This window comes from Megalops cyprinoides, chromosome 18, assembly GCF_013368585.1.
Source record: "Megalops cyprinoides isolate fMegCyp1 chromosome 18, fMegCyp1.pri, whole genome shotgun sequence".
In the NCBI taxonomy this organism is placed as follows: Eukaryota; Metazoa; Chordata; class Actinopteri; order Elopiformes; family Megalopidae; genus Megalops; species Megalops cyprinoides.
In genome coordinates, this window is record NC_050600.1 from 13,852,149 (window position 1) to 13,924,237 (window position 72,089).

Sequence of the window (72,089 nt, forward strand, 5' to 3'; positions counted from 1 at the left end):
AATTCATCAGAAACAAAGGGAAAGCCAAGAGACACTGAAATAAGTAATAACCCTAAAATGTTAAAGAGAAATAAACTGGAATAATACTCTACACACTAATTTCAGTGGTATTATTAAACCAGTAAAAAGACACGCGATTGAGCCATATCTTCTGCACAACACGGATTTGTCTGGTTACGACTAAATGGATTTACCTTGTCTGGGATTTGACAGGTCTTCTTGTCAGGGTTTGACAGTACTTAAACACTTTGACGTGTTGTGACAGAAGCCGCAGGGAAGGGAGCAGACTTGTGCTTGTAATGTACTGTGGCAGGGATGTCCTGACAGAGTGGACTGTGACACTCTGCTCTGCAGAATGGAGGGGCACATAGTTTTCCAGTTCATACGTTGCAGCTCAAGGCCTTGAGTAAAGCATCAAAGCTTACCCATGTGTGGAACATGTGCATGTGTGTGTGATGTAACATGTTTGCCGGTTTTATCTGGTTCAGATGTACCAACAAATCTAGAGAATCTGCAGAAATAATACAAAAAAACACGTACTGGAAAAGCTGGTAGATTCTTGTCAGCTCATGGTAACTGTCCTTTTTATGAGATCTGAAGTAGTTCTATTTAGGCAAATGCAAGTATTAGTAATAGAGGGCAAACAAACTAGTGCACACAATTTATGTGACTGACAAAGAGTTATCTGTCTAGTTCTGACGGGATTCTTCCAAAGATACATGTTCAAATGTGTCTTTATGTAGAGTTACATCAGGCCACGATTACATATAAGTTAGCCTATCCCACAGACAACCTGATAAATTCCACAGGAAAAAAAAAAAAAGTGGATTTTTAGGGTTGCCGATTAACAGGTTGGCTGGAAGGCATGCTCCTCTCACTTCTGCCAGCCTAAATGAGTCATGCGCCTGCATGCAGTTTCATTAAACATATTATGGAGGAGCCCAGGTGGTACTATCAGTATTTAATGCATTTAATTGTGCTTATAGTCTGCTCGCACCTGGCCACGTCAGAGCATCTATTCCTCACTTAGCCCAGAGCTGTCTTGGGTCTGTTTCTGTTGTTCTAAGATTGAATGGCAGTCACTACACAGTAGCATGTATTTTGTACCTGTAAATGATGGAACCTGTCCAAACCCTGAATACCTGTTGTACACTGAACGTGCTGAGGAAGCAACAGTCAGAAAGGACACCATATCCATAATTGATTTTCTGATTTATGACTCAGCGGACATGAATCCATTTTGGCATGGGCCTAAAAAGGAGTCCTTTTAAAAAGGGAATTGTAATGACAATAATGAAATGTGATGCTGTCAGTAGAGAAAATGTAGCAGTAAATATAACTCTTTGGTCCGCAGACTGGCCAATGTGTTAACTCCTCCATTTAGGCATTCAATTTGCATAGGTCCAAAGACATAGCTCTGTCTCTTCAATATAGACAAGAGATCACTGTCACTGTTATCACTGAGCTATGGAGTAAAATATTGACCATAAATTGCCTTTCAAGCGGGGTTATAATGACTCAACATGGCTCATTTCTTGGTACATGACTCATCTCTAGTCAGTCCTCAGATGACTTGGCTGGAGGGTCCCAGTTTATATGAAGTAACCCTTATATCTGTCTGAATGCTAATGCAATTATAAGTATGTATAGAGCCTTTAACTGTTACTGGCACATTACACTGTTATGTTCAAGAAATTACATTATCAGGTTGCAGTGTGTGGAAGGAGGGTGTCACTGTTAAAAAAAGTCTCCATTGCATGTAAGTGACTTTGTTATGACCTGATCTCAGCCTTACCACCACCGTGTCCTCTGCATCAAGCTTTGTCGCTGGCCGTAGCAAATACCTATCATTCTTCTCCTTCTCCTTAGAGAGTCAACATCGCTCTGATTGTTTGCTTCTTTCGCTGTTATTTTCATGAATCACCTGCCTTTTCACATTTCCATCTTGTTCTGTAGCTTAGGTGGAGCCCCCACCCCCCTCAATCTATCCTGCTCAGATGACTCCCTGCAGGTCACTGTTTTGTACTCCACTGTCCTGAGTGGCCCTTGTCCTATGACAAAACACCTTTCTTATCATTCCGTCTCTCCCAAGTTCCAGGTCGATTAAGATCTGTTCAGATGGCAATACTGCTGCAACCTTATTCTGTCCAATGAATAATGGTAACCCTTTGATAGAGAAGTTATGCTCTGTTCGCCCTCCTGCTTCTACGGAATCTTGCACTCCTGTTTTCTCGCTTCCTGGTGCTTGTTAACACACATTGATACAGTACAGAAGGTGGTTTCCCGTGCTTACAACTTCCATTTTACCATCCTCAGTTCTCATTTGTTTGAGACTCTATCATATTAGATCATGGAGTGTGGCTTCCTGTAGTTTTGCAGTTCTGTTTTATTACCCTCACTTATTTCATTCTATACCTGAAGATTTTTTTTTTGGTATCTTCAGCAAGTGACATAGCTACCATAAAATAGAATTATATGTGTGAGACAGCCTGCCATTTTTATTTATGGTCAAGTAAAATGTCTGTGTGTCTGACTTATATCCAACACCGTGGACATTTTTGGACAAATTGCAATGAATGTAGCAGCACTGCAGTTAAATAACTGTGCACTCATTCGTGACTCTTTCTGGGAGGGCCATCATCCCCAGTAGAGCATTGTGGCTATAATCCAATCCAATTTCCACATGAATTAATTAATTCTTCTTCCTTTAAGTTAAAGTGGCCAACACCTGCAGAGTGACACATATGGTGGAGAATTTATTCCCACATACCACAGAGTGCATCATTTTAACCCTGATTGACATTAAGCATGATCTCGTACAGTTTCAACAGAGATCTCATTTTGGGGGAGGGCTTAAATATAGCATTCTTCACACGTATTTTCTCACATGATGCGTTCATACTGTGGTGTGACAGGAACCACATATCAGATGTAAAAAAGGCATTTCATTTTTAAGATTTTGGTGCATTCAGCTTCATAAACTAGTCTATTACAGAACCTTGGACATGTCACGTGTGCTTCATTCTCTGATGATCTCACAAAGGGCAGGATGTATGGCATGTGCAAATCACAGACATGATTTTTTTGTTGAAGTGAAGCTTTTGTAATGTTTCATGAAAATATTCATGATCATTCTTTGCACAAGCTTTACAATATTACTAGTTGTGTCCAAGCTACAGTTTTGCTTGTTTTTTGAGAAGGTATCTTTTTGAACTGTGTGGGTTAGAAATGATATTACATATACAAATTGATCTACTATGACAAAGGAGTATGACAGCATTATTTGTTATTAAGGGTGTTTAGTCATATGTTTCCTTAATAGTGTAAATAAAAGGTGAGCCTTTAATATTTGACTACGGACACAGTCTGTCTTTTTTCTCATGTTAATTTAAGGCACGTTAATGCTTGTTTTGCGTATCATCAGGTTAACTTGGTACAAAGAAAATATACAGATGTATTTATGTTTTGAGATGCCAATTAACCTAGATTTCTCCTGCTTGCATAACAACAGAATATAATAAGTAAATTGAAAATTAATGTCTCATAAATGTCTCATATGTCTCAGTGCTTTTTTTCTCCACTGAAAGCACTAACTATCAGTGGACATGGGGAATGTGAACAGATATGTAGTTAAACAAGTACAGTAGCCTACCTGTAGTTTTTTTTTTTTTTTCTTTATGCTGAGTTACCCTTGTACGCTATCATTAAATTTGCAGCGTTCCCATGCAGGCTTGAAATGCAGTTTCAGCAATGTTTGTGAGACAGAAGCCCTGCAAATTCTGAAACCCTGTGACATGTATTGTTACAGAGAGGGTGAAAGCATATGATTTGTTTTGTCCATTATTTGCTGTTAGCTGTTAGCATATTATTTTCTTGAATACAGCCACTGTTACAGGATGTCCTTAATATATTATGAAGTGTATTGTGGACAGTACATTTCTATACAAACATATAAATTTATGTATCTGGTTGTGTTATAAAAGTAAGGATATCACATGTATGCACAGCATTTTTAAGCATGCTGATTCATGCAGCATTACATGAGACTGCCATATTACTAAAGGAACAACGGACTTCACATGAGTGTAGAAAGAATGCGGATCAAAAGAGAAGAGTAACTGATAAGTAGAAGTACTGAGTCCATGAGACATTAATCCTTCTGACTAGATATGGCAGGTTGAGGCATCTTTTGTGTTCCTGGGGGTGTGTGCTTTATGTGAAATACAGTGCCAAATCCTTTCAGTCCTGAGCACACAGTCACGTTGCTTAAACATTGCATTGGTTGCCTAATCGTTGAGTCTGCATGTACAAAATGTCAAGCTTACATAATTGAGCAAAAGAACACCTTACTGTGAGATGTCCTTCCCTTGACAGTTGCTGAGCATTGACTTAAACAGTAAAAGCATTATAAACATGTATGATAAATGTTACAGTACAATATGTTTTACAGATTTGTAATCTAAATGCTTGTTAGATTGCTGTCTTGAATGATGTAATGTTAAATTTAATTAAATGGTTTTCTTTTGCATTAAATTGTTTTCTGGAAGCTTTCGTTCAGTGAGCTGCTATACAAAGTCCTGACAAAAATACCTTTTTTATTCTGTGCAGTGGCATTGAAGTGCACTGCAATACTTCAGAGACATTTGACTTCAGCCTACAGTTGGAATTAAAGTCCTATCCAAGGCTGCACCAAAACTGCACTAGTAAAGTCTGAATGACTTTGTGAAAAATATTGCAAGTTAAAACAAAAATTGACCTTTTTCTTCCCTTATACAGTAAAGCAGAACTGGAACCTCGACAACAGCTTAACTCAAGCATGGCATTGGCTCACATCCAGGACAGAGAAAGAAATAATGGTGTAAAATAAAGACAGGCAAACACAATGACAGAACTGAGGACAAGCACTCTTTTGCTAATTGCTCACTTCAATAGTGCAAACACTGTCCTGAACAAAAATTCTATTGTGTTGTTTAATTATCTCAAAAACAACAGCCACTACAGCAACTTTAAGAATAAAAGGGAATTTTTCATACAAATTTATACTGACTTAATTCAGCTGACCAGGCTTTAATTGATGGTGTTTTATTTTAAAATGTTTGAACATTTTATGGGTGGCAAAATATATGAAATATGCCTTCACAGAACCAAGTACATTTCAGGCTTACATTAGAATGAATTTGTTTGAAATCACTTTATTTTCAAAGCTTCCAAAAAGTCCACTCAGTACTTTGTAAGCCCTGTCCTGACTATATTTAGTCAGTGAGTCACCTTTTGAAAAGATACTAGGGCATCTAAATAACTCCTCTAGGCAACTGTTCCTTGTACTTTGGGTGGAATGTCTTGGTAATTGGAAGAATTTCATCATCAGGGATTTAATTCTCTCCTCATTTGCTTTTGATTGTTTCTGTTATTTATTATGGCTAACAGCACTCAGGACAGCTTTTTCACTCTCATTCCATGAGTAGTATATTAGTTTCATAGAGAGATTAGCTTATTTTATTTAATTGTTTTTCAGAGCAGTTGTTCTCTGAACCACTAAACCTAATGAAAATGAGATCTTTTGTGCTCTGTGTTAATGGTCCTTTGAGTGTCAATGACCCAAATCTAAAAAAATGCTGCTCTTTATGGCTTCATTAAATCAGTTTCTCCCTGAGATTTATTGCAACGACAATGTGCTGGCTAATCTGCAACAGAAGCAAAAGTATAGCATATTTCACACAAGTAGAGGAAACGTGAGCAGGAAGAGGGATCAATTAAAATGACTCTTTGTTGTCCAACAGGTTCTACAGGAATGCAGACCAGGTCTTCAGCTGGAACAGTTGCCTCCATTCACCGCATGAGGGAGAAGAAAACTAATGCAGTGTAAGGTATTCAGTGTCAGGTTGTACTGGAATCAGAGTTATGTACTGTTATGTACTGACAGAGGGGAGGCTAAATGTATTGGAAGGGAATATATTTCAGTCTTCCTTGTCAGACATTAGTTTGCTAAAAAATAAAAAATAAGCTTGTGAATAACTTTTCAATAAATAAATAAATAAATAGGTTAAGTTGAAACATCACCAGAGAGCTTAGGTGTTTAACTTATGTTGGTTCAATTTGGGTCAGTCCCATTTGTGCTTTTAAAAATCTGAAACTGTGAAGGAGACTGTGAAGGAGGCCTTCACCTATCCCCCACAAGACTGTATAATTGTCTCAATGTGTTAATTGTAAAAATGTGAAATGTTTGTGGGAAGACCTCTATCTTTATTGCACTCAATTCTACCAATAGCTGATCTATCTAAATCAAATGCATTTCAAACAGGTTAACTATTTCATTAATTGTCACTGGCTGCGTTTCAGAGCCAGCATTGGTTAATGAGCCTCATCTGTCTAATCAGCAGTTCATTAAATACAGGTGTGTGGGTGGTGCACAGTCTCCCTTTTAGTGAGTAGTTTGCTGTGGATGTGTTCTCAAGGCTGGTTCTTCTTTGCTGTTGTAATGGGTAAGTTATTAGATTTTTGAAATTTATTTATATACTTAAAAAAAAAAAAAGTTACACCGTCTGTGATTTTTGATTGAAGCATTGGCCAGCTTCCTCACAATAATGTTTCGAATGTGACAAATCCTTGTGATTCCTCTTTTATTACGATATCGTAGGCCTATAATTTTGTCCTTTAGCGAATGGCGTATCTAACCTTACTCTCGACTCTTTGGTTTTTAGAATTTACAAGTGTCTTTATTCGTAAAGTGTCCAATATTTCTTCCTGTCTTACGTGTTTGCCTAAAAAAAATCAAAACCGTTACCGTTGAAGCATTGCATGTTTTCAGTCCCTCGCACCTAAAAATTCTCCCATATCCGTTAATATGTGATGGTATTTTTCTAACAAAACATCAAAACGCATACGTGGCGTTTTGATGTCAACTTTTCAAACAAACATAAACATGAATGGATTTCCGTCAGAATAAATGAAGCACGAATGATTAACAAAATAACATTGAATGAAGGCATGAATAAATAAACGACCCATCATTTGAGGTAAACGTGAATGAACCCCACATCAAACGAGATGGTGTTATTACTGAATCTCTCTTACCGTTATCTTACACTAGGGGGCAGCGTTTCTGCAATCAGCGACTGATCATGGCACAGTAGGAAGGGCTGAAGAGCTCTGGATGTCACATACCAGCAATGTGATGGGTAGATACAATGCTATAAAAGTGTGGACACGTGCATTTTGGAATGAAAAAAGTTATCAGCCAAGCTGAGGACTACAGCCGGAGAGCGATAAACTCGCCGAACATGACGACTTTGCATCCAAAATCTAGAAAACCGGCAGAGGTCAAACCTGTCATTTATTTTGGCAAATGAGAAACTAAGGGGGATAAGATAAAATGAAAATAAATGGGAGTCATCTGAACAGTTCTTCGCTGGCTCCGCATGAGTTAAACCTGAGTCGTCCTCCGTGGGTTGCTACAACTTTGGGAAGCTTTCTGATATTTACAATTGTGGTTGACATTTTGGGCAACCTTCTGGTAATTTTCTCCGTTTACAGAAACAAAAAACTGAGGAACGCGGGTAAGTGAGAAACGACGTAGCAATTAAGCATGCTGCAGTGTAGCACGCTTTCCTAGAATGGAAGGGGAAAAATAATCTTTGTTCTCATTGCAATGCATAATGCAATGTATGGAGATGACTGGTGTTAAGTACAAATAGCACGCGTTCTCGTGAAAGAACAGACCCGCTGTGCGCGCGCGTAACTCTTAAGCTAAGGCTAGTGTTAGACGTATCTGACCAACGGCATGTTTAAGTAGTTGCAATGTGTCGAAGTTACACTTCATGTTTGTTTTATTCCCAATATACATTGTCATTAAGTAACTGTAGTGTGAACTGTTAACCCTCCAGTAATATTTTATGGTATTTGCTATTTTAACAGCAAATCAAAATTACAATATGTCAGACTATATAGCCTACTTACAACTGAATATTGCAAACAGCTGTACAACAGATAATTGAATAATTATGTAAACTAGCAATCATACTTAATGCACTCTTCAGTCGAATATTAATGCATATTTAAAATGTCGGAGTGATATAGGATTATGGCACATCCATGTGAGAGAGGCTTTGCTTAAAGATGTTCATGTAGGTTAACCGTTAGAAATGCATATGTATGGGATCCACTGAAATCTCGCAGTTTACCGTAAATTGAAGTTTATAGAAACGATAAACTCCAAGAGCTACGGACTACTGTCAAGTCGCAACTGTAGTGCGCTTGAACAAGTAGGCAGAAAGAGGATCTGCATCACGTAAAGTGTTTGGAGAGCTGACATTTGGAATGGATTTAGCGCGCACATTGCTCTGTTGTCAATAGTGGTGTCACAAGCCACTGGGGATGTTTGCTGTATTTTGACATTTAAGTGAGTTTTATAAATGCATAGTTATCGCCACAATGTTTGTCAATTTGTGCTTGACTATATATTTAGTTTTCCGTGTAATCTACATAACTAAGGTGCATTCTGTCATTTAGTTTCAAGTAAATGCGTGAAAGGTGCGCACGGAATGTGGTTGTGGATGCCCTAGATGAGTGAGCCATTCTCGGCACACTTTGCTCGGAGTCAGACAGACTGTAAGAAACGGCTTATGCTGGAAAAATGTGACTCAATATATCTACCTGGTTACGAAAAAACAGGTTTTGCAAGTTCGTTTGTTTAAGCCCTATTACTTTCGAATTGCATCGCACATTATGCGTTACATAATGAGCACTACACTAAACTAACCTATCTTTCAAATTATCGTTAAACCTAGTTTAAAAATAGTTTAAAGTCAAATTTAAACTATTTTTGGAAACTGTCCTATGACAAACTCCGTTGTTCTCGGTGTGTTTGTTTTATAGGAATATCTTACATTAATATTACAGCCATAGCGCTGCAACTAATGATATAGCCCACAAAATACATTTAATTAGACCATATTTTACCCTTTTAGAACTGTCAGGCGATTAGCTCCACATCAAAGTAATCCAGTAAACCACTGTCTTGAATGTGAGCGATGGTGTTTTCATTCAGTAATGCCACTATCCCATATGGTGTTCTTTCTTGCCAATGGGTGGGTAGGCTTAAGTGCATTTATACTGCACTTTCTATCTTTGAAAGCTGTTGAAGTAGAGCATCATAAAAGTATTCTTGGACATGAGCAGATTCACTCAAACATTCAAGTGTGTGGTTAGAGTGATAACCTTTAAAAACCATGTTATTTCCGTGCAATTGTGCCAGTATGTTACATTTGGGAGTAATTTGCCCACTCTTACCATTTCGCCATTCTAAGTGAAGTTGATCTATTATTAAGCACTGAAAGTAATATCTAATGTAGGCATATACATTTCTTTGAGTGAAATGAACAATGCCTTATGGTAATGGAGTGTAGGAAATTAAACCCAGTAAGTGTCAGTGTAATCAATGTAGCTTAAGTAGTCTGAATTTCTCTTTGTGTTGCATATAGTCCTGACGTCAGATTTCTGGTATAATTTTCATAATTATATACATACAAAAGTGTACTAATGAATTTAACTGTACATAACAGGTATCTGAAATCAGCTTGTGTACTAATTGCAGGACAAAGCTGAGCTGGTGGTAAAATTAATGAAATTTTATATTTTATTCACTTGTGGTAGCTAGGCTGAGACCAGCACATGTGTTCTGTCACAGCATGCAACAAATGAGAGTGAATAAAGTACTGTACATAGCATGTGCCACTTGTGACCCACAGCTGGGGCATCCAGTCTGCTTGGTGTTCTGTCCCAATAGAGGTAGGCATTGTAGAAAGTGTTACCTGTGTACACTCTCAAATTTAAAGTGAAACGATACACTAGGCAATGGCAGACCGGTGTGCATAATAAGTGTCAACACAGAAGTAATTGGCATGTAGCTTCCAGGACAGCAGGAATAGGTCATCTTGCTGCTGTAGCATTTGATTATTTCTTGGAGCAGCTCTCTCAAACTCTCTTCATCCCTAGCATACCAGCAAGTACCAGTGCTGCATGTTCTCATAAACCCCAAGTGAGTTCTCATTTTTTGTTACAAAATATACTCTCTACCTAGCAACTTGTCAACGCAGGAGTAAATGAATAAATACAGAAACAAAGTATGAAGGCTTTTGTATAGCTTGTTGTATTTACTGATTTTTCTGTTGATTCAATTCAGTTTTTACTCTTCAGACTTCAAGGTTCCTAAAGGCTGAAAGTGAAGGATAGCTAGCAAACAAGGTTTGAAATCCAATGTGCCATCAAACACTGTTGAAATATTTTACTAAAAAATATAAAAATATATAGAATTTTGCTTATCGCTTGTTTGTCAGAACAGTTCATCTAATATATTAACTGTCAGTGAGAGGTGCTAAATCCAGCCATGGAACTCCTGCAGTGCACCCTGGGACTTGTAGTGTCTAAAATAACCATTTGCTGCAGTGTATCAGGATTCATGTAAACGTGTGTCATGCTGATGTGAATTGTCAGTGCCAATGTTTCCATGTGTCTGTATTTTGAGAGCATTTTGTTCACACATTTTGAGATTCTGATACAGTTCTAGCAAAGGGTCTGTGCTTTCTGAATCTTTCTGGGGTCATATCAGTTTGGAATTTGAAGCATAATTATTAAAAAAAAGAGGGTTTAGAACTCCAGGTGCAAGAATTATGAACAGAAGAGCCTGTTTTCAAATATATTATGCAGCATTTCTTACATTTTGTCTTCAGCACAAGCTGGATTTTGTGGTTTTTGTCATCACAACCAGTCTGATAATGTTAGATATTCTGTAGCACCATGAAAAGGTCACATCTTATTTTGCAATAATAAAAAAAAAAATATTAAACAAGATCACCCCAAATACTGCTTAAAAAGTGAGGATTGCTATAAATATGTGGTTCTGAGAGTATCTGGGAGAGAGACTTGGGGCTACACATGGAATAGAGACCCTGGTGATCATGAGTCTAAACTGGCAACAGCTACCTAGCTGGTAAATTCAGAAAAGTCCCACTGTGAAACAAGGTTTTTCCTCCATTTACCACCCAGCAATTGATGTCTTCATTTTGCTGGACATGTTCAGGGTTTAGTCTAAAAGGTCAGTTCTTTTACAGGAGATTGCACAAAGTACTTGGCATTGTTCTTCCACATTTGTTGGTTCTATAAACATGTGCTTTATAAACACATGGACGGGTGTTTTTTCCCTTTCAAAATAAAGCATAAATGAGTGTATGAATAAGGGATTAATTGAGGAGTCGATAAACAAATGGATAATTCAATGAATTAATACAGGTAACTGCCAAAAAAACTTGAGTCAATGGGTGATGCAAAGTATATTGAAAGTAGATGCATCCACACAGGTGTTACTGAGTTAAGCAATTAATATCCCATCACACTTAGGATCATATATAAAAATGCTTGGTAGGCTCAGTTCCTCATGATTTTGGCTACCACGGCTAGAGGAAGAGATGTTGGCAATGTTGAAATAGGAGTGCGTGTTGGGGGGGGGGGGGGGGGGGGAGAGATTTGGCCAGAGCATCAGTCACAGAGTGCTGAGCTGATATTTCTTGTGGAATAGTGGCTAAGGTGATGTTGGTAAGGAAATCTGAGGGAAAGGTATCATCAACTAGGGGAAACTGGAAAAGTGCATACTCTTGACTGTGATGTTCTTGCATTGGTGCGAGATGCAAGGCAAAACAGACAAATCATTTGACTGCAAATATCTGTCTAGGGTGTGAACGATCAGTTTCATTAAGAACATTCCATCAAAAACTTGGAGAAGGATGCTATGCATGAGTTGCAGCACATAACCCCTTATTACACTTAAACTGCACCACGTCACTCGCAAAGGTGCAGAGAACACAGGCAGTGGTCTACTGAGCAATGGAAAACAAGTCGTATGCTCAGATGAATCATCCTTCATTGCATTTCAACATGTGGACAAGTGTCTGGTGCACACCAAACAAAACCTACAGGCCCAAGTGCTTCCTACAGTGAAGGGTTCTGGTGGCTCTGTTATACTGTGGGTGCATTCTCCTGGTATGGTGAGGCAAATGCCAATTTAAAGATATTGAGTGACCACACCTTTTACAACCTGATGAGACAAGTCCCTTCCAGGATGACAATGCCCTCATCCACCACGCACAAGTGGTCACTGAATGGTTTGATGAGCATGAAAATGATGTAAACCTGTGACGGGATGGCCAAGCAGCAGAAGCAATTAGGACTGCACAAAACTTGTAGTACACACCACTGGTGTGGGGAGGCACACCAGAATGTTGGGACCATCTTTCTCTGTTCCCCTTTTAGGTTCCTCCCCCAGAACATACAAGGGAAAATCAAGTACCGTTATCAATTTTATATTACAATATTTACATGAACTGTATAATAGCGATATTGCCCATATTACTCTAACTTACATCGACATGTACAGTGTTAGTGTGGTTACTGGTTGTATTTTAGTCATCATCCTCCACATTAGTTTGATTTGTCAGGCTCCTGTAGATCAATAGTTTTGCGTAAGACAATGGCCCACCTTTTACGCACCTGATGCTGCCAACGCCACATCAAACCCACCAGACAATGGGGTAAGTTATATCCCTTTTATATCTTGTTTATAAAATTCATTTAGCTGTGCACATTTTCTGAAATCTTTTCATGTAGGCCTGCATTTAACCAATGTTCCAATCACTTGCTTTGATTCACCTAGTCATTATTGGTGATTATACACTTGGCACACTTTCCAAACATAGACTGTGGTGCCCTGGCTATGAACCTGCATGCTAGCTTTGGTGCTGCTTTTATCGGATGGTAGATTTACAGGAGTAATCCAGTAACGGTTAATTTCCCACTATAGTGCAGTCATAAACATAACTTTTCTTCAATCACACATTGTGTTTTTAAAACGGCGAACACCGTGCATGCTGTTAGTTTATTGCATTAAGCAACGGAGAACTCGCTCCATACTCACGCCATAGTAACTCCCACCATATGCCATGGCCATCTCAGTTACCAGATCTCAACCCAACTGAACACTTATGGGAAGTTCTAGAGCAGTGTTTGAGAGACAGTTTTCAACTACCATCAACAAAACACCAAATGAGGGAATTTCTTATGGAAGAATGGTGTTGAATCTCTCCTGAAGTCTTCTAGACACTTGCAGAATCCATGCCACGGCAGTGTTTCCTTTATTTTGGAAGTTATCTGTGTGTGTCCAAACAAATTTGCAAATTGGTAAGCATTAAAAAATGACAAATTAATGGTTTTGTACATTTACTCTTTTTTTTTTATTGATCTGAATATTTCATTTATATATTTTTGTATTTCTGTGTCTTATCTTTTGAAAGAATGCAAATAAGGAGTTCCAGGTCAGTGGCGACAGACGACGTCATTTCAGGAGAGCAATGCCCGATTAAGTTTCCTGGCCTGTGGTAAAATTAGCGGCTGGCTTAATTATTTTTGTTAGACGCCCATGTCAGGCTCATGAATTATTCATCAGTTATTCATTGTGAACATTTTCTTACATCACCGAGTAGGGCAGTGATTCAGTGAACAGTAAGGGAAGGGGGGGGATGTTTAAAATGTTCACTTTGGGGCACCCTCTGTGCTTTTTATGCAGAAATGACCACTGATGGCATGAAAGAATTGTTTCAGGAAAAAGAGCTGCACTGAAGTTAAAGTTCAGTGGTATTCTATGACAAAGTTTGCTTGTTGGTCCCTGCAGGCATCAGAGATACAAGTGTCAGTTAAGCAATCAGTGATGACCAATCATTAGTCTAAACGCAAACGCCTAGTTAGTGTTTGCAAGTCAGATTCTGATCACTGTTATCCACAGGTGTCACCAGGTGATTAGGAAACCACGTCGATAGAATAGTTCCTAATACTTGGGAGCATTTATCAACACACATTAATACCTTTGTCTGAAATGAAATTTAATAAAATTAAAACATTAATTGGGAAAAGGTTGGGCAATAATGAATAATGATGAATGAAAAAAGTTATAAATAAATGCAGAATGTAATGCTTTTTTTCTTTTATTCCTCTATTTAATTGCATTTTAAATATATCTGACCCCTTTTTCATTCTTTGGTTAATGAGTCAAAGTATTAAAAGTGTGTATTTACACATTTAACCATTTATTTTGACAGAAAAAAATCTTCCATATAAGCATGCATGTTTCTTCCAATCAGTGATACCACACCCTTGCCTAGGCACCAAACTGTACTGTGGTCTACTTTCAATCACACATTACCCATACCTTGCTGTAAGAGTAGAGGCAGGCTTAGGTGGATACCTGGACACATGTACCTGGATACATGTAAGAGGAAATGAGGTGGCAGTTAATCTGTTAACAAGTGTAAGCACTGAAATGAATACTTTTAACAGCAGTACAACCATAAACTTAACACATGTTTTGGATGTTTGGTCTTTCAGTCATAAAATTCATGGGAACATCATATATCCTTCCAATTAATCACCAGTTTCCGCAATACTCCTTAAAAAAATCTGAATGCCTTAGAGAGTAAAATTAATGGAATGCTCTGGGTATTGATCATCATATATATTACACATATGGCTGTTTTATTCCCACGTTTAAATATAAGTATGCCGGAATGTGTCTTCAACAAATCGACCTAAGCATGACATTAACCATGTCTGTCTTTTCGGGTACTAAATCTTACAGCTAATGAGCTCAAAATCCGTTGAAACTTAAGGAAACTGCTGGTGGCAGCGGTTCTCTCCCACAGCCGCCTCAGTGGTTCTTGTAAACAACCCTTATGGAGCTTCCGAATGCTAAATTTCCTGGGGCAAAGTGGCGGGTGTGTCCAAATGTTTTTTTTGCTCCAATCTTGTCTGACACCTTTACCTCGCCCATTCAATATGGACTCGGTGACATCAGTAAATGGCATACCAAGTACATATTCAAATCAAGGGTGTAGAGAAGTTAGGCAGCACAACTTTCTGAAGACTGGGGTCAAGCCTTGGAACTCAGTTTCTAGTCTTGAGTACACACAGATTGATGGGGTGAGAGGGCAAGGGAGTGAGTTGGGAATTCAGCCATATTACCACATAGACATATCCTCTACTCTGTGGTTGCATAACATACGTGGGTGTTTTCTGTTTGGTTGCTCTAAAGTACCTCTCTTCTGCAATTGTAGTTCTGACCTGCAGAGCGAACATCAGATATAAATATATTTTAACTAGTACTAAGATTTCAGTGCTAAACAACTGCGGATTTTGAAAGTTTGTTCTGACGTGACTTTGTGGTGACCCTCCTGCTGTTTTGGCAGTCAGAATTTTACTATTTGAACTATCATTTTTTTTCTTTCAAGATTCCAATAGCTATCCTATTTTTTGTAGACCTTGTGTCATTGCCATTTACTGATTTAAATAGCTAGGTACTGAATAATAGGGTAAGAATCCTGAAAAATGACTTTGGAGGGACCTTGGTATATTGTCATATTACGACCTGTACTTTTTTTTAAATCAGTTGTTACAGTACTGTGTCATGCAAGGTGAGCATACCTGAATGCTCCTGTGTTCTTTAAATTGCTTTCATTCTGTGTGCACTTTGTCAGCAGCTTTTAAAAAGTGCCTCACAACCTTGATATTCAGCTTTAAATATCCAGAAGTTTATCTGCTTCTAAAATGTATTTACTTGCTTTTTTTGCTTTGAAGGAAATGAATACCCTTAGAACAGCAATGTTTCTTTCAGAGTCATGAGTTACGGTATTGTTGCTGTTTTAAATGAACATTTTCTGCACCATAATAATTAGACATGATATTGGTGAGATCCTTTAAAAATTAATAGGGTACATATGTTATGTACGCACTGCACCACCTCCTCCCAAGGATGTTCAGTGGGTGATGTGGTGTGCCTTACTCATTGTGAATTGTGCGCCATGTGCTCAGATTAGTAGGTCATATTCACCCTGCGAATGTTCCATTAGCCTCCTGCTATGTGTGCTTCATTACGCTCTTCTAGAATGTGTAGACATCCCATGGCCCATTGACGAGTTTGTTGACCCATAGGGAATATTTAATGTGTGTTACAATTAATCATGGCACACACAAAAAGCCTCATATCATGTATGCACATACAAAGAATGCAAAATGCATTGTTCCTCAGTGGCATGCCACAGTTGCTTTCTTCTCTCCTTGCGTCTTTCTATTTTATTAAATAAATTCCACGTCTTAGCATTCATACACTGTGACACCACTGTCAGTTCAGATCACTCAAGCTAAGCAATCCTACTGTGAGGAAATAATACTTTCAATGGAGTCCATGTACTTTCATGGAGTCTGCCAATAACATTTCACCTCAGACCACAGTTGTACTCCCAACTTGCAGCAAAAGCATGAATACAGCTAATGGTGTAAAAAAAAAAAAAAAAAAAAAAAAAAAAACAGTAATACAGGCCAGAAATAAAGAAATAAATGACCAATTTGTCATCAGAGGACACCTCTTATGAAAGCATGCTTTTGAATTTCAATTAATTTTGTATAATTTACTGTCATACAGAGAACAGACTCATTCTACTTGATGTGAGCAGGGGTGGCATACAAGGAAAGTGTCAGGCACTCAGCTGAAGTAAAATGGGTGTTTACTCAAGGAGAAGAGTTCTCAACACATTATGCACACTGTATAGGCGTGTGGTAAAGAGGAGCCAGTTTCACTGAGCTGCAGTTTGGTTTTTATTATAGAGGAAGAGTCTACTATTAAACACCCTTTGCACATTATATATTTGTTAATTTAAGTGTGTGTAAAATGTGAACATTGAAAAATACTTGATGCAAATAAAAGGGATTGTAAATGAATGAACAGAAAGACAAGGTTTCATCAGAAGGCAAGAGTAACTTTTGGATTAAGATGTTTAGCATATTTTAGCCTTCATGCACCCTGGATTTTGGTGTCATGTCTTTAAACATGTTTTCTCTCACACATATACTTGTTCAAGTAGTTCAAGTCAAATGACATATGGAATGCTGTATTTGTGATGACATGAAATGCAGACATTGTAGAACGTACAGACATTTTTAACTTTCCAAAACAAAATAGCCTATTCACAACATTCCACTTGAGCAGCATGTTTGTGTGGTTTTTTTTTTTTTCTTTTTTCTTGGACAAAATTCATGTACAAATTGGCACGCCCCCCTTTCATGGAGCGTTTTGTGTCCTGAAAATAGATTTAAGGTTTTTTTTTCTTTCAAGCAACACAGAACTATCAATCCATACAGTGGAAAATTGAGAGGAAAAATATACTCATATTCACATTCATGACAAATCTTACAGCATTTGTGAGAGCTGACAAAGTTTAAATAGTAGGTAAATTCAGAAGCACCCATATCGAAGAAAAATTTGCTTTAAGTATGCGTCCAGCTACAATGATTGATGAATGATCTTGTATTAGTGGTAAACATCCTAATCAAGCCTTCTGTTTCATTGTGCCCCCTACCACACTGACTGATCATGACCTAACTTACTCTAACATCTTGTCACCGTCTACATCTATACAAGCAGAGGCTTCATGCATAAATGAACTTGAATCACATTTTAGAAGTACAGACACACTAAACTTTAAACTACATCATTTGTTGAAGTTTCTTTGAAGTTGCTTTTGAAGTAATGAATATCTGAATAAATATTTTGATATTTATGAGCTGAGGCATTGTTCTCCAATTTCCCAACTGATCTTTGATTTTCTTTTTTTTCCCCCCCCTTGGGAAAATATGCTGCAGGTTCAATTTTGATTGTAAAAATGTTCTAGAACAAATGAAATTTGTGTTATGCCTTATATTTTCAGTTTGGTAGATTCTGTATTTTATCTTTTGGGATTAGGCAAACATCTAAGAATTTATATACTTTTCTCAATGTTAATTTGTATTGAACATTGTATATAATATGACAATAAATAGGAAGTGTGGTCAACATCAAAATTGTTCAATTATAATATGTAGTACGCACCTTTTCAAAATGTAATTGAATAGAAACATGGTGTAGAAAAGTATAGACCTATTGACTGGAACAATATTGCTGTACCCCAGCCTGGCTTCTACCGCAAATTGCCCATTTAGTAACAAATGTTTTGTTATTTACCAATACCGTGAACTGCAAATTATTTCCTAACAAGTTTTCTATTGTTTTTTATGGCTCACTTTAAAGCTATAATCAACACATTGGACTGTGCTTTGCAAGTACAATGTCAGTCTGTATTCATGGAGTGCAGTTAAACAAGCAAATCTTTGTTCAGTGTATTATATGCACTAAAAGATTCGCTCAATTGATTCACTAGACTGGCAAACCCCAAATGCTTTGAGCCTATTGAACACCAGCCTATAGAATACTACAGAACCAAAAATGACAGTGAGTGTAGGAACAAGTTACTTTGAGGCAAGCTGCTATCCAGGGCCACTAGAGTCACTGAATGCAAATGCCCATAAGCACTGAATGAATCAGTGTACAGTACAATACAGTATTCAGTTTGTTCACTCATCCATGTCTTTCAGTTCATGACTATGTGGGTCTGATTGAGTTCACTCACCACTGATTTGTTTGGTTCTTCCACTTTGTTTAATCACCTCAGTTCTTTAAAAACACGAAGATGTGAATCTCGTTCAGTTTGTGTTGCCCCTCTCCAACAGAGTGACTCTGTCCCCAGTGATACTGTATTCACACCTAGAAATGTGGGGTATTATGTTAAAATGCAATACTTCATCAGCATATAAAACTGAATGAATTGGTGAGTCAGCAAAAACTAGATCTTTGTTCTAAACTGAACCATATGATTGAGTTTGGTAAAAAAAAAAAAAAGTTGAAATGCCATCTGTATGCTTTACAGTAACATTGGTAACAAAATGGTCCAGTAGGAGCAAATGCACATCAGTGGTCCGCTTTCCAATATTTACAAATATATACTTTAATTATCAATGTGTTCAGCTTCTAAACACATACATATAAACACTATTATTTCAATCAAATTATGGAGTATATTTTAGGTAAGTTCATATTTGGAGCATAAAGCAAATTCATACATACCTTGTTGTGACCAGATATTCAGCTCCTGTGTTTCCCTGCTAATTGGTTTCAGTTGACAAATGGTGTTTGCATTCCTGTGGAATGGATGTTCTGATTTGGATGCATATCTTGTCATGAAGGGTCATAACAAACCAGAAAATCTTAATATTAGTACTGTAGCTTCAACAATTGCAGTGACAACTATAAAGCAAACCCAAGTCCAACTCACAGAGCCATAGTTATAAAATCGCCAATTGATGTTTATATTACACATAGTTTCTCTTCGGTGAGACACCTCCGCCAAATGATTTTCCTTATTTTTTTTTCCTGGTGATGAGGTCATTATGGGGTGTGAGTGTCTTTCAAAGCCTTCATTAGAGCAAATTAGAGAGTGACAACCCCCCTGTAATGTGAGGTTTCTTATTGATTACATTTTCTACAGTGAGAAATCCCCAGAGAAAACATGGAGAATGGTTTGGTCTCACCAGCTTCTCATCTAATTGGGTCACATCATAATTGCATTTAGTGATAATGTCAAAGATGTACATTTACATTATTAGAAAATACTATTTTCTGTGGTTTTTTTAAAATTGCCAAAATAGTTCAAAATAACAGTTCAAACATCAGTCCTGAGCCACACAGGAGAGTATATATGTATGTTTCTTTTGTATATTTATGGAGTGGAGTTTTTTCTTGACATTACAGATTAAACATTATCTGGCATCTGGGACAAGAACCGATGTTTTAAAACTTCTCATGCCATGCACCATGTTTTTGGCTTGTCTTCATAAGAAGTGTTGAGTAGGAGGACATGTTTGTGGGGAGCTGGATGATAAATTCAGAGGAAGCATGAACATCAAAAGAAGAGGAATATGCATTTTTTCAATGGAAAGAAGCAGTTGCTATTTATTGTATCAACATGTTTTTCTGACAGTGAAACTTCTCGAATATGTTGCAAATGTCTGAAATATACCACTATGGAAATCCAATTCCACTTGACTTGATGTTATAAAAGTGTATTGGACTGTCAGGAATTAAAGGACACTGAGGGGAAAAAGAAAGACCTTAGTTTGGCACTGAGTATTGTGCATACACCTGCCCCATCAGTCCTCCCCAAAGTGGGTCAGAGCTTTTTTGAGAGGACATCTTCGTGAACTTCCTTTCTTCACATTACTAGTCCTGTGAGAATATTAACTGCATCAGTACCAAAAACTCCTGAAGTTTATTAGCTTTGCTGATTCTCCAGTTTAGATCCTTGTCAGTTATTGTATTTGTACTTGATATTATATATGCACACATTGCAAATCAAAGCACTTGACAGCCGACAGGTGGGTCTTGATTTTTAGTTCTGGGTAGGACCCAGCTTTCATGCATTTTGCTGCTGAACAAACCCACCCACATGGGTTAAAAATAGAAAGCTTGGAGTAAGGATGTGTGGAAAGCAGTGCACACATCTTTTTTGCAGGTCCCCACAAACCTGTTCAAAGTAAATACAAGATGCTCCAATAAACTAGTGCACTGATCTGAGCAGAGGAGATTGAATCTTCTAGTGATGAATATGCATTTTTGAATCTCATTTATTAGTTGTTTCTTTCCAGAATTAACTTTTAGCTGACATTAACCAAGGGAAATGGGAAAGTAATCAGATGTAAGCCTAATCATTCTAGCATGAAGAAACGATATTTGATGTGTTATGATTTCATGACAGCAGAGTTTAACATTCATTGCAGAACCCACAGGGGTGGAAATGTTCTTTCTGTGATCATGAAAAATATGATCACATTTTTTCACAAGTTAGATTCAGAGGCTTTCAGTCATGTGTTCCTATGTAGTCAGTCAAACAACGATTTGACTCAACACTTGTGTGAGGGAGGTGTCACCTGTTTTAAACAATAGAACCATAACTCCAGACTGTTTAGTGGATCTCTGTGTGTGAAGTGTGTTTTGAGAGGCCATTCATTGGTTAATGTTTGTGTTGGTTTTTAAAATGAATTTATTTGCTTCATTTTGTACAACTCCTCCTGGTGTTTTTTATGGGTGGTACTTTAGCCAGCACACTCACAACTTGAATCAGTCTAGGATGTCCAAAATATCCGTTTTGTATTCCTAAATATGTTTCATTTCAATAATGATACCCATCCTGTGTCACGGTTTATAAAATTTAGATGTTGCATTTATGTATTTGTTTTATAGACACAGTATAAAAAAGAGAGTGCAGACTTGTTTTCATGGCTAATAGGATCATCCTGAATTGGCTACTTAGTGGAGAATGCATGATGCATTATGTGCTTTTTTTATTCCATCAAATAAGCAGGAAGAAACAATAACAGTTGCAAATTAGGGACACGGCATGGTTAGAAGAAATTTTCTTGTGATTGTTTGCGTACACACACAGACACACACACACACAGACACACACACACACAGACACACACACACACACAGACCACACACACACAGAACACACACACATCATAAAGACATGAATGTGATCTGCAATATATTATTCACAGGGAAGTGAAATTACTAAAACAAATTCTGTTTTGGAATCATTTCAGTAGCTTGTCTCATCCAGTGCACCCTCAGCAGTGGCTAATTATTTTGATATATTTTTGGTATACAGTATTGTGGTCTATTTATTTTTGTTTTAATTTAATGCTGTAATATGCATATGAGAAACCCTAGAGAGAACCAAAAACATAACTAGAATTATCAAATACTGTATACCCATAACAAGCATAAGTTATCATGTTCAACAAGTTTGCATATTTCACACACACAGAATTTTCTGTGCTTACATTAATACTGATGTTTAAAAAGTACTCTCATTCTCTGACAATCACTTAATTTAATCAGCTCCTTGGTGTAAAGCACCCATAAAGTATTCTGATGTGGATACAGGGAAACATTTCTGCAGTAGAAGAAATGTTTTTGGCTTCCATTCATTCACTTTGAGCCTGACATTGTTGGCATGGTGTTGGTATCAGTGTTAGATATGTTGATTATTTCCTTTACATATTAAATTGCATTGGATTCATTACCGTGACCAGTTTAAGTCCTGATTCCATTTTGTTGAGGGTTACATTAGGGATTTTTTTTAGAAATCAGAGAGCAGATATTTATATGCTTAGATGTTAGATCATGTTAATTTGTCTTTATCTTTAAATTTCAGAAGAGGTCTGAATCCATATATTCCTGAGTATATTGTATCACTTTTATTTGATGATCTTAATCTATGCAAGCCAACCAGGATGTGGTTAGGTGGAGGCATGTGCTTTCATGGATTAGTAACTCTGGTACATGCCATACATGAACATAACCAAATGCCACCTTTAGGTGTATATTTAAGTGTTTCTAGTGAGTGAATATTTTGGTTTACAACAACATTCAGGCTTTGTTCTGTAAATTGCCCTGTGAAATGAATCCAGTTGCTATGGTGTCAGCTGGTGGGACCCTTGTAGTGATCTCTACCGCCTTGGGTGAGCTTCTACTCAGAATTTCTCCTGCCAGTTCCTGGAAGTGTGGAGAACAGATATTTTGGTACTATTCTGCAGACAAGACGCAGTTTGGCCTGGGAATATTTGATCCTCATATAGTACATTGGGTCTAGTCAGCAAGGCTAGTGTACTTTTTAGAATGAAAAATAGACAATTTGGTTAAATATGTGGTATCTGCAGGCAAGGAAAACAGTCATCAATGTTGATTTACGCAAAATGAAATACTGAAAAAATATGTTCAGCCCAAAAATATGTTGCAAATATAGGTAATCATGTAAAGTGGGGAAAAAATATTAAAATGATACCAAGATGCCAATAATATGCATATCTTCCATATATTTATTGATCTAAAAATGTAATCTCTGAAATATACTCAATATATTGTTTTGTGTGGGTCAACATTGTAGAAACTAAGATGTAAGTAAACAAATGTAATACATAATACTCTTAGAAGTTTTCTGACATGTTTTTGTATGTTTAACATTAAATATTGTTTTATTAACACAAACTACTTTATAACAAATGACTTTCCATCAATATTTATCCCTGCACAAGACAGCAGTAGACCTCAGAGCAGAGCTTTTCATAAATGGTTTCATAAACATTTAATGCATTTTCCTTGTGTACTCTTAATTTGAACTGAAAGCTGATTACGGTTCTGAGAAGCAAATTCTCCAATGCATTGACCTGTATGAACTGCCCTGACAGTTTTGTAATGCCTTTCTGGGCTTGTCCATCTCTTAGCTGACAGAGTTCTCACTTCTCAGAATTGTGTAGGCAGTACATCTGTCTTGTGTCTTGGCTATTCAGGTGTGATTCTTTCTCAACACAGACAGAAATAAGAGGTATTTACAAGCTGGCTGTCATATTAATCTTTGAGAAATTATATTGTTTATTTCTTGCTGTCTTTGGCTGTAACATTGTGTTTACTATTGTGCACTGTTACACCAGGCTGTATTTTACTGGCAGGGGTAGGTCTTGAAAATACAGTATTGGTAAGGTACACATACTGTATAATACTGTAAACTGTATAATTGTATAATCTTCAGTAGTCCATAGTTCATGTATAAAATTTCATCTCAGTTGGATAGAGAAGTATACTGACAATGTGTGGAAGATACTTAGGTGCTTGTCTGACCATAGTACGCACATAACCATTGCAATTTTGCATTGTACACAATGTGCATTTTTGTGCTTGTATTCAGTACTCTTCCAAGGTGCTGCAAACTTTGGGCTTTTGAATTTAAAGTACAAATAATACTTTTCAGGAAAATGTGCACAGTTGGTAAATTGTAGAGGTGAAAAAAAACGCAAGCGATAAGACATTCAGTAATGATCCCGGAGTCAATTAAATTGTCTCAGAGAAAAACAAGTCCATTATCCACTAAACCTGCCAAGAAAACTTCAAATGAAGTGAGCCTCATTAAGATGATGGTGTCTAAACGCAACTTTTTAGACTCTATCGGGTGTTTTCTCGTTTTATTTTCAGCATCATAGCAGCTGTCAGCTTGCTCGCTACTGCTTGGCGAGGGACCAGCTGACATCAAGTGTGACACCACTGGTGTTTTGTCAACTTGGTTTCTCCCAGGGAGACGCAGAATATGTTGGACAGGTATTTTCACAGTGCATGATCTTCAAAACAAGAAAATAAAAAAAATAAAAAAATAGCCTGACAAACTGAAAATGAGGGGACAGAATTCAAACAGGCATTTTCTCTACATGTAAGGTTAAGACGCATGATGCTTAATTACAGTTGACAGACACTTGAACCTGTGCACACTGAAAATGTAGCATAGGAGTATTATTTTATGGGAAGTACTTACTGAGGTTCAGTATTTTCCTTGAATATCAAGAAAATTATTAGAAAAGGCCTTCATAACACTACAAAATGGTAAGCGTAATACTTCTTGCATTAAGATACCAAATATTGCCCTGAGAGAAATTAAATCAAGCTTTAAAGCATGTCATAGTGTTTTTCTGTTGGATGCAATATCTAGGAATATTACAGCAAGAGCCAAAGTGGCTGTAGATTTTCTTCCATTCTTACAGAACATGTACATTAAATTTACATTTATTCATTTGGCAGACACTCTGATTGTGAGCTACTTACAAAAAGTACATTCAGTAGGGTTAGGCATGTAGCTTCATAGACACTGCCATACTTGTAATACAGCAGAAACATGCCTATTGACCAACAAAAATAAAGATTCAGACAAAAAGATCTAAATCAACTTGGTATATGTGGAAAAAAGGATTTGCTTCATCTAAAATAAGATATACTTTGTAGATGGAATACCTTGTCAAGGGATTTCTTGAGTACACAGTGTTGCAGACTGAAGCTGGCAGAGCATGCGCCAGGAAAAACAAGGTACATCAGCATAGAATAACATAAATTAAAAAAGACGAGCATTTCTGACATGATCTCCATCAGCAAGAGTACTCTAAGTTGGAGCACAGAGGAACTGTATCACGTGTAAAACATTTTTAAAGGCTGTGTTTTCTTCTGCAAGCTCAACATTACAGACTATGTTCACAGAGAGGCCGTCATCATCCAGGCTGAGCCATAATGACAGAACAGTGATGCTGTAATGTATGCACAGACAGTCCCTGAGTTATATAGGGGTTGCGTAACGTGCTAATCTTAAACTAAACAGCATAGAAAAGTAAGGGAAGTCAAGTACATACACTGCCGCATATCTCACTGTCGCAAAATTACAATGTCCACAATATGCCACGATACTACAAGTAAATAAGCTGCAAATAATACAAATACAAGTAGCAAGGACTAGAGGGTGGGGATTGAAATGGAACAGAGATGCAGTCCATTGTCAACCAGTTTGGCTTCACCTCTTATCTTTATTCTTAGCCTCATACATGAACCTTCATACCTCAGTGAAAACTGTATGGTTTCATGCGTTGTCACATAGTTCTGGTTCATTATTGTACCTCAGCAGAAAAGGGGTTTCATGCAGTGCCATCTAATTCAGCCATATAAACTCCATTTATTACACTTTGATGGTCGTTGTTAGCTAGTATTAATGATGGCTTCAATGCTAGCTGAAAATAAATCACTGCCAACTTGCTACATGTTTGCCAGGTAGCTTCTATATGAGATGAGTCAGATCTGAGAGATGGTGCCTGAAGGAATGCTTCACAGACTAAGGTATGAGGATGTTCATGGTGAAGAAGCTTCAGACGAGGCCCAGTTGAATGGCAGGCATAAGATGATATTTTTTTGCTGGGGTTTCAGGACTGATACCTGTTACCAGAGGTTGTCCTAGAAATGGTCTGTCATGTCATTCATATTATTATGAAATTTTACTTAAGTAAACTGTCTGCTGTACTTTGTTAGCATACTATTACTAGGTATTACCTGCTGGACTTTGTACTTTAAGTGCTTGACAGCATTTAATTAATGTGTGAAGACCCGGGTGACCAAATGTATTAATGATTTATAATATTCTTAGCTCGAAAGTACCCTAGTTACATGTCGTACGTGTAAATGAATGTATATACATGTGTGAAAAAGATCACTAGCTATTCATTGTTTAAATCTTTTCTGTATCCATTATCACATTGTCTATAATACATACCAGTAGTTTTCTTGCCTTTTTTTACACATTTTGTCCCCTCTTTATACAAATCACAATAGACATCATAACATCTGATTTTAAATGAATGGGTGGCCATGGAGCTTGGAGAGGAGACAGACAGAATAGAAGCACAGAATGCCAGCAGGTGCTAAGAGTTTTAAAAAAAAAAAAAAAAAAAAAAAAAAGTTTCTACATGTATATTGGAGTGGTGTGTTGAGGATTCAGTGCACCAATATCATTCATGGGATTCATATCAGCCATGGGAAGGCAGCGGGGGAGTCAGATGTTTGAAAAGACTATTCAGGCAAAATATTTAGTCAAGGTCAAGATCCTGAAGGGTAATGTGACTGAAAATATAAAATGTAATATTTCCTCTTGCCCTGCAGTTTAGGCGAGTAAGCCTATTGAAAAGCTACCAAAATCACAGTGGATAAATCTCTCTTCTACATTTTTTCTTGCTCTGACACTAGTACATAGCATGCCACCTCTGTAATGTATAAATGGTGAATGGGAACTTAATCCCCTTCAAGTCTTTTTTCTTCCCCATGGTATCTCAGTATGAAAAAAACGAGACTTTTATTGATGGATTAAGTATGTCTTGTGGTTATCTCTGGATGATTTCATTGTGTGATTACACTGGTGTCATAATAAAAACACCATGTTCTGTTCTGTTTCCAAAGAGTACAAGCTGAAGGTATTGTTGCCAAAACATGTCCTTAGGTGTTTGACCACTGTCACTAAAAGCTGAATTAAAAACTCATTGGGCATCAATTTGAGTATGCAAGATTCCTCTTTTTTTTTTTTTTTTTTTTCTTCAGAACAACTCAATATTAGCTGTGCGAACAGGCACAGGTCACTGTCATGAAACATGTAATGAGGATCTCTGACCAAAATATGTGGTGTGCATATATTGCATGTGCATATATATGCAAATATGTTGATGTCATACATTAAGTGCATAAGGGAAATGAGCACTGAAAAACCAATAGCATAGTGATTTGCCTTTGCACTGTTATATGGACTCATGAACAAACATGCTTTTTTGTTGAGGGCAAAATTTCTCATCTTGTCATTTTGGCACATTTCACTCATTTGTCGTCTTCCCAATTTTCATATCTCCTTGGTGCTGGAAAATGTTATGTGATTCCGCCATTTCTGTGTGTACCCATAGGTGTGGACCATTGTCGCATTTCTTAACCTAATGCTGTGTAGCTGAAAAGCTCTTGTCCTATGCACTCTGTGTTAGCACTGCTACATTTGGAAGAAGATGGTTTGCTATCATGTTGTTTTTCCAAGACACACATTGCATATTGTAAAAACATCCACATTGCTGAAGATGAACTACATTCAGTGACGATCGTGCTAGTAGCACTCTTCACACTACAAAGTCACACTGTGAACCACAGTGAAGCGGGTGCTCATAGGACAATTGTCACTCCACTGACATCTGACCAATTTGCAGTTGTCTGATGAATAGGGTGCCTGAAAACAGCGAGACAAGGAGACCCTAGCCTAACTTCCCACCCCTATTTCAAACAGTTTCTTGCTGTGTGGTTGAACAGATGACACAGCCTATTCCTGGGCCATAGGGTTCAGCCTGCATTCAAGACCAGCACATTGTAGACTGGATACATCCATGCATGTCTAAATGTACACAGAAACATAGGTAATATGATTATCTGATTACAGTGAAATGTTTCATAAATTGTATGTCATTATATGGTTTCTTGAGTTGTGTTTGCTAGCCAGAGACTGAATGTAATATAAGTAACAGTATTGGTGAACAATATTTTAATTCCATTATTAACGATCCTGAGATTGAAACTGATTAAAACATTTATAGTGCATTTAACAGGGCTAGGTTGATAACGTGACAGGTGAAATCATGGTAGGAAGTCATAAATGTGGGTCATTTTGAATGAATGAAAACATGCATTATAGTAGTCACTACGGTATGGTAGTTATTGCGGGACATTATGATTATTCACTGAATATATTATATACTTTACGATCAAATAGATGTGTTTTTGACACACACTGTCCTTATACAAATTTGTGAAATATTATATTTAACTACATTTACTTTACAGTCTGCTCTGTTGGTGTAAGGTCCACTATTGGCAAGTGATTGTGGTTTTCCATTTGAAACGTCACATTCAGGCGCCTGAAAAAGATTGCAAAAAAGGTCGAGTCAGGGAGGCCTTTCAATGCAACAGTGCTGTGCCTGCTTGACTCTGTTGGAGAGACTGGCATACTGTTTGAATAGAACGTGTGGGAGTAGCTGAGGATGTGAAATGATGGAAAAGCTGGCACAGGCCTTCCTGGGTGGAAAGTATTGAATGTATTTGTTTCAAACCAAACTCAATTTCTCTGTGTAATACGAAAAATGGCTCAGTTAAAAAGTGTATTTACACATTGTATTTTTGGTCTTTGCTTCGTTTAGGTGATTAACTCCAGTAATACATTTTTCAACTTTCTGCTTCTTTCCACTTTCTGCAATTTCTGCTTATGTGGTGATATTGTGGGTATTTCTTGTAAGCTAGCTAATTGCTGCAGTGAGCAAGTCAGTTTTAATGTTTTGTTGTCCATGCTAAACCACTTATGTGGTTAGTCAAGAGTGGTTATGTAATAATGACTAAGATTTTTATGACTACTTTTTACAAGTGCACTACTTTTTGTGAGCATTAGAATCGATCCCATTCTGATTCATGAATGAAGCAAAAGGAAGCCTCTTTAAACAGAAGCATTTACTAGACCTTACATCAAAGTACTGCTGCTAACGATTCTGTACGGTCACCATTGTGAATTGAACAAAAGAACATTGAATTCTGTCCTAAAATGTTTTATACGGTGTGTCTGTGTTTGTACGTTTTAGAGGTGATGTATACATGCATTGTAAGTACAGTAAGTTTGAGTATTTGTTTAGTAATGCGACATATGTTCTTACTACTTTCTGCTTTAATTAATATGAAGGAATTGGTCTTTTAGGTGTTCTGCATTGTATGAAGGTATGGGTTCCATAACTAAGCCAAGCTAATTACTTTTTTGTTCACACTGAAACCTTTTATGAATTTCTTCCAACTGAATGTTAGAATAATATATTCCTGATTCCATAGTAATACTTTTTTGTTTTTCTTTTGCAGGGAACATATTTGTTGTGAGCCTTGCAGTGGCAGATCTAATGGTGGCAATTTATCCCTATCCCCTGGTTCTTACATCAATCTTTCACAATGGATGGAACCTGGGGTACGTTCACTGCCAGATCAGTGGGTTTGTCATGGGACTCAGTGTCATTGGGTCTATATTCAACATCACTGGCATCGCTATCAACCGCTACTGTTACATTTGCCACAGTCTAAAATATGACAAACTGTACAGCGACAAGAACTCTGTCTGCTATGTCCTTCTGATCTGGGTCCTAACCGTTATCGCCATTGTGCCAAACTTGTTTGTGGGGTCCCTGCAATACGACCCGAGGGTCTACTCCTGCACCTTTGTGCAGTCCGCCAGCTCGGCTTACACTATCGCTGTGGTGTTTTTCCACTTCATCCTGCCTATCATGATTGTCACCTACTGCTATCTGAGAATCTGGATTTTGGTAATCCAGGTCAGAAGACGAGTCAAACCTGACATCCGACCAAAGCTCACACCACATGACGTGAGGAATTTTGTCACCATGTTTGTGGTATTCGTCCTCTTTGCCGTGTGTTGGGCACCGCTGAATTTCATTGGCCTTGCAGTGGCTGTCAATCCAGGTATGGTCATGCCCCTCATTCCTGAGTGGCTTTTTGTATCCAGCTACTTTATGGCCTATTTCAACAGCTGCCTTAATGCCATCGTCTATGGACTGCTGAACCAGAACTTCAGAAGAGAATATAAAAGAATAATTGTTTCCATTTGTACTGCAAAGATCTTCTTCGCTGAGAGTTCCAATGATGCTGTTGAAAGAATTAAGAGCAAGCCATCCCCTTTAATGACAAATAACAACCAAGTCAAAGTGGATTCTGTGTGAATGGTCATATTAAAGCTAACACTGTGAAAAATATACCAAAAAATTAATTATAAACAGCTTCCGGTTTCTGAATCATCTGTGAATTCTAACTGAATGCTTATACAAAATCCAACAGGGTTTATGTATTTTCTTACAAATGACTTTTATTTTAAAGGTGCATTGCAGTGACGTTAGCCTTTTGTCTCAGTGTGTACAGTACAGTGACGATGTCAGTACATTTATGTAAAATGTATATTTTCTATGAACAAATTTTCACCCATAAAAATAAGCAAGTCAGAAGGTTTACAGGTATCATGTCATAACATCAAGCAACCCTCTGTCCTGAAATGACAGGTAACATTTATTAAATTGTTTTTAAAGTTCTTGCATATCTAAATGCTATTGTTTTTGTAATTTCCATTACTCTCAGAGAAGCAATATTTTAAGTTACCTCAGTTTTATTTTTCTCTGAAATTGTTGTTCCAGTTTTTATCATTTAATTAATAATAACTCAGATTTGTGCTACTGTGTGTATTACATAAATAAACTGTTACACTGCAAAAGAATTCATGCTGGCAGATATGCATCCATAAATTTTCATGGCCCTGACTTTGATCACTACAAATACACCTTTATTATGCAAAAACCATGCTGTCATTTCAATACTCCCAATAACCTGAAGATTTGGCTTACATTATTCAGTCTGACATGTTACAAAAAATGGATTGGTTTGTTTATTGAGCTGTGAGATATGAAGAAACAATGAAATAAATGCAGATGAAAAGAATACCCTTTGCAGGCACTGTGATCCATGTCTGGGTGGAAAATGCCATGTTTCACCTCTTCAAGCTGGTTCCATCTTTGAACTTTCTCTGAGTGATTTCACCCTGTTAGAAAGGTTTATCTGAAATGGAAAAAGTCAGTTTCACAAACACATATGGTCATTATAAACATTTGGGTATTTAAAGGTAGTTTGTATTATTACAGGCTTTTATTTTTTGGTGTGAATATTCAGTTTTCAGAGAACGAAGACAATTTCTTGGCCAGATGTGTTACCTAGTGTTAAATGTTTAATGCCTACATACTCCAAATCATATTCCATACATCCCAATAGAACCAAACACTTCCTCCTGACCGCTTGACTACTGAGAACATAACCAACAGTCAAAAAATAGAATAGAATTTAGAAATGTAAACAAACCAGAACATTCTTTCTTTGTTGGCAATCTTGCATCTACTCTAAAGCTGCATTTTTGACCCTTGTTTAAGGAAATGTATCTTGGGTTTTTTAAATTTTTTTTCATGACAGCATTGATTCAGTGATTTTCATAGCATGAGCTGGGCTGGGGAACAATAGCTGCATTGAAGACTTTTTGGTATGCAATCCTTGGTACAGACATTCCAAAGCCAGCACCCTGAAAACTGAGCACAGAAGAGTCGGCAACAACCGTCTATCTAATTGCCTTGAATAATTAATATTCATAAAAACATCCTCAGCATCCATATTCATGCTGCATTAAATTTACCAGTTACTACTCATCACTGTTTGAATTGGCCATGAGAATACAGCATAATTACTTGTCATCATTGACCAAATGAAATGAATTAGCGCAGCTCTCTTTCTCCTTTCAACATTTCTTATCAAGTCATAGTTATGCTCCTTGTTTATGCAAGTCTTATACAATGTTCTACAAATGGACAAATAAAAGGGAACAAACTTATCTGGAGGACAGACTGACAGAATGCAAACTAACAACATGGGAATGAAATCTTTTGGTAAACATTTTCTTGTGGTCACATTACATATTAGGGGCACTTTAACAGATTGCATTCACGTCAAACCGGAGTCTGTGAAATACTTGCATGATGGGGCATGTATCCAGAGGTTGTTTGACATCCACTGTGTTCGAATTTGGAGTAACAACATAACTGGATTCTGTGAATGACTATTGTTTATTCACAGGGGATGTCCCTTTTCATTACCTTTTGTAATTCATCCCTCTGTCTCTAACTATTGAGAATCCTAACATTAATAGATTCCTAGGTGATTGTCTCACATGTGTCATCAAAAGACCAAAAATAAAAAAAGTATACATAATACTTAAACTGTTTGTGAAGGTGTACCACACTACCATAACAGTTGTTTTGCATGGATTCTTTTTTTTCATCAAAGTTGGTATTTTACTTGTACTATAATTTTACATTACTTGCCCTTCTATTACTTGTATTTTACAAGACAAGCTAATTACATTTGAATGTATGCTGTTAAATTGAGACAAATAAAAGAAAAAATGGTGCAAGTTAAAGCACAAATCAAATCTACCCCAAAGTTATTGGACTGTTGTGGGCCAAATAAACAATCTCTGGTGAAGAAAATAGATTACCTTTTAACGTGGTATTGACTTATGGCAAGTTTAGTTAACTTTTTTTTTGCTTTCTTTTTCAATTGTGTGTAATAATGATGTGCAGAGTGTTGTTGAAAAAGACCCCCGAATGTGGATCATCTTTACAGAGTGCGTGAAATACCCTGCACCTCTAACTTCACAGATAATTGGGTTGAGGTAAGGCTTGCGGCGTTGACTTTATTTTAACACAGGCCGTACCAAACTGGAAGGGACAGACTTATAATGGAGTTGTTCGTTCTTTTTTTTTCACATGCAGCCACTGCAGTTCTTTATTTAACTGAATAAAGTTCAGGAATGCTGACTGAATGTTAAAAGCAAGGGATTAATTTATTTTCAGATATGCCATGTAATAACTGGATTTAAGGTGTGATTTGCAAGTGCAAAATGCAAGTGTTTCTTTTAATGGTGTACTCATGTATCTTTACTCATAAGATGCATTGTAATCTAATGAAATAGTATGGTATTATAGTACCTTGAATTTATTCTCAAAAATAGTGATATACCATAACTACCTGAAAGAAAGAAAATTCATACAAATATATGCATACCATCATAGTATTCAGAAGTTTTATTCTGTTCAATGTGTATATTGCTTCTTTTATGAATTAGTGCTTTCCTTTTTTCATAACTGCCTACCATCTGTAGTGTGAAAGAGGTAAACAAAGTGATATGTATTTTAGACTGTATTTATTTCAGACCTGAATTATGTTTCCTTGCATGGAGTAGATTATTTTTTATCCTATCAAACATAATTATTCACTAACCAGGGTTTCTTTTGGGTTTTATGTTACTTGCTTACAAGGTTCACAACCAATTAAACAGGAAGAGGCTAAAAGATTTTTTCAACCTGAGCTGTTTGATATACGAAGGAAATCAATGCAAGGCCTTTCCTGGATAACCCGAATGAGCTTGATGTGCGTGTGTATTTTAAAGGGCTCTGCATTTATGGCCTGGGATCTTCTACCTCTCTTCTAATATGGTAATGACTGGTATGGCTTTTCTATGGCTCGAATGGCTGAAGTGCTGGCCGTCCTTGCGTGTCTGTGGACAATGTGGCTTTGTCATCCCTTCAGGCCCAAAGAGGGAAACTCACGAGAGGTGATTCACCACACTGACTCCAATGTGAACTCGCCCGGTTCCTCCGCTCAGCAGATTGGCAACGTCTACTATTTATGTTCATTTAAGTGGGAAAAGCAGTGCACTGTGTGCAGACCAGATTGTCCATCAGCAATTTTCATTCCACCCTAATGCCGCAGCACACCATATAGGGCAATGCTTGAGTTGTCTGTTGGACCTGAGAAACATTATTATAACTTAATAGAATTACAGAAATGTACACTTTACTGTTTTGCAAGGAAATAGGATTTCATCTAGGGTTGTGTTTTCTTTGGCACACAGCTTGTGAGGATACGGTCTGTATTTTATTTTGAGATTATTGTATCAATATGCAGTAAATGTGCTGCAATATGATAGGCAATTTTTATTTGACATTTTAATCTTAATTTCAGAAGAATCATGGATCGTGCAGCATGTATTGTGATACAGCACAGAGACAATTGCATTAGGTCATGAACCGTGAATATGGATATATGACCATGATGTCAAACTAGTAACATTTGACATCTGCGAATGGTCCAAAACGTTCAGCATAAATACAAATATATGTAAATGATTCAAATTGTCTTTTTTATAGTATATAGTTTGTCATTTGTCTCCCCACCCAAAGGAGAGCAAATTCTATACGAATGAATGGGATTTGAGCCTCTCAGAGGGACGAGACAGATGTCACTGTTACACGTCACTGTGGACATCAATGGAGGGATGCTGAGGCTGCCAACCTATCAGTATGCCCAAAGGAACACTGTCCTAAAAACACTGCAATTTGGACTCATGCACTATCAAATGACAAAGGAAAAAAAAAAAACAAGCAAACAAATCAGGGTTTTTAATACAACTTAATACCATCTATGTGATTCAATGAACCTCGTCACTAGGCAAATAATATAATATTTACTGCATATTATTAAAAATGAGGTTCTACTGAGCAGTTCCATTGTCAGCTCCAGTTCCATTGAGCAGTTCCACAAGCAGATGTTACTTATGTAGGTGTTGACTGTGGGAGGTTCCTTCATTAAAACTTAACACATCCAATGGCGAAATCTACTATTCCATGTTTATATTTCAGATGCAAGATGAGTAACTCTCATGATAAGGACCCACACTGGCTGAAACTACTCCCCACAGGCAAGTTTTTCAAATCCTGTCCTCTTTAAACTATAAAATTTACATGTGAGTTTCAATACTTTTTCCAAATGTCCTGTGTTTGTCACTATATTTATGCCTCTATAAATATTCAAGAACATTTTTCTCCAAAGGTGAGAATACACCCTTGTTTCTTCCCAGTATGATAGGCTGAAATGTAGTCATCCAGTATTTGCATATTTATAAATCAATTATTACCAAGAACACAATGTTTCATATAAAAGATACGTAATGGTGAAAGCACCCATGGAAAATGATATGGAAATAGGCATGATATGCACACTTTCCATTCATAGCCATTTAACATCTAGTATACGAAAATAATTCAATGTTAGCCTACGCTCCTGCCAATATGCATCAAGACATTTACGTCTGGCAGCAGGTATGCCACCACATATAAAATGCTTTCATCCTACCTCCTCTATCTGAGCGGTCATTGCCCTATCAGTCACACACACCTGTGTGCTGTTGGCAGGCAAAGCACGAAATGGAATAGTGGACCTTTTCCATACTGGCACTCACACTGAAATGGAAATGGAGCTGTAAGAGCATCAACAGAGGTAGTGGCCATTGAATTTAATCACAGGGAAATCCATTCAGATGGTAGGTAGAGCTAACATTACAGCTGAGAGCACAGCTCACTGCTATGCTAGCGAGGTTGCCGTTATACTCACGACTCATTCTGAAAGCGCAAATGCCTTGTAGACTTGCATCTACCCCAATAAGTGATCAGTGTTCGGGTTTTTGAGGCCTTTGTAATCTTGCAAACCGTTGTTAGTGGTGGTACCTCCATGATTCAGTTCTTACATCAAAAATGATGCCAAATGTTTTAGAAATTAATTTACAGGATCATGAGATTATAATGCTGAGAGTATATTGCTGTATTATTTAAATTGCTATTATATAGCTAACTGTGACGTGTTTGAGGTGTTCTATTCGCTGAAACCACATCACGTGTATACTCTTGTAGTTGTAAATTTAGGAATGTAGGGAGTGAGCTCTGGAAACCCACTTTCTGCCCTTAACAAGTGCTACTTATTTAAGTATATAGTTAGACTGGCAATCATTGGTTCAACCCCATTCCCTGACTGAATATGCTGTCTTGAGCCCAAAAAGGAGTCTTGCCCATAGGTTAACATTAGAAAACCCCAAGCCTTTGTGATAATGCTCTGTGTGGCCTGTCAAAGATCACTCATCATTCATTGTAGCAGACATGTTTCAATTGAGTTAAATGGAGGATGGGAGGGGAAGTGTACTGGGTGCTGTCATGCAGGATATAGTGGTAAGCTAGGCTTAGAGTGTTTAATATTGGGAGAAAGGGATACACTGAAGTAATACTAATGCTAGATGCTAAATGTGTGTGATGTGTGACATTCACTCTTATCTGTAAAGGCTGACAGGGATTCAGGGGGAAGTTGGACAGCCGTCCTAAGGGGACAAAAGTCAAGAGAAGTCGCCCAAGTAAAGGGCTTATATCATTTTGTGAACTGACTACAAAGTTTATCACAACTATTTACCTTGTCTATAATTGTGCTGTGGGCTAGGGTAAGTTGTCCTGTGACAGCAGAGAGGTGGTCATGAGGTGACCCACAGCTTGTGACAAAGTTAGATGAATGCATGATGGACCGGCATAGATATCAGTTGATCCCTGGAAAAAATGCTTATTCTAAGAGGTTATATCATTGGAACGTGTCAGGTCCAACCATCATTTACGACCAAAGCAAAAGCAGGAATGATGTCTCCCTGGTGACTATTGCAAGCATGGGAGACAATGCAGATAATGTAATTTACTGATCTCCTTGAACCAGTTTAGTTTAATGTGAAGCCCTTTACATTGTCCTTTTACTCTTTTGTTGTGTTATGCACTAGAACATTTAGAACAAATTAATCCCCTTTTAGAAGGGAATTACCCTCATCCTTGTCACCTAGACCTTTTTAAGCCCACATAAAACTCTATCATCTGTTACACTATGGCTGGCCATAATTACAAGTCCTTGGTTTCTAAAATTCACAAATATTGTAATGAGGCATATTCAAGGACACTACATCCCATCTCTTATTATTCTCCAGATAGGTTAAGTTATTCAGGCCTAGCCCTCTGTTACCCACATTGACAAAGCACTTTAATTGTCTTTACTACAAGGGCATGTGCAACTCTGCAAGGTTAATCAGGCACTGTGACTCTTTCCCCATGTGATTAACGTTAAAATATTATCAGGAAAAAAAATTCTCTCCCCATCTGGCTCCTCTGTTAGCTCCGTCTTCTTTTTCCTCACTGGGTACCGTTTGCAGTCTGCATCCATCACAAATCTCTATACATCGACATCATGGTATGTGCCTTCACACCCCCTATTTTGGACTTACAAACCACATAAATGAATGCACCCTTAATGTTAAAAGTTCAGGATTCACTCTGGATTATCTCTGGTGCACCATTTGAAAAGAACGAAGGAGTCTATTTTCATGTTTTCTAGGTACACCTGTTATCAGCCACTGTCACTGTAATATAGGCGTCAAACAAATGTTTCATATGACATAATACATACTTATTTTTCCAAGCCCTTTTCTTACATTGTATATTATAATATTATTTTCCATTTCTATATTTTGTTGAAAAAAAAAATGAAAATAGGAAAACCACTTAATCCTAAATAACAAAAATCCAACATAGGAAAACAAGAAAATGCCTTATTTTTCAATTAACAATTCTGAAAAAGAAGTAACAGACAGATGGAAAGTGCATAAACCCATCACCATCTGAAAACATAAATTACAGTCCCAGCTTGGATATATCATATGTCATGTTTGTCACTATTGTCTCATTTTAGATTTTACTCCTTCTAATAATTGGCAGCACAGTTGGAGAATGGCTGGCTTCCGCTGAAACTATGTAGATGAATAAGTGCTTTTCTGAAAATTGAAAATTGATCAGAAATGGACTGTTAATATGTGTATATTCGGTGTCTCTATAAGATGCCCAGAATTATAGCATATTCCAAAAAAAATCTGATAATGATGATGATTGCTGCTGTTGTTAAAAGTCCACCTTGAATTAGCTTCATTTTAGCACACTATTTTACTAGCTAGACAGTGTGACCACAAGGTTACTGTTCATCTTCTGGCTTCCAGTATATGGTACATTTTCATTAAAAATGTAATTATGCTTCTGTTTTGCAAGTTACTAGAATCGTATGAAAGAAAAAAAAAATCATGAACCTGTCCATCTAGTCTTGTGATTTTAATTTCAGAATTATTTAATTTCTCATTCTATTAATTTGCCTGTGCTTTTTTTGTTCCCACACCAGTATTTCCAAGTAGAAATCCTCCCTCTCTAGTGCTGAGCTCATTTCAGCAGTGTGTGGGTGATGTCTGAAACAGGGTCATTATACACACTCACAGATAAGCCATGTGTACAGAGCGTGGGCACCATAGTTGGAACATTAGAACAAAACCATTTGATATTTTTGCAGTGCCAGTTTGGATGTTGCATGTCATGCACCTGCTGGTATGGAGTTTGTTAGTTGCCATACTTCTTCAAAATTATGGTATCTGGCCCTAATGGTCAGTGGTGCTTTGGTCTGGCATCAAATGTATTGGCAAATGCACTGCCACTAGTTATAATTATGCATCATGGGTGTGTCCTCATGCCTAATATGTACGGGGCCTAGAAAAGCACCATCGGAAGCTTCAAGGCTGATGTAAAATAAAAGCATGTCTGACCAAGTGGTAGTGTCAAAAATAATTAAATATGGATAGATTTCATCGAGCTCTTTTGTGAAAATGCTTTCATTTAGAATTGTGAATTATGCAGCCTGCAAATGGTAAACAAAATCTAATTGCTGAGATACAGACATGTTCATCTGATTGTTAAGGCCACATACACTGTGTCATTCTTTAAGTGCCTGCCATTTGAGCCTATTTTGAGCCATTTTAAGTGGCACAGAATGCACAAATGACAATAATTGTAAGGAAGCCATGAAATATGAACCCAGAACAAAAAGACATGAAAATAGGTTCCCTTCTCTAATTTGCCTTATATTAGCCCATTTGCACACCCTGTTGTTTTGTTTTTGTTTGATTTTCTGCAGCTTTTTACTCACTAAGACCTAAAAAGTAGTTTATTGAGCTCCATTTACTCATGCCTTCTTCTAATGGTAGTTTGCTTGGAATGACACAATTATACATTATACTGTGTATCACATTGGTAAAAACGGTAGGATGGTTCAAGAATGTGATTAAAATGTCGTTTTATTAGGTATCACCCTGTACTTGTGGGTTCTCTTCTTGCTTCTACAGTTCTGCTTTATACTGGGTATGGAGTGCGTAATAGCAAAATAACTTCCATTATATAAGATTTTAAACTTCCTTATAGCTTTACATGGGCAAAAAGGCAGAGTTGCTATGTTAAACACAATATAACTTGGAAACATAAGTGTTTCAAATACATAAATAAATAAAAAGACAAATACAAATACAAAGACAAGAAACAACAAATTAAATTGAATTATTGCATGCTCTTAACCATAATTGATGGCACCGGTGGTGGCGATTGAGAGCTAGCAATATCAACACAACAAACCATGTTACAGATCACTTTGCTTTTATGAATCTAAAATAGGATGTTATTATTCATATTACTACATGATATTTCAAGATAGTTCCAAAATAGTTTTCTGCTTGGTATTATAAAACCCCTTTATTCAGGGATATTATTACATCCCTTTAATCTATGCCTAGCAGATGTGCTGTAACAACAATGAGCTGATACAATCTCGGTACAGTCACACAACAGACTTGTTCTTTTAAATATATTCTGTTCTCTCTCTCAGGGTTGCAATCCAGGTTAATACATTTCTAGTCAATTAAATTTTTAAAACAGAATGGTGTCCATTCACACACAAACCCAATCTCTCCATAAACATATCCACAGATAGCTGAGCTGGGAGGGCAGCATGCCTCTGATAACCATAGAAAATTGGTATCATGTTTCTAAGGTTAATGGAAAGGGGTTTTAATAAGAGAATCAATGTGTGCCCAGAAATAATAGCTGTGATTTTGTGATCTGTTTTCATTTCTGTCTTATTGCTCTGTCTAAAAAGGAATTTCATCTAGATCATCCTACTTCTTCCACATGTTATGATAGCTGAGACTAATCCGCACTCAGACACCTTTTCAGCCAAATATTTCTCCTTATTAGGAATTGGCCTGTACATCAAGTTCTATATCAGCTGTAGAGAGAACATTTGTGGAAAAGGACCATCAATTATTAGAAATGTTAATGTTATTTGTAAAATAAATTAACTATTACTAGTAATAATATTAATTACCATCTTCATACTTGGATTAGATCTTGGTTTATGTTTGTTTTCATTGCAGCACATGTGACATGTTCAAATGCAGTGCATTGTCGTTCTGCTATGTATATATTTCTGTACAACTGGAAACAATTGTCCCATTAATATAAACTAAATTTTTTAACTCTGGCATGAATAAGGTGCTTCATTCTTTGCACTCAATTTCCAAGCTGTACAAGAAACTATAATATCAATATTTCAGTAGAATTTTAACAACCAAACTGGAAAAAAAATGTGCGCAAGACTTTTACTCTCATTACTCCAGTTTTTCTGAGTCTTATGGAGATGTTTACGTTACATTATTGGCATTTAGCAGATGCTCTTATACAGAGCGAGTCACGTAGGTTACAGTTTTTACATGCCATCCATTTATACTGCTGGATATTTACTGAAGCAATTTGGAGTTAAGTACCTTGCCCAAGGATACAGCAGCAGTGCCCCAGCAACCTTTTGGTTTCGAGTCCTGCTCCTTGCCACTATGTTACTTGGCTGCCCATGGAAGCTGTGTAACAAAGGATAGAGAGTGTAAAAGGTTATTAGAGAATTATAGAATGTTCCTCCCACCAGTTTCCCCTTGGAATGACATCCCGCCCCCAACTGGAATCAGTCCAATGCTGAATGTGCATGTAGACTCTGTATAGCCAGGGGCCCTGGAGAGCCGACCAGTGCTGTCCCTGTAAGCAGAGTGCTGAAGTCTAAAGAGAGAGAAGAGAAGAGAGGGATTAGGGTCTTTACACACATACAGTGTGTTGTGCTGGTATAATATTTGATTATACCATCCTGTCACAGTGTTAAATTATGCTGTAATGTGTGGTTTTTTTTTTTTTCATACAATATGATCTATGAGGCTAATCGCTTGCACGCCTAGTAAGTTCAGTCAAGCAGCACATCCATGTGACTCAGTAGTGAGGACAGAGAGATAAAGAGGGGGGGTTGAGAGACTGAACACCAGAGGCAGCAGCTAAGAATAAAACTTGATGCTGGGTCGGTTGTTTCATTCACTGCTTAGCTGACATATTCTCAGCTGGATGAAGAGACATTTATGTGAAGTCAGCAAGCATTAACCTCACACAACATCAAAGCCGACAAGCCAGATTCTGCACGCTTAAAGCACCTGTATCACACATTTAATGGAAAACACTTCACCTGTTACAGACCTTACGCCACGGGAGAGCTGTGCTACAAAAATAAGGATGCAGTTCTAGCCAGTTAGAATATTGTCAAACAAACCAGCTATACTGACATTTTTGGGTAACTTGCAGGAAAAAAATGGAACAAGTGGACTTGTACTGTCAAAAAGAGATATATAATATGTGAACGTGAATATGTTCCTGAGGCTGAAATATATGACTTATTTTCTTGCAGAGATAAATAGTTTTAGAAAGTGTACTCAGTTTCCTTTCTTGAGCTCAATCTCTGAGTATTTAAATGGCATACTTTTTGCAAATTGTTAACACTAACCCTCAGAAATCAGTTTTTATGAGCAGCTCTCCAGAAGCATCCCTACAACAGAAGATATTATGTTCTAAGTGCCCTGAGAGCCTGGAATAGAAGGTTTTAAAAGTTTAAAACAAGAATGGTAAAGAGACCTGGCATCTCTAAACAAGAAAAATAATTTATAATGATCCACACTGAATAAACATCCATCTAAAGATAAATTTGCAAATAGATTCCACGCTTGCCTGCTACAGCTTCACGTGCTTGACTGAGGTTATAGAGGCAGTGATTTTAATTTCTTGATTTAAATTACTTGATTTAATTTATTTATTTATTTATTTTCCTTTTCCATTTACTCTAAATAGCCAACGGATGTTGCAAGAAACCAGTGGAGATCTAGCTTACCTGCAGATACAGTGATAATCATGTATTGGCCCCTTCACCAGTCCACACTATATTTGATGTGACAGCTATGACCTTTGTGGCTGCACTGGGGCTGATTAGTGCTTCATTACTTCCTGCCTTACACATAACATAAAATATTACCTTTGTGCACCCCATGTCCAACACGACAGTCAGGTATAGATACTATGGTTCATTACAGCAGCCTATAAACAGTACATCTCAATGGATAGAGATAATATGCATAGTGTTATATGAGGCTTCTGAAAATGTGTTGTGCCATGATGTATTGCACATTAAATAAAAACAATGGCTGCCATGTTTTTGAATGGTTGTTTGAACTGGAAAATGTATTTATTTATTTTTAATGATGAAATATATAGTAGTTGTAACTGAACATATTCTTTTGAAATCCAGTATTTGGTACCATATGTCAAATTTAAACAGACAAGTGTTCTTTATTCTTTTTCTTTAATATTACGCAAGTATGTTTTAAAATATTGTTTCCAACCAACGTCCAATAGACTGTAATGAAATTCAAGATATTCATCTATCCTAAGGGCCATATCTTAAGTGGTGTGAAATTAATCTTAATTTGAAACTTACTGAATCTAAATTTCTTTGTTGTTATTATTTGGATCATATCCTTAGTATATGCAATTAGAATAAATTTATATTTCTGTTTGTTTACTTAATCTTATTGCTATTCCTGAATAGTCATATTGCTTCAAAAGCAAAACATTCACTTGATAACCAGTGAACTGGATGCTTTAAATATTATGAATATTTCATAGACAAAATTAAAACATGCTCATTCAGATCTCGTATGCTAAGCCATGCAGAGCAAACATTGCTATTTTTAGGCATCTGTTGCCTGTTGCAGCTGCACGTGATACTCCCACTTTAAAAATAGAGCTCAATAGATAAAAAGGTAGAAAAAAAATAAAATGCCATAGGTAATGGGCTGTGGCCTGTAGTAATGTGTACTTCCCTAACGCATAGAATTGCCCTACAAATGAGAGGTAATTGGGTTAGGCTGATATTTTCCATTTGTGTGTTCGGATTTTATGTGAGAAGTGTCTTTATGCACCATCTAAATATATACTATATATTCTGTGCTATATAATCATTAATAAAGGAGTGATTTCTGAGAAATTGTTGAATTCTTAATAAGCAATTGAACTGAAAACAACTGAATATTAATATTAATTTGAAAAAATATTACAAAGCATTGTGAAGAGGTTCATAAATAAGAATTTTAATGCTTACAGAAAGGGAAGAACTGAGGCTTGCTTTTCAATGGCTAATCCTGAGTTAACAAGCAATAACAAATACCTAAACAGATGTATTTTCACATTTTTTTTTTTACCTTGAATTTACCTGGGTATCCAAAGGAAGTGTACCAAACTGTCTCAGGGGCAGATAATTTTCTGCTTTCATTTTTTTTTTTCACTTTTTAATTTTCATTCACCTGTCTGTCCTGAAAAAGAAGTGAATGATACTTTAATTTAGACCCCTTGTAACAAGTATGGACCCCCCCCCCCCCCCCCCCCCCCATGTATGTATAGCTGGATATCCTGAATCAATTCTATTTTTCACAGGGATAGTATAATTTTGTAAAATAGCAGGCATAGTATGATTCTGTCATCTTTGCTCATAGTCTTCAGCATGTAAATGCAGGGATATCAGTAAAATAGTAGTAGTTAACAGTAGTAGTAAAATTGAAAATCTTTGCAGTGGAAGTTATCACTCTCCAAAAACAAGGTTAGAGTAAGTTGGTTAGAGTAAGTAAGCTATAAGATGTAAGAACATGTGAAAAGTAAATGACACAAGGCTAACTGTGTACGTTTCTCTGAATAAGTGTGTCTGCTAAGTGACTGTAATGGACTATTGTAAGTGGAACTTCATGTAAGAACATTATGTGCCTGTATCAGACACTCGGCAATTCTTTGAAGCACTGATAACAGCCCATTCTCTAGCTGGCTGTATGAATTTCTTAATAGAATTATTTGGCTTTTTGCAAAAGGCAATTTTATTGCATCTCTGAACATGTTTTATGTAGTTGCTCACTTAGGTTGGTTCTAGCATTTTGTGGGCGGGTGGGTTTTTGATTTAGAGCAGGAAGAGATCTCATAGAGTTTGAATCTTTGGATTTGACAGCGTTAATTTGATGTGATTTTGACTCCCAGGTGCTACTTTATTGGATTTGATAGTTTAGATATAAAGCAGCATTGGAGTAATTGCATGAAACAATGTTGCTTATTTCCCTAGTATGTCTCAGTTTAATCCACATACTGCAAAACCAACTTGTGACAGACATTTATGAATAATGTAAACTTGATATAAATCATATTAACTTACTGTATGAATGATAAATATTTAGCTTTAAAGCAGGACAAAGACGAGATCATAGTTGTACTCAAAAGAGAAAGGACTTTTTCTCTGGTGCTGTAATGTTTGGGGTGGTGGCCTTGCTTTTGTTAATTCTGAACTCGACAGGAATTACAGCCTTAGCCCAGAGAGAATTTATTTGCATTATAGTGCTGTGGGGCTACACATTGGTGAAGTGCCCTCCGAATCCCTGACTGGAGGACTTCAATAATAATTAATATTTCAATTTGCCCAAAGCTGGTGAAGCACATCATTAAAGTGGGGTTGTTTTCACTAGAATATCTAACATTACCATACTGCAGCTGTGTTGGGGGCTGAAAAGACATCATCTCATTTGGTTACACTGGAAAATATAGCCCTGATTCAGAGCCTGGAGTGCTTCTCTGCCTTTTGTGCTTATGTGAGATGAATGTGATATGAATAAGTATATGAATACAGTAACTGAATGCAAGTCATCATAGCAGACTATGAAAATTTCTGAATAGCATCAGATGCTCCTCAAAGATCGGGCCAGGTTTAATTTTTAACAAAACACACACACAAACACAAACACAGACAAAAATCACAGACAGACAAGGATAGACAAACTCTGCTTAAATAATAAAAAAAACCTAAATAATAATATACCATCCACAAATACAGAGCAGTGATGGCATTAAGACCAGTTCGACATGCACCAGCACCACTGCATGTGTAACACTATTACAATTGCACTGTCCTGTACAGTTTCTGACACACAGTAAGTAGCAGAAGCAGAATGACAGGTGACCCTGTACATTCTTCAAATCTGACTACTAACTAATTTTAACGTATATATAACTAATTAGGAAAATCCTAAAAGGAGAATTCAACATATATATATGTACATATTATTTTGGAGAACAGAAAAATTTACGAAAGAATCTGCACAGCACCCCAGCTAAAGTGTTGCACACATTCCTCTATGTGTTGTGTCTAATACCCTATAGGTGGGACCATATTCAGGATATTCCAGGACATCTTATTCCTTGTTGGTTTTACATATATATGATGGGGTTAGACAGTATATACACCCTTTCTTGTTTTTGGTGTCTTATAGGCTGAAATCAAGAAAAGTGAAGTCATACTTTTTTAAGCTTTATTTACGCATTGTACTTATCTAAGTAAAAATCAAATGCCTGAGTCTTTCAAAAATGAAAACTTTGAATGACTTAGTTGCAAGTCTGCGTAATACTTGGGGGAAACTGCATATACTCTGTTTGGATATGTCTCTATCAATGTCTCACATCTAGATTTCACAATTTCCTCCCATTTTTCTTTGCAGTGGAGTCTGAATTCACTTAAATTGCGAAGGGTTTCTTCCTGTCAGTCCATAGATTTTCAATGGGGTTGAGGTCAGGGCTCTGACTGGGCCATTTGAGGACATTGATCCACCTTTTTTCAGCCATTCCACTGTCGATTTGGCTGCGTGCTTTGGGTCATTGTCATGCTGAAGGGTGAAATTCTTCCCCATCATTTTTTTTTCAGGGAGTAGTAGGTTTTTCTCTAAAATAGTTTGGTATGTTGCACCATACATTTTCTGCTCTGTCCTCACCAGACCTGCTCTCTCTGCAGAGAATGCCATGAAGCTCTGCTGCTCTTTTAATGTTGCTGTTGGCCTCTTGGTTCGCCTTCCTGATGAGATTCCTTCTTGGACGGTCATCCATCATAGAGGGACAGTCTTGGTGGTGCCACATTTAATCCATTTCATGTCTGTGGTTTTTATTGTGTAAAGCATTTGATACCTTTTTATGAAACACTCCAGATCTGTACTTTTCAGAAATTCAATCCTGGAGATATTTTGGTAGCTCCTTGTTGCCCATACTTGTTTCCTTATACTGGCATGCACTAAGAAACAAGAAAAACCACAGGACCATCTGATATTTTTCTGAACTAATCAAAATAACTTCATTTGGTCATAGACAAATCATGCTTCATGGGATCTTATGGGAACATGCTTTTCTCCTGGAAATGATTTAATATCTGTTTGCAATGATTTTATATCTTGAGGGAGTGACTTATGATACGGATCTTATTTATTCCAATTATCGAGTCATTCCTATGAGATATAAAATTGTTCTGATGACACATTAAGTCATTGCCATATGACAGAGATGGAATTCCCTCAAAATAATATGTCATGAGCATGACTTATTAGTTATTGGGTTAATATCTTCTTCTGGAAATAGTCAGATTTATTTTGTTTGGTGCCTACAGTGGTAAACCCAGTGGTAAGCACAGAGTGCAGTTGTTTTGAAAGGTACAGACAGGTATGGTTTAACTCTTTGAATGCATTTCTGGAAGTACTTTGCACTGTCAGTCATTTCTGGAGAATCATTGGCTGACAGACAATGGGGTACATGCATACACTCCAGCTGAGATGCTAAACCTGATAAAAGAACAGATGCTTTTGGAATTTGCTGTCAAAGATGGCAACAAAGTTTAAATCTTCATTTTTCCTGATTTTCCTGTAATTGAAATCATACATTAAAAGATATGGCTGGAATTTTAGCAATTGAATGTACCACCTGACCACATCTGGTCTTATGCTGGTAGAGAGTGGAAAGCTATCGATTAACTGGCACAGATACTGGCATAAATACAGTATGACTCATGTGTTATTGGTTGCAGATTTTTTAATCATTTCAAATAACACTACAGGCAGATGATTACAGTCATGTTTCTGTACATTCTTAACATTGTAGTGTAGCATGGAGCTTTGTTTCTTGATGGAGTGTGGTGCGCTTCAGCATTGTGAATTGTGTCAGTCGCTGGTAACTACTTACATACTCAGTTCCATTGGATAAATTAGTGCTAATCTCTCTGTGTTGGTCAAGTCTTGCACTGCAAGACGGGAGCTATAAATGTTCTGAAATCATTCTATAAAGATGATGACAGATAACAATTCATGTGTGTAGATAATTGCAGTGTGCATAAAAAACAATATCTGTTTGGTGAAGCAGTCTATAGGCAACTTGACTTTTTATAACAAGTTTTATATGAAATGATCAGAATTGTCAGTCTATACACCTGCATCCTCTCATTTGCAAATATCATATAGTTTGTTGTGATATCTATAAATGAATCAGTGAGGTATATTAAAGGTAGAAAGGTATATTAAATCACTACTGAGATCTTGGATTCATACTAAGTTCTTATACTATGGTGCATTGTAGCTGGTAGTCATTATTTGAATAATGCCTCAGTAAGGTCTTCAAATTTAGTTTTCCCATGGCTAAGCCATGTCTGACAGAGACAAGGTACTATTTCTCAATTGCATTGAAGGCATATGTCAACTGTATCATCAAAATGGCATGGTCTGTGGAATGATTACTAGAACAATGAACTGCAAATCAAGCTGTTTGGAATTTAAGGTCTGCACTGATGGTTTTTAAACAGCTATCCAAAACTGTTAATTATTTTCTTACTTTTCTCCAGGCTACTTGATGATCAGGCCATCTTAATGAGTGTGTAACTGGGACACTGCAACAAAAAAAGAGTACACCAAAACTTTAAAAACCACTCTCAGCTCTGCAAGTTCCATTAACTATTGAAGAACTTTTTTAATGCTATTCTACGCTGTTCAAACTTTTATAACAGTATGCATATTTCCAATTTTAGTAACTGAATTATGTATATGTTCTTCTGTGAGTAAATGAGTCAACTCTCCAACTTAAACAAAGCACTCTTGTCCTGTTTTACTGTTCTGCATTTCAAACTCTAGATCAGAGAAGGTGACACTAATGATCCTTTCCCTTCATCCCGTCCTGATCTCCTCATTTTTAAGACTATCTTCATTTTGTGAAGCAAAACAGCTGAATGTGAAAAGCACCAATAAGTCATTGAGTTATTGAGTCAAAACGTTTGAAATATATTCAATGTAACCCAAGAGATTAAGGATGTAAAACATTCAAAATGTATGAAACGAAATATGAATAAAATCTAATATTTAATAGCGCCTTACCTTGCTGTTTAATAGGTATGCATATTGAACTACAGGAGAGAACAGCAGAAATCTACATTTTTTTTGTCATGTTTCGCATTAATTTCTGCACTTGAATTTCATTTCATAGACTAATCTGCATCTAATAAAATCTTAGTTTTTCTATGAGTGGTCAGTGAGTATATTGTCTCTGTGGATAGTGCTTTTGTGACCCATGATACAAATTCTCAAAGAACAGAAGTCTTGTAAAATGGATAAAGAGGGCCCTCAGTGAGGTACATAATCCCTTGACATGCCCAATGTTGTTAGTACTGTAAGTTTCATATTCTTGTAATAATAATAATGAATGGCCAGATTTGAAGAAATAAAATGTCTAACTGGACCAGGTAAAAGACTGAATGTGTTTTGTGTCCTTTTCATGTGAATCAAATGTATAAGTATTTCTCTTTTTATCTATCACTTATGATCTTACTCTATCTAATCAATTTAATTTTCTTTTTCTATAAATGCTCTCTGTTGTCTCCCTGTAGGTGTAAAGTGGTCTTTGTGGGTTCAATGAACAGTGTTTTGACCATAACCTCTGTCTAAACAAGTTATCTTCAAATGCAACAATAATAATAACAATAAATGTTATTTGCTGTTTTTCATATTTTGTTGTTTTGTTGCTGGAACCTTAGATGAACTCTGAAAAGAAGGCTCTAACTTTAGTATTTTGTAATAGTGCACTAATGCTCTTTCACAAAATAAAGAAAACTAAGAACTCATTAAACACATTCCCTCTTGCACTAAACATGAGGGATTATTAAATTCTTGCAACGCTTCATATTGCTGAGTTGATACAGCATTTAGTGCTGAATCTGCACAGTCATTATCCTACTTGTCCTAGACAACATTAGTGAAACATGAACACTCATCTCAATACTTGGCCAGCTTCCATCTGTGGTGCCAATCAGCACTTATATGAATCAAGCAGGAAAAGCTTCTCAACAGCAGCTGTTAGTCCTCAAAGTTAGTCATCTGCAGTTTTTGTGCATATTGAATTGCAAGTGTATTATGTCAAATCATATGTTTAGGTCTTGACATGAAACACACTCTGCTGCCCACTTGCTTTCAGAACCACAGGTTGCAACCTAATAATTAAAGCAGAATGGAACATACTCCTGTGAAAGTCAATCTTTTGCATTCAAAGAGGAGTAGCTGTTGTGTTTTTAGATGTGGTCAAAAATCACTCAAAACATTGGTAATATGTTAGTTGCATTAGTTCTCAGAGTAACAATAACTAGCTGACTCCACCAAGCTGACTCCCCCAATGCTAGTGTTTGCAAAGGGAAGTCTATCATAGAGTTAACAGTACATTATCTATCATTTTTTTGCTGTGTGCTGAAAATGCATGACAGTGAGATCCAATGGGTATTTATAGACCGAAATGTTGTGTTTTGACAAAAAACTGAGGAGATAATTACTTAGACTGCATGTTGGAATATCCACTTTCATGGACTCAGCTGTACTAACCTGTATCTTTCTGAGGGTTTTGGTGCACGTTTGAGACATATGGTACAGCAAATGTGACTTTGAATACATTTACCTATCACTGGTTTTCAGTGATTCACAAATTACAAAGAGCTCAATGCAACAATGATTGCATTACATTAAGCTAATTGTAGTTGACAGATTCAGTTCATGCTTCAACTGCTGAAATAACTGTTACTACTAAACTGTTAATGATCTTGACATTGCTTGCAGCAACTTTGCCATCCCAGGGCCTGAGTTTTGCACAATTGTCTACGAGTTACACTTTGTGTTACCTCTATGAAACAATACATTTTACTAAAAATGGCTTTGTGCTCTGAGAGAAAATCATATTTCTAGAGTGAGAGCCCTCTCACATGTCTAGAAATAAGCAGGTAGAGAAGCTCACCTTAGTGTTGCTGAAAATAATTTCCAACAGAACATTTCAGTCTCAAGATTTTTTCATATATATGTTGAACATACATTTGATGTAGTCTTTGACCTACTAGATTGCATAATAAATGTAGCCTCTGTAAAGAGCACCTCTGACTTTTAACTAGTAGTCTGGGCCTAAATAACCCTGTCATTATAGGTTCATGCAGTAGGTTTATTACAAGAATTATGTTAGAAGGATTTATTTACAATGAAACCTTTGTAAGAGTAATCATACTCTGTTGTTGATTGCTGTTGTTACACTTGCAACAGTTCAGTTGGTATAGTATTATAGTAGGTTTTTGTGAGAATATATTTGTATCACATACATCAACATGCTCCTGTTGTAAGTTATAAGTAATAGACTGCATTTGCATGGATAGATGCATTTCCTTTGTACTTGTACTTTAGAGGTGGCAAAGAGAGAATTACATACGCATGATCAGAATTTCAATCTATACCATGTTGAAGGTCAAGCAGACTAAATGTTATACCTGTAGACTTTTTCTTATCCCAAAGACTACTACTGCTGCTGCTCATACTACTACTACTACTACTACTACTAATAATAATAATAATAATAATAATAATAATAATAATATGTTTGATGAAGGTATCACAGTACTTTTATTTGGCTTAGAGTCCAACAAAATGGACCTGGCCACACACTGAGGTTGTTGAGCCCCGTTTACACAAGGAAAATAAAAGGGGCAGATGGGGTGGAGGAGGCCGCGTTTCCTTTGCATATAACTTTTAAATGGGGTTCTTTAATCATTGAAAGAGCACAGTAACCTCACTCTTTTAGCTTCACTCTTTAAAAGCAGAAGTAAACTTAATGGAGAACATGTAGCTCTGAGTTGTACTGTTAAGTCTATAAACTCCTCTGTCTGTTCATTATGTAGTAAATTAACTGTAAATGCATTGCGCAAAATAAATATTTTTTCCAGGCCTTGTCACACATGGTATGACTGTCTGAATACATCATCTGTCTCAGAACATTGTGATAGCTTTCAGGCAAACCCTCCTCATTTTGCTCTGGCAACCTGCAGATTGTGTTTGTGACATCATAATGTGCTATCACGTTTCTGCTAAAGGCCTAATTCATCAAATCAGTGTTAATGCATTTTCTGTGCAGTCTGCCGACTTACTATATGATACCTTGCTTTTACCTGATTAAAAATAATGAATGGCATGTGGAATGCTTGTATTTCAGCTCCATTCCATTTTTCCACAGACAGCTATAGTGCAGTGAATAGCTTCTAGAGTCATCAGAGACATCAGCTCACCTAAATCTTTTATCAACAGAAAGTAACTGTGCTGTAATTTTGGATGCTATTGTGTGCTGTGTTGCTCTTACCAGGATAATATTTTTTTGTATTCTGAATATTTAACAGAAATATTGAGTCACTGAATCAATTTAAAGCAGAGGCAGAATTTAACTGCACATTGATATATAATGCAATGACCCTTGGTGGAAGCTCTTTGCATGTTGCTAATAATAGGTGAAATATCGCACGACCATACAAGTATATGTATTGACCCGTGAGTGTCCTGTGGCTAAGCGCGCACACACAAATAGGCAAGTCAATACACAAGCCCACAATGGATAAGACAATGTACAGACCTTTGATTTCAGTGACATTTCTACCACCCAAGCCCTATCTAAGAATGTCAATCTGACATGTCAATATCTGATTTACTAAGGTGAACGGCAGAAGAAGATTTCAAGAAAATACGGGTTCAAATCAGCTGCAGTCAGTGAAAGGAAAGAAAGATTGGTAATTAGTGCATATAACAGTGCCAAAATATGATTTACAAGAGTAGAAGCTGTGAAGAAATCACATATAAAATGTGTTTGGCATTACAAAAAGCACTAATCTAAGAGAATGAGGATGCCAAGATAGTGATATGTCAGTAGAGAAATGTCTTAAATTGGCAGATAGCACATCTGAGAATATACCTGTCACATTTTGGACAGGCTAAAAAGTGCACTTAGAACAGAATGATAAGAAAGTTGCTATGCTACAAAACTGATAATGTGAAATACAACATAGCATGTATTTCACTGTTTTACACAATTTATAATGGCTTACGACTTATTTTACAGGAGTATACTATGCTGATCATATAGTTCACACAGCAAATCACAGTTAAAAAGGTTATGCAGAGTCGATCCCAATCGCGCAAGGAGAAGATTTGACATTAATGTCAAATGGCTGTCTTTCATCTATAAATGACCAGTACATGAATTGATCGTAATTTACAAGGATGGAACAGATCTTTAAATTTGATTGATTACATCTGGTCCAGCAGTATCAATCCATCAAGCAACTAAACACAATCAGGGACAGGTTTGAGTTCCTTCCATGTGTAGTACTGCAGGTTGCACCAAGAATACAAATTGTGTTGTCTTCGTTATGACTACTAATGAGAATACTATTTACCTGTCAAATTCATATTTATCTATTAATATCTATGGTCTGTGATATGTTAGTCTATGAAAAAAGCAAAAAGCATACAACAACAATACACTTACTAATTGACATTTTAAGTCCAACTAAAATAGTTCTGGCTTTGGATGGCCTAAAGAATCCAGGTTGTTTCATAAGTTAAAAGGTGGTATTCTCCTTATAGACTGTTCTTGGATATTAGTCATCTGCTTTTTAGTACTTTAAAAGGAAACAGTTGTTTTCAAGCTTAAGAGACAATTTCAGATCTGATGAGAAAATGTCCTGTTTTACTGGCACTACTGCTAAGGTCACTTTCTTCCTGCTGTGTATTTTTATTTTTATTTATTTATTTTATTTTTTTTTGAGTTGACTATTCAATCTCTGGAACAATATCTGAAATTACAATCAAAGCCATCGGCTCTATACTTCACACTGTGAACACACTGTTTTTAGCAGGTATTTATACCTCTCGCACTCTGACCAAAATGTACTGGTGATATTGAACGTAAGTTGTACAAAACTCTTTGGTCTGCAGATAAGCTAGGTGGCCAGCAGAGAATATAGGCTGCAAGCACAAGTGAAAAATGAAGCAGTCTGTAACCTAAACACATTAAGCAGGACCTTCATTGCTTGTATGCTTCAAGCATACAATATGGCATGTGGCCACCTGCTAAAAGGAGGTAAGAAAAAAAAGAGTTCTCAGTTCTGACCATTTACCAACGGTTATCCAGCAAAAGAGGAAAGAGAGAGTAAAAAAGGCTAATGTACTCATTGCATCTGGAAGCTGTCCATCACATGCATTGTGATCACAAAAAAAGCTTACTAATTTTTCAGCACAGTCCCTTTCAAATTGTGTTAATAATTAAATTTGCAGCTGAAATCTTGATTTAGACATTTTTGGAAAAAAAAACTGATAGCCATTGTTCAAAATTGCACATATGAAAAAAAAATTATTTACAGTTTGAACATTTTCTGTATGTATATTTAAATTTACAAACTGTAGATTACACATCAACATACCCACTCTCATAGGAAAATATATTTCGCTCCCATTGCAGGTGCATTTACATGCAAGGGTTCAAATGAAAGAGTTACAATTCAGTGTATCCTAACACTTAATTATGAGCATACACAATCACAAGTTTGTTCATCACTGTAATTAACTCAAATAAAAAAGGTTATACCTGTTTAAATATGTTACCCCTTTTCCTTTAGAAATGCCTCTAGCCTCAACCAAAGACAGACACCTAAAGTCTTTAACTATCTTTATCCTGATTTAAAACAGTGTGTCAACATATAAAGTGGGAGCATTTGTTTTCATGCCAATGTGTTAGTTTTTTAATATTACTTTTAATTGTTGTATTTAGTATCGAGATATCCATGGCAATAGCAGCTATTAGTATTTTTATTATTATTTAAATGTATTGTTAAATACATAGTGTTTTGGTAAGGATGGGAGAACTTGCTCATTATCAATCAAGCTAATTGGGTATAGGAGAATTTTTTTTTTCTTTTTTTTATTTATTTATTTTTTTTGCAAAAAAAAAAAAAAAAACAATGAAGCAAAATTACATACTACTGTTCTCATTGTTAAGGTTATTACTTCACTCCCCAGCTGGAATAATGAACATATTTCAAACCATTCCCCAGCAAATACAATATTTTTCCTGTTGCCCCAGCAATAACGTGTTCTACAATCATTTTCTCTCCATTGTACAAATGGAAGCAAGTTTCCATGAGGCCCTTGAAGTGCTGTTTCCTTTACAAATGTCTAGCATTTCCTGCCTATAAATTATTCAACAAATGAAGCAGTAGCCCTTGACTGGATTTTAATTATATTGTAGTTAATAATGAAATGAAGATGAAAAGCATGCAAACCCTGGTGGTAGACTCATTAGTTCATCAATCATAGTCAGCTGGAAATGTTGTACACTTGACCCAAAGGCACCAGCCTGTCCTGGAATAATGAGCAAAACATGAACCTGCTTCTACAGAAAGTTCATCACAGCAAAACAGTCACAGAAAACCAAGACAGACTGAACTGGTTTTCTTAACAGGATCAACTCTTCTCCCCTCAGCTGCATGTGGGGTAAGAAAGTAAAGTCAGGTTACTCTGAAGGGAAATTTTAGATCCGGAGTTCCATTTAACAAACCAGTGCTTTTAACAACAAGGTATCACCTGCAGATAAAAATGGTTATCATCTTTTTAAACATACATGTCATTACAGACGTTGTCATTGCAGTACACAACAGGTCAGGTTCATTACCATAGCAGCTTATTCATGTACTTCAGATTTACTTTCCTTTCATAAAACTGAATGCAAATGGAATACATGAGTAGTGCTGTCACTTTCAAAACAGCCACACAATTTGCACTCAATTATCAACTCATCACTAGACTATAAAACTAAAAGTCCCCAAGAAATGTATGATTTGTGAGAAAATCAAAGTATTACTGCCACCAACTACCAGACAAAGTATTGCTGCCACTACTGTGACTAGTATGTTGCAGTTCTCAACATAGGGGAACAAATACAATGCTCAGATCAGAACTGCACACCATCAAAATATGTTCTCAAGAACTCTCAACTTCTAATAAGGCTTTCAGTGACATAACAGCTGCCTGATGTTTAAAGGTCCATGACAAATAACGTTTTCAAAATTGGGGAAAAAATTGTTATTAATAAAATGGAATGAAATAGATTTCCATAAAAATGTATATCATGGAACAGTGAACAAAACTTCATTGGTTAAAAAAACATTAATGGTGGATTTCAATCATCTAGAGCAATTTGGTGACCAAATGAATTGAGATTCAACAGCATTTTGCCACCATATTGCTTAATTGAGTTCTGCCCTAAATTAAGAATTACATTTAAATTATTTGATTCCTAAGTTTGAAGATAAACCCAGTGTATTACATACTTCATCCACAAAACATTCTTCCAGGCATGGCTCATGCACTGTGGTATTGTGATTGTGATTTATTTTTGACATAGCTGTTTCTTTGGTAACTGTCCTTGCTTTTCTTTTGGCAAGATACTAACCCTTTGTAATTGGACCACTTTTTTAACAAGCTTTCTGTAGCTCTAATTTCTCCTTGCATGATACTGGCATCTACAAAATCAATGGAAATAGGAAACAGCTGAAGTTAATCTATCATACAATAACCTTTATATGATCGTTAACAGTTATTTAGTATTCTGAAAAACATGACTATTCTCAATTAGTTAACTGAAGTCAATGTAGTAACTAATTCTGGTAAGTTTACTAATCGCACCACCTGACTTTTCAACTTAAAATAAATTTATGTAATATTCATATACATTTATGTAATTTATGTAATGACATTTATGTAATATTCATGTACAATTTTCACATTGAACTCAACTATGATCATATTCTTAAAATAAATATACATTTTATAACAATAACATGTTTTCATAAATTTCCATGGGTCATATCACCTGACATGGTCAGTTGCTACTGCAGCATAGGGGTCATTTGGGGTCTTCTTTATGAGGTCATATCTTGTCACGTGGCTGGCCTGAAGTCACATTACATAAAATGGAGTTTTTTATGTCAGTTACACTGCCTGACATTTTTCAGAGAAGTAAACTTTTAAAATAGGACTGCTTCTCTACTTTTACTCATTTAAAAGCAATCTAATCGAAAATAATACAAAGCTATTTGATTAATTTAATGAAAAAAGAAACCTTTTACAGAGCTTTTATTCTTTGCATGTGTGTTTTGACAGGTGCAGCACCTGACATATTTAGAAATTGAAACACTAAAACTCAAGGAAAAAATGCATTTCAATGAAATGAGGGTGGTTCGTCATAAAGTATAAAGTATTTGACAGAAGAATTATTTGAACATTGCATGTATTTACCTTTTTTATCCAAATACAAAAATGTACAGCATGTCATTGACTCTACTTTTGTTGGCCTTTTCAAAATTTTTGGTCATGTCCTTTGACTCTACCACACTACATGATCCATAAAAACAGAATAAGGAATGAAGAGAAATTCCATTCCTAGAAAGCAGTGGTAATATGAAGGTACTGCTGAGATGTGTCCATTTTGAACAGGACTGAGTCTGTAGATTGTTCCACTTCCAAGGGACTTCACTGAAATTCAGGTCACACCACCCGTTGTAAGGAGCATCCTGTCTACATGGTTGGTATACATAAGTAATTATGAGAAAAGGAAGTGATACATACAATATACTGCTCTGAAAATTAAATACATTATCAAATGACCCCTAATCATAATGCAGACAAACCAAACAGAATCAGCATACGTGTAAAGACAAGGTCAAACACAGGAACTGATTTTACATATTTTCACCTTGTCCTACCAGAGGAAATTCTAAAGATGTCCAGTTGGAAAAATAACCTAACATGTATAGTTGTGGATCAAGTAACTTAAGGAAAAAGACAATAATTAAAACTATGTAGTGACTACTGTGATTTGTCCTATTTATACAATCTACACTATGTATGGGAGGGATGTTAGGAAGAATATTTACCTTTGAAGTAAATTTAAATAGGTCGCTACACCAATGGGAGAAAAGCATGGCCGTAAACAATATAGAAAGGTGTTATGGTGAGATATGTGGAAAAATTTATTTTTAATTACTTTGCTAGCAGAGTAAAGAGAGATACAGAAGAAGTTTCAAGCATCTTCCACAGTGGTTATTATGTACTTAACATCACAGCAGTCCATCAAAAATGAAGATGCTTCAATGGTTTGGTTATGGCTGGTGATGGTGCAAATGCCGATGTCTGTGAAACCCAATCCTGGGGCCACACAAACGGCCACAGCTAGGACATGTAAATGCTGAGTCTGGTAGCAGGGGTGGCTGTAGTTGTACCGTTCATTCGGTGCTGGATGTGATGTGCCTTAAGCTCTATAGTGGGTGGTTAACTGCAGTTGCCTTAAGGGCTAGTTAGTGTAACTAATACACTCTGCTTGTCCTGTCGTCACTGTTGAAGGTAAGAAGACATGCAGGAGCTCCAGCCTGTAACTGGGGGAAAACAGCAGGAAACTGTCCTGCTGAGAATGAGAACTCACCTGCTGAGGTGAGAATATTTAAATCGGACACATCTATGAAGACACATCTATGAAGATGAACCTGTGTCCAGACTATAAGTATGCCATTTGAAACGATGTGTACAGAAGTCCTAGGTTGTTTTGTTGTGGCTTCCCTTAATGCTTTGATTATAGCGCTTTGGTGAAGCTCGTTTCCTATGCATATCTTTTGGGAGCGACCATAATCACATTTAAAGAAACATACCAAGAATGATTCAATTCAACAAATGTTATTGTAAATATAATTTGTTGTGTTAACAGTAGCAGTATCAATATTCTGATTAAACAGAAAAGTCCCATAATAGAGTGTGAGTAGATGTCAAGGGCAGTGAGGCAGTGTTACCTTAATTTCATCTGTCATTTACGGTGTAGAATTACTGGACTAATAAATTAACCACCTAAAAGCAATTTTAAAAACCCTTACATGGAAGTGCACACACACACACAGACACACACACATACACTAGATAGGAAAACTATGCCCCTAAAACAGATATTGTCAAATTAACATACAAATGTATTACAGAAGTCAGGAAAGAAGGTGATCATAAACAATATTTAAATCAAAGCAGAAGGAAAACACATTTCCCAGTTGTTGCGTCTCAGGAAATCGAAGGGAATGCCACCTGAGGAATGCGCAAAAGCTTTTATACTCAGCTGTGAAAATCTGAATTTAAAAATACAGGGTCTGAATTTAATGATTCTCGGAATATTCACTTGTAAATGTCCAAAATCTAGACCAATGAAAAAGGGAAGACGTGCACGTGTGTGTTTAATTTTTGCCTAACTGTCTAAAGAGTAAATGTCCTTTTTATTCATTGGAACCCTTGAGGCCGGATGTCAGTGGGAAGCCAGTAAGCTGGCTCAATCAACGTGCATGGATGAACACAGCACGCTTTAAGCTATAATTCGCTGCACTTACAGAAAACCTGTAATGAAAACAAGCCTTGGTATGCAGTCTCTCATGATTACCAGGACCTTTGACAGTTTCTGAACTTGCATGACATTCACCTATCAACTAAAATAGTTCACACAACCATAGAAGTGGGGATTAACATCAAATGTTGTGATATCCTCTCTGCATTGGAATGAATGACATGCAGTGAAACCCTATTAAACTTTAATTTGTACCAGAATGTTTAATGATAATCATCCATTTTGTGACTGGATTGGTGTTTACCTATAATATAGACATTATTTGACATACTTGCCTTTTTGTTGTACTATTTCTATGTTGGTATAGGCCCCATTGCATGCTCCTCCTTTCAACAAGGCATAATATATTTTGGTCTCTCTCAGAATGGGAATATGCCATACATTTAATCATGTGCTGGGATTCAGTGTAAAAAGAAAATAATCCATCTCTTTGGAGGCAAAAGCTGAAATGTGTAATGCTTCTTTTATTGTGACTCCCAAGTAGCATCTCACCTGACCAACGTAAAAGATTCTCATATAATCTCTTAGCCAATTTACATTTCTTCTTAATCTTTATTTGATATCAAAGACTTTATTCACAGTACAGCTCAGTCATAATTTACCATTTGGCCATACATGATCTTAGTGTTGCTGTATCCTTTTTCATGAAAGTTGCAATGCCAATAAATATTTTACAACATATGCTGCTTCCTGTTTATCACAGAATCCATTCTAGAGACATGTACCGCATAGCAGAGAGGAAACTAGACTTTGAGGACTTGATTTAACAGATTTTAACAGTGCACTGGGAATTGCCTTTTAGTTGAATCATATTCATTGATATAATATTTTACTTTGGTATTTATAGTGTTGAGAGCCCTATTCAGTTTTCACATCTAACTGTAATGCTTGCTTGTGGATATCTACACAGCAGCACTCTTTTGCTATTTACCAATGTGCACCATTCTCATCCCATTATTGATGGACCACAAGCACTCCCGTAAAACAGTGGAAGTTAGTAATCCATTTAGGTTAAAATATTAGTTGCCATTTTAGCTGTCTCATAAACATACTCAGTGTTAATATAGTTACATGGGAGGTTTGGATGTTCATTGTTGTTACCTCTGTTTTAAGAAGTACCTCTGGTTACCACTGCCATTAATGTTATAGGTGAATGTGTAATAATTCAGGTGATATTTATGTGTAACTACTATTTATGTGTAACTACTGTGTAACTACTAACCAGTAGGGTTGACATGCTAAACTATTCAAGTAAGTATTACTGATAAGTAAGCAACCTAGCAAACTGGAGCAGCACTAATTTACCATAACAGATAGATTATCTTCTGAAGCACACAGGCATTGGCAATATTTTCAGTTTTTATTAACCTAGATGTAGCAATGTAGATGTTAGATGTAGCAAGCTATTTAATTTTACTTATAGCCATCTCACTAGCTAGCTTATAAAATGTGGCACTGCTACATACACAGGTACATTTCTTAATAATTATTAGTGGTTTGTAGCGGTCGGCAGCTCAGAATAAACAAACATTTTCAGTGTGCTGTATTTTCTGTACTGTTTTGCTGTTAAACAGGTTCTTTTTTTCTTTTTTTGTAGCATCCCTGCGAGAATGGAAATTAGCTGTATTTCGGTAGATAACGTTACTAACCTGGGAATAAATATAGTTTCTTGTGAACTATGTGAATGTTGAATTTTGAATTCAACATTCTGTTGAAACATAGGCTACAGAATCTTACAAAATCTCAGAGCCATCCTGTGTTTGGGAAAGGAAATGCATATGAACAAACTGTACAAGATTCACATATATTCTGAAAGTGTTAGAAGAACTGCATGGATCAGTGATTCGGTGAGCTGGATCTTCATTGTCATCTTCTGAATTAAGAAGATCAGTGTTATTCAAACCATGGGGTGCATGGAGGAATTGCAGGGATGTTGTGGTATGTAATGAATATGAATTAATATTATGAATTAATATTCATTACATACCAATTCATATTATGCTGTTTGGTATAGCTGAAATTCACAAGACAGCATTTTTGGGAGTCACCTGTTCGCCATGAGCTCATTAGAACCAGAGCTGGACCTTTGCCTTGGTGCCATCATTTTTAATAAAGATAAGCTAAACTGAACAAACCACACTGCGGCTCTGGTGGCTGTGAAGCCCAGAGGAAAGAACTGACCTGTGTGGAGTTCCTTAGAGTCTGTAAGTTCACTTTTGTTGCCTTTGTTTTGAAGGTCTGCCTCATGCCACTTTTTGGGGTTGTTTTCCATACACTCACACTCAACACTGAAATAGGTTATTGAAACTGATTTCTTATTTTCTGGATCAGGTGTGGCATCATTACCAATAAATTACATAAACCTTTGGTTGTGTATGTGTGGCAACTCTGAATTAATGGAAATTAGTGGTATTTTGAGATCAGATGGAAGTTAATGGAAGAGGCCAGCTACCGACTGACTTGTGGTGTGAAAGAGTACCCCTCCAGGATTCTCTTGTACTATATCCTGCTAAACCAGCAAATACTAGAAAATATTACAATGTCTGTTTGGATTTGCATATATCTCTGGCAGTGAGGGGCGTTAAGCATTCTTAATCTGAAATTCATTTATCATCAGCGGTCATATCAATTCTTTCTGATGTGTAGGTGCAGAAAATGTTGGCTCTGTGACTAATTGCAATTCAAAAAGGGAGTGAACTGATGGCATCTATTCACTCATAGGAATCGGAGGAACTGAACGAATCATTGAGTAGGTGAACCAGATTTTCATACTGAACTAAATGAATCACTGATAAATTGAATCAGATCATCATACCAAATTAAATGAAATGGTCCAGTAAAAAAAGCGGCATTGCCCATCATGAGCGTTTTGATCCTTAAGAATAAGATACCACCCCACTAATTTGGAACTGGTTTTTGGACTCACACAAGTGAAGGGACTCTGAATCATGTAGTATTTGTTCTACATGTTTGTGTTTATGGTATAATCCATATTATTAAAAATATACTGAATACATATATGAAATATGCATATACATGAATTTAACAGTCCCTGAGATTTACTTACATTTTATATTTTTGCTTTAGTTTTGTAAATGAACCTGTCTCCTAGAGCCAATTATTTCAGTATTTACAGAATGCTGTGAGGTACCAGCCTTATTATTTGTTGTGTTTTTAATATACCCAGCGAGCTGGTGTTCTCTGTGAAACCCATTCATCTTGGCAGATAGACCGCAGTCTCGGTCACGTTTTCCTTTATAGTTCTCAAATCCCTCGGAGGCTTGATTCTGCAGCTCCATGCTTCCCCTCTGTTCACGTGTGTCCTTAACCTGCCACAACTGATTGTGTTTCATCTGAGGAAACATGTATTACCATTCAGTAAGCTTTTATGGTGAGCCAAGGAAGTACAGATTCGCTGAAGGCAAGAAACAAACTGATTCATATAAATTTATAAATGTATGAATGTGAAGGCTCTAAAAATAGACTTGTTTTTCACATCTAAAAATCCATTCATCTGAGGCTTGTTCTCTTCAATGGAGAGGCTCTTCATATAAAGGCTGTTCTTGATCTGGCAAGGGCTTGTTTCTGTGGCTCACTTTTTTATTTGGAGCATATGTATTTATATATAATTTTGCAGGAAAGAGTTGTATGACAACAGTCTTTGTACCTCCAATGCAGATATGTCTTAATTGGTCCAGATTGCAGATATTTCTTCCACTGAAAATCAGAATGAAATTGTATAGCAATAACATTTCTTTAAAAAAAGAACTATGGCTTTTTATGAAATTAAGCCATGAAGGACTGACAGTGATGTGAAGGGTGGGGGATATTTGTCTCCAGTAGTTAATTTTTTTTACCTAATTATGTTTATCTATTCTGCCCATAATTCCTAGCTCAACATGTTTATAATCAACAATTATTTGCTATGATTTGGAGCCCCACAGTTCTGTGGTCCACTAGATGTTAATAGATCATCAATGCATTTATCAGTATGTTGATTTACATTAAACATAGCCAAACATTTCTTTCATTTTAAAACTAGGAGTCCTATCAGAAAATGCTATTGGCAAGTACAGTATGTTTATTTGCTACAGTGTATTTGCCAGCTGTTCCTCTGAATGTTTGGGGCACTGCTACAGCTGCATCAGTAAGATGCACAGTATTTGTTTGCATCTAGAGATATAAATAATCTGATAACTATGAGCAATTAAAATATCACATTGGATGGCTCAAATCAGATCTCTAAGTTATATTTTGAAATGTAGAGAACTGTAGTGAAACCCAGAGTAATCTGTTGGAGACATGTGCATCTGTATAATTTCTAGCATTCTTTTTGTGGACCCTGCCCACTTCTTAAGTTCACAATTTCAACTAACCCAGTTTCCAAGTTGACTGAAAAACTTCAGACAAAGCACTGTGGTGTAGTGCTGTTTTGCACATGCTGCTGTTTGTGTATGCATAGCAGACATGGATATAATTACACTACATGGTTTCCAGTAGGGCTCTATCTTCCTCAGCCTTTAGACTGAACTCAGGGAGAACATTGCATTCAGTGTCACATATTTCTGTGAACAGATTGCATAGGAGAAGGTGTTGTATTTTGGTTTTGGGATGATTCACTCTAGGTTTGGGATTATGGGAAATCCAATGTCAGACTGATTTACTTATTTTATTAGCATTATTATTTTTCTCTGTAACGTTCTTCTGTTTTATCTTAGCTTGAAATTGGCACACTAGGTGTCACTTCTTCTCTGTTCTCCTCTTTGCTGCCAACTTTTTTTTATCTTTTGGACAAGAAGTGGCAGTCAAAAGGGGTCTACTGTCAACACTGATGGACGTAGCTGCATCATGGAAACTGGTTGATACTCAAGAATCTCTAGCAAATTGCATACAGTGTGTAGAATAAATCATACAGCAAGCAGATGGAGCGTGACTGTTCCTAACAAATAAGTCATGAATAAGGATGTAACATCCTCATACTGTAACAAGTGTGGAGACTTTGCTGTAAGGGTACAGTACTACTTTTTTTAACACAGATAAATAAAAATGAATTTGACATTATCCATGCACAGGTATCCAAAGGTGTAAAAATGAGAATAATGCAAGTAGAAGTCCTGTTTTGCAGCTGTCTATCTGAATATTTTTGCTAGCTTGTATGTAGCTAGCCAGCTTACAAGTACTACTTTCACTCTCACAAAAAGTGTATGTATTAAAGCTACATCCAGTTAGCTACAAAAATTGCTATACTGTATTTATTAGCTTGATGTCACTTACCTATATTGCTAACAACTAGGCCACTGATAGGGATATGCAGGAAAACAGCTTTAACATACAGTACTAGAAAAATGCCTTACCATTTTCAAGCTTGTTCCACAATTAACTAATGATCATATATTAAGAGCCTGTTAACAATAGTTAGCTAGTGAGATAACTAGCCTAGCTTTCTTAATGCTTAACTATTTCAAATGTGTAAGCTTTAATTACACACCTTTATATAGCCAGCTAGCTATAAAATAGTTGTATTAAAGAAGCTAAGCAACAATAAACACACGCACACGGCTAGATTCAGTACATGCAGTCTGGCACTTTCTCCTTGCTGTGGAGCATAGCAAGACAAGGTTATCTCAAACAAAACTGCACTGCATTGTAAAGCTTGGAAATACGCATACTGTAATTTGTATGCTGCTTGTTGATCAAAGGTGAGTAGGGGAGACCACTGTTACTGTGAGATGGATACAGTCAAATTAAAAAATCTCACAGCAGAGGATTCAGTTACCATTGCTTGGAGGGAGTAGGGAGGAGGATGATCCTCTATGGTTTTGGCACCATGAAAATTGGTTTCCTCAGATGGTGAAACCTGCCAACAGCAACGTGCATGCATTTCGTGCATTCCAGCATGAAAGGATGCAAGCGCATCTAGACTAACACAGGACATAGAGGGACAACAGCTGGGTAGGAATAGTTGAATTTCACTGACATTATTAATACACATAAAAATATGTACAAAAGTAAAAAAGAATGTAGTCAAAATATTAATGTATGGTAGCTTCGTTACACCCATCCTCAAGGTTTTGGTTGTAAAGTAGGTCATTAGCAAAAAAATAAGTTCTACCATTCCCCTTTTTGCCTCCATGTACTGAGCAATAGTACTTTGCTCCACATTAGTGGAAAATCTGCACACAGATACACATTCGTAATAATTCCCTAGTCAATCCTTTGACATTTACAGCATTTAATCAAACACGTTTCTTGACAGCTGGAGGTGTTGAAAGTTGTCCCAAGGGCTCTAGAGTAGGCTGAGGATTACAGTCTGACAAATGGATTTTCATGATAATGCTACAGGTGTTCATTTTACTTTAAAGATATGGGGACAATGTCATCTATGTGTAAGCCAGAAGGCCGCATTATTCTATAATAACACAGATTTAAACTACATATTTTAATGGGTGCATTCCAGTAGGGATCTCTCTTACTCAGATCCTTGCATGCTGTATCACATTTTTGTGGACAGATTGCTTAGGGGTAGGTGTTTTTTTTTACTTTTTATATATTTGTTTATTTTATTAATATTATTACTTCCCTCTAATGTTCTTCATCTTTTATCTTAGCTTGAATTTGGCTCTCCAGGTGTTACTTCTCCGATATTCTCTTTGCTGCCAACTTTTATTTTCTTTCAGAATACAAATGACTGTCAAATGGGGTCTATCTGTCCATTGTTTGATCCAAATAGCTGCATCATGGCTATATGGCTATCATGGAACTGGCTATAAAATAATATCTAATCATCTTGAGATTTTTTGAGGGGAAAGAAAATCAGAGCCTTTTACATTTTACATACTGCATTGAAAAAAAATGAACTGTCCCCTAAGAACTGCACAGGGCCATATAGATAATAGGCCTGTTTTTTATGCTGAAAATGTTTTTTTTTTTTTTCTTTCCATTTTTTGCTTCTACAAAGTTGCCTCTTACCAAATGCCTAAATTTGTTGCATCCAACATTATTTAGTGGTTGCAACTGGGGAAAAAGAAGACCAAACATGACCATTTATGTGTGTACAGATCTGTGGCCACAGCTGTACCATCCCAAAAATGATGTCCTTTTAAAACTGTTTTGCTGGATAAAATGCATTATTATCTGAGACATACAGATATATAATGCCATATTCAATATATTTGGGTACATACAATAAAAAATTACAAGTAACTGGATGTAACCAAATTTAACATATTATACTGTAAACAAATGGACAAATAAAATCATATATAAACACATGCATATTTTGAGTATCTAAATATCTACTGGGAATGCAAATTCTGTCTGGAAAAAATCATAACTCTTAAACATCATAAATGTCTTAAACATTTGAGATTTGCTCATAGGAGTGTGCTGAGAAGCTACTGTGTCCTTGGGGATATATTTTCCTAGATTACACCACCAGAGGCCTGCTTTGTTCACAGCTTGGTGCAAGGCACCTTTTCCATTGTAATCAGCTCTATGTATTTTGTATTACATTGCTATTAGTGCTATTAGTTAGGGGCATACTGTCACTGCACTATTATCCTCTCTATTTTTTTCCAGATGAACTGCTGAATCTGCAATTGCTGAGTCACATTTAGTTCATCATTTTCCATCAGTTTCCATTAATCTTCAATCCCCAGAACAATGCAGGGGCCAATTGTTCAATATGACAGAGATACATTTGTTTTTCGCACATGACATTTGCTCAAGCTTACTAATAGTTGGCCTACTGCCTCAACTGGGAATATTTTGCCCCAGTTATTGGTTGCAGTTTTGTAAAGACACAAGAGGAGTCCATATTAATATGACCAACTTAGCCAACCAACTTAACCAACTTATATTTTGGTCCTCTAATATTTTTTTTCGCTTTTAGCATGAAAATTAATACATGCTCTGGTCTGCTGCTGAAGAATAGCTCTGGAAATTCATGTGCTCTTTTAGGTTCCATTTTGTAGCATGTATGGTACATGTCATGCCCTTCATCTGAACCTTTGTCATAGGCCCACAGACTGTACAGGTACTGTAGGAGAGAAACAGGTAGAGACAACAAATTAAATTGGACTAACTTTCTGTATGTTAAACAATTATACTGTACATCATCCTTCTGCTTCTTGTCCCTACCTCCACCCTGCTTTTGGACAATGACACATTTGCATGGTTTTTGCCTGGGACTAAGCAGCCCTAGAAGTGGAATTGTCCATCACTCACTCAACGAGGATTAGTGACATTCTGAATGGCATCATGGGCAGGTATGAATGCAGCTTTTTCAAATGGCCATAGAGTTTTATTTGGCTTGTCTGATTGCCAGTGTTCCTCATATTCCTTATTTCCATTAGTATCAGAGCATTGAATTTATTACAGTCACTTAAAGCATAAAGTGAGTTTGATTGATAGACTCACTGAGTTAGCTACTCCCCCAGCTTAATGGCAGTAACTCTTTTTCACCACTAGGTGGGGAAAGGTACTAAAAAGGGGATGGGCTGATGTAGTTGTAACCCTGAAAAGTGGCTGTTCTTATAGTTTTGAATAGCTTTGACTATTTCTGGGAAATTTGTAGGGAGGTTACCGGGCAACAAAGACCTCTTTTTTATTTTTGTTGTTTGCTTTTTTAATTCTCGCAGTCAGTCATATCGTTGAAAGGATTTGAACTACCTGAGAAATATGATTGATGGCTTATAGGATGCACCATGCTCAGAGGCATTGTTTCCTCATGTGGCAGCCTTTTCCTTATGGCACTGTCACGTTTGTATCCCTGCTGTCATCCTGCTTATTCCTGTTATCGTCAACGTTATGTCAGATGTGCGTATTTTCTCCCTACCCTGGATAAATGCAATTTTGCAGCTTCTCAGAAGGAGTCCGCTCCATTGAAATTTTAATTGTATGTCAGTCATCCTCATCTACAGATAAAATGACATTTAGCTGATGCAAAATCCACAAAATCCAATTATAAAAAATAACTGCATCTGTATTTTATGTGCAAGGGTGATATACTTTAAAAATAGGGGGGTAGGCAAAATAATGTAAACATCAAGCAATGTATGAATATTTATTAACTAATAAGGAATTGGGCTGCCCTTTGCCTTCAGAATAGCTTCAGTGCTTCTTGGGATGCTGTTAGTCAAGTTTTCAACTGTTTCCTGCAGGATAATGCACTATTCTTCAAAAAAAAGCCTCTGGTTCTTTGAGAGACAAAGGAAGTGAAAATCTACTATGTATCTTCCAGAACTAAAGGTTCATTGATGTTTATATCTGGTAATTCAGGAGGCCATGGAGAGTGTTTGACATTGTGGTGTCCATGAAACCGCTCTTGAATCTGTTTAGTGGTGTGTCTGGGGGCATTGTCATCTTGGAATATTGCCTGGAATATGAAACCATGATTGCACCATAGATCGCACCCGGTTGCCTAAAATAAGTTTATATTCCTTTGCCATAATTCTACCATGTAGAGTAATGATTGGACTCAATGAATCCCACACGCCAGCTGCCCATACCATAATAGACCCACGACCATGTTTAGTAGGTAGGAATAGGCAATGTGAGTTAAAGGCTCTCATAAATATAGACCCATCCAGGAAAAAGGTAAAAGACAACTCATCAGACCATATTGCTTTCATCCATTCGATGAAAAAAAATTGGATCCAGAGATCCAGGTTTTGTGCTCATTACAGTAGGTTAAGTGTTGTACATAAATACAAGCTTTGTGGCGCTCACAATGTGCAGTTTTTGCTTAGACTGAATCGTGGAGGTGTAAATTCAAATTTATAAACTCCCATATTATTGTACTATACAGAAGATGCATATTGCTGATGAGCATTGCACCAGTATGAAACATCTTTATAGATATCTTTTTAACTGTTTCAGTTGCTTCAATATATGAGTCTTATATATATATAGATAGGTATAAATATAATGTGTGTGTGTGTGTGTGTGTGTGTGTGCATGTGTGTATTTATAGTAGTTTAGTCTATAGTAGCTTAATTTATATTGCTCTTTATAGTGGCTGTCTCATGTCTTGTCTTCAGTGTTCTTGAACAGTGACACACAGTATGGTATCTTTGGGAATGAAATGAGAAAACCGACATGGTTTTATAGAAGTGCTAGTGACAAGATAGTAATCACACAGGGTATTGCTTTTATCTTTTTTTCTGCTATCCAAGTTGTTTATTGCAGTTTGAAATATTCTCTGTGTTGACAGATATGATTAGTAATAATATATGACATTTTTAAGATTTTTTAGTGTCATTGTGCATTCCTGTACTGTATGTGGTGAGGATATGACTTTCAAAGAGTTACAGTTTGTAATTGATTTATATGTGGGGAAAAGTGGATTGGGCAATGAGGAGTGGGAGGTTTCATAAGGGAAGCCACTGCCAGTTGATTCTGGCTGCATGGGACTAGTGTCTGTACCAAGACAGGGACCTTCATATATATTTTTTTCTATGCTTCTAAGTAATTTATGGAAACTAGCCTACAAAGCTTATCCTTAGCTCTGATTCCTGACGGACAGCTGTCAGTTCTGACAATACAGTGCTGGCCAAAAGTATTGGCACCCCTGCAATTCTGTCAGATAATGCTCAATTTCTCCCAGAAAATGATTGCAATTACAAATGTTTTGGTAGTAATATCTTCATTTATTTTGCTTGCAATAAAAAAACACAAAAGAGAAAGAAAAAAAAGTCAAATCAAGTATCAATTTACACAAAACTCCAAAAATGGGCCGGACAAAAGTATTGGCACCCTTTGAAAAATCATGTGATGCTTCTCTAATTTGTGTAATTAACAGCACCTGTTACTTACCTGTGACACATAACAGGTGGTGGCAATCACTAAATCACACTTGCAGCCAGTTAAAATGGATTAAAGTTGACTCAACCTCTGTCCTGTGTCCTTGTGTGTACCACATTGAGTATGGAGAAAAGAAAGAAGACCAAAGAACTGTCTGAGGACTTGAGAAGCAAAATTGTGAGGAAGCATGGGCAATCTCAAGGCTACAAGTCCATCTCCAAAGACCTGAATGTTCCTGTGTCTACCGTGCGCAGTGTCATCAATAGGTTTAAAGCCCATGGCACTGTGGCTAACCTCCCTAGATGTGGACGGAAAAGAAAAATTGACGAGAGATTTCAACGAAAGATTGTGCGGATGGTGGATAAAGAACCTCGACTAACATCCAGACAAGTTCAAGCTGTCCTGCAGTCCGAGGGTACAACAGTGTCAACCCGTACTATCCGTCGGTGTCTGAATGAAAAGGGTCTCTATGGTAGGATACCCAGGAAGACTCCACTTCTGACCCAGAGACATAAAAAAGCCAGGCTGGAGTTTGCTAAAACTTACCTGAGAAAGCCAAAAACATTTTGGAAGAATGTTCTCTGGTCAGATGAGACAAAAGTAGAGCTTTTTGGGAAAAGGCATCAACATAGAGTTTACAGGAAAAAAACGAGGCCTTCAAAGAAAAGAACACGGTCCCCACAGTCAAACATGGCGGAGGTTCCCTGATGTTTTGGGGTTGCTTTGCTGCCTCTGGCACTGGACTGCTTGACCGTGTGCATGGCATTATGAAGTCTGAAGACTACCAACAAATTTTGCAGCATAATGTAGGGCCCAGTGTGAGAAAGCTGGGTCTCCCTCAGAGGTCATGGGTCTTCCAGCAGGACAATGACCCAAAGCACACTTCAAAAAGCACTAGAAAATGGTTTGAGGGAAAGCACTGGAGACTTCTAAAGTGGCCAGCAATGAGTCCAGACCTGAATCCCATAGAACACTTGTGGAGAGATCTGAAAATGGCAGTTTGGAGAAGGCACCCTTCAAATCTCAGGGAGCTGGAGCAGTTTGCCAAAGAAGAATGGTCTAAAATTCCAGCAGAGCATTGTAAGAAACTCATTGATGGATACCGGAAGCGGTTGTTCGCAGTTATTTTGTCCAAAGGTTGTGCTACCAAGTATTAGGCTGAGGGTGCCAATACTTTTGTCCGGTCCATTTTTGGAGTTTTGTGTAAAATGATAATTGATTTAATTTTTTTTTCATTGTCTTTTGTGTTTTTTTCATTGCAAGCAAAATAAATGAAGATATTACTACCAAAACATTTGTAATTGCAATCATTTTCTGGGAGAAATTGAGCATTATCTGACAGAATTGCAGGGGTGCCAATACTTTTGGCCAGCACTGTATTAGTGATCAAATGAATTAATTCAGCTCTCGAGATGTTTTTCACAGAATATATTACCTAATGTTATTTTGGAATACATTATATTGATTATATTATATGAGGGGGGAATCCCTAATCTATGGTCTGTCACTTCTAGGGATGCAGCAGATCCGTATTCTTAGATTATGGCCGAATAACACATTAGGGGAGATTCAGTTCTGCTTCAAACTTGAAATCATAGGAAACTCAATAAAATACATTATTTCCACTGATGAATCTGCAGCATGTTTGACAGATTGACATTGACCCTTCTGTCTGTAATGAAATGACCAACAACTGAAAGCCATCAGCAACTCATTGAGGTTGATTTACTTGTCTTCGCCTAGCCACAGCGTGTCACATACCTATAAGCAAGAAGCAGCTGTCTATACGGTCTCTGAAAATATTAAAAAAAGAGTAATGCAAACATTTTAGAATTAAAGGTAGGCAATTTTTTTAGAGACAATACCGATCTGTAATATTATGGATATTAATTAATATTAAAAGTAGCTAGTGATAATAATTCATTTTACTCCCTGAAGCTCAATTACAACATTCTTATCAGGGTAGCTATCTATATGCTGCTATAAAGCAATCTATAAGGCTGTCTGAAAGAACATTTCAACATCCTCAGCAATCTGCCCAGTGTTGAACGCAGTTTGAAGTATGCTGCTCTAGATCAACATAACTGCATATTACAGCCACATGTAGTAGTTGTTAAAGGTTGTTCTAGAGACAGTTAAAGTGTACCTACGTTATGTGAGCTTCAAAGCAATTTCCTTTTTTGACTTTTTAGATTTTATTTTATTGGTAGGTGCTCTTTTGTGTCCAATACATTAGGAATGGCTTGCTCATGTGTTTCACTGAAACTGCTGAGTTTCCTGTCTAGAGAACAGAAATCAAAATGTCATACCATCACACAACCAAACCAAAAAGCTTTTTCTGTAAAAAACAAAACAAATCCCCCAGTGTCAGCATGGATATCATCTTCTGCTTTGTAGCATTTTCCCCTGTGACCTTGTCAAGTACAAAATGTAACCTGAGGAACAAAATTTCTCCTCTACCCAGAGCACTGGATCAAACTGAATATTTAAATATAGGGTATAAAGCAAAAAGAGTGAAAAAACAGTGTTACTTACTATGTTACTATTGCAAAATACTACTCAAA

At 36.7% G+C, this 72,089-nt stretch overlaps 1 protein-coding gene across 1 annotated transcript; it reads left to right on the forward strand.

Moving 5' to 3' along the window:
• Nucleotides 1-7,372: 7,372 nt before the first annotated feature.
• LOC118793212 (melatonin receptor type 1A-A) lies at nt 7,373-30,111 on the forward strand. Its single transcript, XM_036551278.1, has 2 exons — nt 7,373-7,556; nt 29,243-30,111. Exons 1-2 carry the CDS (start codon nt 7,373-7,375, stop codon nt 30,109-30,111), a joined length of 1,053 nt encoding a protein of 350 aa, XP_036407171.1.
• The last annotated feature ends 41,978 nt before the right edge of the window (nt 30,112-72,089 follow it).

Coding starts and splice junctions, on each gene's coding strand:
- LOC118793212 (XM_036551278.1), top strand. CDS start 7,373: ATGAAAATAAATGGGAGTCATCTGAACAGTTCTTCGCTGGCTCCGCAT. Junction 7,557..29,242: donor CAAAAAACTGAGGAACGCGG/GTAAGTGAGAAA, acceptor TTTCTTTTGCAG/GGAACATATTTGTTGTGAGC.